The sequence below is a fragment of a genome, unplaced genomic scaffold (assembly GCF_019419815.1).
Source record: "Pyrus x bretschneideri cultivar Hongxiangsu unplaced genomic scaffold, Pyrus_bretschneideri_v1 Contig37, whole genome shotgun sequence".
In the NCBI taxonomy this organism is placed as follows: domain Eukaryota; kingdom Viridiplantae; phylum Streptophyta; class Magnoliopsida; order Rosales; family Rosaceae; genus Pyrus; species Pyrus x bretschneideri.
The window spans coordinates 1,421,957-1,494,045 of NW_025999690.1; the positions used below are offsets into that span (position 1 = coordinate 1,421,957).

Genomic DNA, 72,089 nt, shown 5'->3' on the forward strand with positions numbered 1-72,089 from the left:
GATGTATTAAGCCTCTTGAAGACGAAGGTTCGATCTTGACCACCAATGCGATTAAGTGCCGAAATTCTGGGTCTTGAACGATTCATCCTATTGAAGACTGACGTCCGATAGGTGGGTTTAGGCTTCTCTTGATCTTGTTCAATGGTCATGCTAATGTGTTGAGCGTTAACGTTCTTTACTTTGCTTGAAATCTTCATAGGTGTATTTGGTGTGAAGCCAAGCCCAACTTGGTTATTGTTAACTCCATAACCATGCTCCTTCAACTTCTTTTGAGTCTAGGTGAGGTTACGTTCTTTCTCATTGATGATATTTGCAACTTTCTTTCCAAGATTTGAAGAGGAAGCGAAGCTGTACCCAGCCTTCGACATGAGTTTGTAGGCATTTGGATCAAAACCTTCTTCAATCCTTGTGGTTGGGAGAAAGCTTGGTTCTACCTCATTTGGCAGAGCTTTTATGAAGCCTTGTGATGGTCTTGCAAACTTAGCATCGCTTAGCTGTGTCAGAGGCAAAACTGCATTTGTTTTGAGCAATTTTACATCACCTTTGTGCCGTTGTGTCTCGGCTTTGCTTGCTCCAGTTTTGAATGAGGATTGACCATTCTTTCTTTTTGATATCGGGATGTATCGGACTATGGGCGTGTTTGGTCCTTTTGAAGGCATGCTACTCCCTTTGGTCGTTGCAGGTTTAGCGGGCTCGTCATCGTTTTTGCTTGAAGATGGCACGGCTTGCTCTTCTTGCTTCTTGGGCATGGCTTGCCACTCATGTTTTTTAGGTGCTGCTTTGCCCATGGATTTGATCTCTTCTGGAAAAGCTTCGAGCACCATGTTTTCATCCATGTAAAACTTGGCATCTACAAAGTGTGATTCGGCTTCGGTGAATGGCTTGGTATCACATTGGATCACCTTTACTCCTTCCCAGTAGAATTTTAGGCATTGGTGCAGGGTGGATTGCACCACTCCATTTCCGTGGATCCAAGGCCTTCCTAGGAGCACGCTGCAGGAAGTTCTTGCATCAATTACGTGGAATATCGTGCTTGATTTGAGTTCACCAATGGTCATCTCCACTCAGATCATGCTTATCGCCTTTTGTCCTCCTTGGTTAAAACCCTGGATCAGCAGACGGCTTAGGGACAGTTTATCCATCTTGATGCCGATTGTGGTCATTGTTGACTTTGGCATGATGTTTATGGCCGATCCACCATCTACAAGCATGCGGTTGACTTTGTGCTCCCTTACGTACCCTGAGACGAAGAGAGGACAATTGTGAGGCTTTGATCCCAGCAGTAAGTCTTCGTCAGTGAAGTTGATTACAACATGAGCAGCACAACATGTGGCACATTAACGTGGCTGAAGCTTCAAGCCTTCGTCGTTGCTTTCTTGTACTTCATGGTCGTCAGGACTTGCCAAGACCGCTGCTAGTGCTCTTCGCATCTTCTTTGGCAATCATAACGCTTCCTCGATGCTAAAATGCGTTAACAGACCTTCTTTGGGTGTGAGGGTCTTTTCTTCCTCAACGGCGGTGGCTTTGCCTTTCGAGGGTTCTTCCATTTCCACTTCGACCATGTGAGCAACGGCAGTGCGCTGTTGGAATAAGTCATCCGGGAAGTACTTGTGCAAGGAGATAGGAATGCGTGGCTCTTGCTCTATAGGCTCCCTAACATATGTTGGCTTAGCAACTTTTATATTTCTTTTAGGTTTCTTATTGTTACGACAGCAGCGTTTTCTCCCTTGCTCCCCTTTTGCCCTTGTGGCTTATGGTCTTAGCTTCCTTATCTTTTTGTAGGTCACCAATGTGCAGCCATCTTCATCATCGACATGTGCACCTTGGTCACTTGCCCCCAGTAAGGGTCGTGCAGAAGATGCCGTGCAACTTAAGCATTGACGGGAATGGTCAGATGTCACTTGGAGAGGCACGAGATCGAACGATCCAAACGCAATCGTAGTGGTATGCGTTGCGGCCGTGTCTTCAAGGTCGAGCTCAATTTGCCCTTGTTATGCTAGCTTCATGATGAGCTCTTTAAGGACGAAGCATTTACCAACAGGATGGCTCAAAATATGATGGTACTTGCAGTACCTAGAATCGTTTATACAATTCATCTCTTCAGGACGCTTGCATTCAGGTAGCTCAATCACCTTCTTTTCCAGCAGGTCGTCCAACATTGCAGCCATGTCAGAGTCAGGAAAAAGGTACGTCTTTTGCTTCAGTTTCCTCAAGGTGTTTTTGTACCTATCTTGGGTGCGAGAAAACTCACCTTTCTTTATCTCCTTCGTTTTGTTCTTTGAGGAGATCTTGATGGGCACAGATGAGGTCTTGATGGGCGCAGTGTTAACGGTGAAAGCTTCCTTAGCGGGCTTCTTACCAGTCTTGTCCACATTTGGGGCGAACACTTTATCCTTCTTAAACTTGGTAATCGGCTCCTTCTTCCCATGATTGGCGATACTCAACTCTATGTCGTGGGAACGAGTTGCCAGCTTCTCAAATGTTCTTGGTTTTATGCCTTGGAGGATGTAAAGTAACCCCCAGTGCATGCCTTGAACGCACATCTCAATGGCGGACGTTTCAAAAAGCCGATCTTTGCAATCCAGACTTAATGAACATTATCTATTGATGTAGTCGACGACAGGTTCATCCTTCCACTGTTTTGTACTGGTTAGCTTCAGCATGCTTACAGTGCGACGAGTACTATAGAAGCGGTTAAGAAATTCCTTTTCTAGCTGATCCCAACTGTTCATAGACTCGAGCTTGAGGTCGGTGTACCAGTCAAAGGCGTTACCTTTCAGCGAGTGCACGAACTGTTTGACGAGGTAGTCTCCCTCCGTCCCAGCATTGTTGCAATTTTCAATGAAATGGGTGACATGTTGTTTTGGGTTTCCCTTCCCATCAAACTGCAAGAATTTTGGCGGTTGATAACCTCTCAGCATCTTCAAGGCGTCAATCTTCTTGGAGTAGGGCTTTGAGTACAACATGGAGATGTGTGAGCTCTCTTCGTACTATGCCTTGATGGTGTCGATGATCATCTCCTGCAGCTGATGGATAGAAAGAGATCCCATGAGTGTTACCACTTGGTCTGGCTCTTGCTCTTCTTTGACTTTCTCCACCGGAGGCTCCTCTTCTTCATTGGCTCCTCTCTTCAGTGGATTAACCTTTGGGTCGGGTTTCTCGTCATTCTGTGTCTCTAGTCGGTTGACGAGTGCAGCGATTTGCAAGTTCTTTTCTTCCACCGTCCATGTTAGCCTTGCGATTGCTTCATTCATTCAAGCCAGCTGCGCATCGATTGAAGTTGCTCCGGTGATCATGACTTGCATGACTGAGCTGCCGTTTGAGTTGGCATCAAAAGGCATGGACTTGGAGTCATTCCTTGGACTTTCCTCCCTTGGCGCCCTTAGCAAGGCCAAGGTGATCACAGGCACGTGCCTCAAGTGTTCTTGTTCCTTTGGCAAAGTTGATGCAGAGGTGGAAGAGGTGGCAGAAAAAGCTCTTGCCTTGCTTCGGGTTATGATGCCCGAAATATCACCACTTGCAACGAGGATGTTTTTATTCTTCGCTTTGATTGCAGGAACAGCTTGATCCTTTCTTGATGCTATTTGCACTTTTTGCAGATTTAAGGATAGAGATGAGAGGTAGAGATGGTCCCACCGGGCTTGCCAAATTTGTGAACACGGAAATTTTTTGAAACAAGAACACGTGTACAAAAATAATATTTGTGTTGATTTTGGGGTTACAATCTCTTCTACAAATTTAGCCTCTGATTCTATCTTTGTAAAATGTAGATATGTGGATGGGTTGTTGATCCAAAGGGTCGTCGGGGCTTGGTCTAGGGATGAACAGTTATGCGGATTTATTGATGTTGTTGATCCCAAGGGCCGTCGGGGCCTAATCTTAGGATGAACGGTTGATGAACGGATCTTCAAGGGGTTTTGGGCTTGATCTTAAAGAACGAGTGTTTGTTGATCCAAAGGGTCGTCGGGGCTTGATCTTGAAGAACAGGTGTGCAGATTTGTTGGTGTTGTTGATCCAAAGGGCCGTCAGGGCTTGATCTTGAGTTGGTGGAAGTTCTTCAAGGGTCGTCGAGGCTTGATCTTGAAGGAGGATTTGACGAAGAACGAAGAGGGCTTTCTTGATCCTTCAGGATTTGCTTGAGAGCTCTAGAGTTTCAAAGCTTCAAGGTTTTTTTGTGATGTGAATTGGTGAAAAAAAATGAATGAAATTGGCTTCTATTTATAGAAATTTTCAAGGCCTAATTTTGAATATAATATTCAGATGAAATAAATCATTTATGCCAGGTGTTGACACATGTCCTATTTGATGACTTTTCTAATTCATTTCAATTTTTCGTTGAGTGACACGCTACGTGTAAAATTTATGTGACGCATGAGCGTTGAAATTTTATTTATTGGTCAACATTCATTTCATCGAAATTTCGATGTCTACATGAACATCTTTAGATGATCAGTGACGATGCGTCAATCCTAATGCTAATACTAATTTCGTATTCTTAATGAGAATCATATATTTTGTATAGATAGCTTTAGCTATCATATGCATACACATGTTCTCCCTGTATAATACGTAATTAGTCTTTAACCTGAAAATTTAAAAAACAATTATTTGTGCTTTCCTCTTAGGGTTAATTGGTATGTGAAAGCTCGGATACCAAATGTAAGATCAATATATACGGAATAAGTAAATCACAATATCAAATTAACCACTAACATAGTGATGCCATTGCTGCAATGAACTAAGGATTCTTCTACTCTCAACACATACCGAATGCACTGCTACTATCAATGGGGCTTGATATCTTTTTGTGCGTAATTAGTGTGATATGAGTAGATATATCTATACAGATATGAATATTACTTCAAAACATTAAATATTACTTCAAAAATACTTGACCAAAAATATATGCATACCATTTGTCATATAAATATTACTTCAAAACATTAAAAAAAAAATTGTCTTTCAAGTATTACATACTCCAAAATTAGAGCCTAATGAAAAAACATTAGTACATTACTATAAAATACCAAATGTTCAAGAATATGCAAAATAAAGAGAGTTGCGTTTCAAGATTGAGGAACCTTGCACATTTATATATGCTTTCACATTTTTTAGACTTAACATTAATGATTATAAATTTTATTTATTTTGAACCCCCTTAAAATACTATTCATGAGGGTTTGTATGGTTTTAAAAAATTCAAAGATGCTGTATCCATACTCAAAGCATAGAGGATGCGTTCACGAGCCTTTGCATATTTTTTCACATCTTTTGCACTTGTAAATTAATTATTATAATTTTTTTAATGTGTTTGGTATTTTTAAATAATTTGATACTTTAATTTTAATGTGTTTTATAATTTTTTAATCTCACTCTTTAATTATAGTATACTATAAAAATAAATAAATAAAACTTAATCTTTTAAAAATTTGTATAGAATAATAATACAATAATACATATTTAATGTACAATATATACATATACACTATGATTATTGTATTTTATAGTAAGGTTTTTTTCGTAATTTAAAAAGTTAAAATCATCAAAATAACTTTTTTCGTAATGTGTCAAAATAGATTACCCGCGTGTCACCTTCATGTAAACCTGTTAAGGATCCAATTAGTTATCGTGTTGACCCGAAACCCGTTATTTTTGTGTCGTTTACGTGTAGTGTTAACATGTCGCATAAGAAATTACCAGATCTAGTCGATGGTGCAAAATTAGGTATAAACAGTACTATATTATTCCATCGTACGAACATTTAGCCAAGCAAAAACTCTATTTAAATAAACAAAAGTCATAGTAACACAACACATCATACAACAACAATGGGACCAAAATGAATTTTTTATAATGTATTAGAAAATTATTAATTTATATTTGATATGAAGGAAAATTTTTGTGACATCCCACATCACCCAGGGGTGATCCTTATATGTATATCCCATCCTTACCTAGCACGAGGCCTTTTGGGAGCTCACTGGCTTCGGGTTCCATGGGAACTCCGAAGTTAAGCGAGTAGCGCGCGAGAGCATTCCCAGGATGGGTGACCCATCGGGAAGTTCTCGTGTGAGTTCCCAGAAACAAAACCGTGAGGGCGTGGTCGGGGCCCAAAGCGGACAATATCGTGCTACGGTAGTGGAGCGGGCCCGGGAAGTCGTCCCACCCGGGCCGGGATGTGACAATTTTGATTTATAATAAGTTCGTTTGAGCAACAAACATATAGCATTTAACAATTAAAAGGAAGAAGCTAAAGCATATGTACTCAAAAACAAAACTTTACCCATTAAATTCAAAGCAAAGTAGTTGTGAACTAACACTCAACTCAAATTCAAAGAGAGAGTTGAGATTTCTCTATATCTTTCAAGTTTCTATTTGCATAAGTAAGGCTAATCACTCACGAGAAGGCTCTCATTTCTCTTCGTAAGTTTGAACTCCATGGACTTCATCTTCATCATGTTGCCTCCTTGGATTCTTGGATTTGGATGCTTAAACGATTCTCCAAAAGTCTCCAAAATAAGAGACCTCTTTCTTTTCAACGCCAAGAATGATGGAAGGAAAAAAAAAATGGGTGACATGGGAGGAAGAGATTGTTAGCTATATCCTCCCATGGTTACATATGTTGAGAAATGAAAAATATATGGCAAATTATACAGTATTTTTCGTAATTGATCTAAAAAAGTTGAAAAGAAAATGCATACTTTTATAAGAATTGGATTTAGGCTCCAACCGTTTAAGAGAAGTAAATTTTTAGCAGATGCGATTACTAATGTCGGGTTTCATTTTAATGATCTACATGTGTGGGATAAATCGTTCCTATTGTGGCACACAAGACCTATTCATTTGATTGTACGAGAACTGGTTGTGACCATGATCATACTCTCTTTAATATATGTCTTTGTTTCAAAAAAAATAAAAATAAAAAATAAATAAAATAATAAAATAAAATAAAATAAAAAACCAAAAAACTATGGGGAGGACGTTTTAAACTCCAAACTAAGTAAGTTGAAGAGAAAATATCTTATACAAAGTGTTGATTTAAATCAATTTTTTCAATCGGAACATCAAATAATAAAATTAGGCAAAATAAACCCAATAGAGGAACTACACACTCCTAATTTCTGGAAAATGATCCTAGATGGATTCCTTCCTAGAGATCTTAAGGATCTTGCAATTGTGACCGTTCATCGTACATCGTGCAGTCAGTTTTCGTTAGGTACTATTTATGTTTATTTTTAAAATTTGAAATTATTTCTGACCGCACGAAGTACGATAAATGGTCACGATCACGAAATTCTTAGGATCCTCATAAAAAGGATCCGACAAGGATCCTTTTCCCTAAAGCCATCTCCAACCGAGGGCTAGCCAAATGGCTCATTTTAGCCTTCTGACCCTCCCAGAAATTAATATTTTAATGAATAGTACGAGGTCATATTTGCCTCCGTCTCCAACTAAGGGCCAAAAGACCATAGGGCCAAACATAATTTATTATTTAAAAACTACAACTTAAATTCAAATCCAACGGCTAAGTGACGTCAGCTAGCCGTTGGATTTGAATTTTTCTTTTACTATAATAGGGTGGATATTAGGCTATAATTCACACAACTTTAAATTCAATTTATTTCAATTCAATCTTTTTTAATTCAAGTTTGCAATGAATTCCAACTTTGGATCCTCTTCGGATTCCAACTGGGGGTCCTCATCCAATTCCAAATTGGAAAAAAAAATGGGTGCAAATGAGACAAGAAGATGAGTAGTCTGCTGAAGAAGTTCAAGTAAAGCACAACAAACAAAACAGAATAGCAGCCATAGCTACGGCTATGGTGTGTCAGCCAACTGAAGAACAACCTCAATGGGGTGACTCTATTGCTAGTCGCTCTTACAAACCACAAAACAAAGCGTTGTCACATACCAATCTAATGAACAACTACTTCAACCCCAACTCGGTGTACACAGAAGAAGATTTCAGACATCGCTTCCGGATGAGGCGTCATGTCTTCAAGCGTTTACTTCATGATGTCCAATTGGTCAATCCATACTTTCGACAGAAGCAGGACAGAGCAAGCTGCCCTGGTTTCTCACCTCATCAGAATGTTACTGTTGCACTCCGAATGATGGCCTATGGCTCCCCAGCTGATTCGATGAATGAAACTTATGGTATGTCTAAGTCTACATGCCTTGATACTCTTGAACAATTTTGTGACATAATTGTTCAGGTTTACTAAGACGAGTACCTCCGCGAGCCAAATCAAGAAGATCTGAATCGGCTCCTTCGCAAAGCTGAAGACCTTGGGTTTCCGGGCATGATAGGGTCATTAGACTGCATGCATTGGGATTGGAAGAACTGTCCCACCGGATGGCAATGAGGCTTTAACGGAAGGTCGAGAAAGCCAATTGTTGTGTTAGAGACAGTTACCTTATATGACACATGGATCTGGCATGCTTTCTTTGGAGCCCATAGATCTCAAAATGGCATTACAGTTCTTGGGCGTTCACCCCTCTTCAAAAACTTGACGGGAAGGTAAAGCACTTCAACTTGACTACTACATCAACAACCGTCAATACAATATGGGGTATTACTTGGCAGATGGCATCTACTCAGAGTGGGCAACACTTGTCCAAGAAATTCCAAACCCTAGGAATGACGTAGAAAAGTTGTTTACCTTACACCAAGAGGCATACCGGAAAGATGTTGAGAGAGCTTTCGGTATTCTACAAGCACGGTGGAAGATCATTAGCGAACTGACAAAAGGGTGGAGTTGAGAAAATTTGGACTCCATCATGATGTCTTGCATCATATAACACAATATGATAGTGGAGGATGAGCGAGATGGGTATATTGATGGAGAGTCCGATGACGACCAAGAAGATCCAAATAGGCCAAGAAGGGCTTGTGCAAAAATATATGATGGGCCTAATTTGCCTTTCAATTCAAGAACTGGTAGTATCTCTATAAATGAGTACATGAGGCTATAGAATGATACATTCTCGTGCCACAAATAAGTACTTACAACAGGATCTTGTTGCACATCTTTCGGCTAAAAGAAGCATTGTGGATGCAAATTTCTTCCTACTTGATCTTGGACAAAATTGCACCTATAAAACAAATAACACCTTAGGTCAAGGCCAAGAGCCTCACGCCCCCACAATGAATGAGGAGGGCTTTGGCCGAAGAACCTCCGATGCTAAAGTTAGAATTTATGTTTGAGAGTTTTGGAGAATTTTAGCAAGAGTGTGGAATGATCTTTTGGTGAAAATGGGAGCCAATTTATAGGGATACGCCGGTCCTCTTTGGAGAAAGAGTAGCAGGCCATTAGGTGGGTTTTTGGGTTTAATTTTGGTTTAATTAGCCAATTTTAATAGGTATTAATTGGCTAATTAAACATAAGGGGAATGTTTTGGTGGTTATAGAATATTTAGAATAAATAGATAATTAGGTTATGTAATAATTAGCTAATTGATTTAGCTAAAAAAGAGAAATTAGGTAAAAGATATATGGGGTGAAATAAATTTTAGGGATTACCTTGTAGAAGGATTTGATGAGATGAATTTTTGAATTGTTACCTTTTTTGGGCATTTCTGATTTGGTTGAGAATGATTGCCCGCTACTCGCACGTAGGAATCCTGATATGCCTCAAGTATATTTTTGTCTTCTTTATCCAAAAATTCACGTGTCGCTTTGTGAATATTTTTGGCTCCACGAGCATGCAATAGGTGTTTAAGTTTTATGTTGTTAAATAATTTTAAAAATGTTGTTTAAGTTTCATGTTGTTAAATGTTTTTTTTATGTTATATAATTTGTATGTTGGTTAATGTTATTTAATGTTGTTTCATATTGTTTAATGTTGTTTCATGTTACTTAATTTAATTTAATGTTGTATAATGGCTTAGGAAGTTATAGGAAAAAAATATAATTTAAAAAAAAAAAAAAGATGAAACAAATTTTGTGAAATAGAAGTTATAAGAAAAATTTTGTAAATAAAAAATAATAATGAAATTGTATAAATAAATCAAATGTAGCGGTTAGCTAACGTCAGCTAGCTGTTGCATTTGAATTTTAACTTAAGGATTTAGGGTTTATGGCCTCCAGCGCTTTCAGATTCCGTGGGGTCCTCTCAGATTCCACAAGCCTTCTGGTCTAGTCCTAGATTGGAGACGATTTTCGAACTATTTTCGACCCTCTGGACATTTCGGTTGAAGATGACCTAATTTCCATCCCACGTCACTCTCCAAAGTCCAAACGCTAGAATGGTAATTCTCCACCTAACAAATAAAATCACCCTGCCTCTATTTACTCTGCATTTTCTCGCACTTTCCCTCGAACCTCTGTTTTTTTCTCGGCCAAATCCCCCTCTCAAACTCTTCCGGGGCGATTGGATCTGAGTATTTTTTTATTAAAACTCTATCCGTTCCCATCAATCCGGAAGAGAGGCCTCCAATCCTCTGTCTCTCCTCAAATTCTAGGGTTTTTGGATCTGAAAAGGCTAGGATTTTCTTGCTCAGTTCGTCAAAGTTAGGATCTTTTTCTCCAAAAAAATTGAAGGGTTTTGGGCAGGCAACACGGAGAAGGCTGAGCTGCCAATGCCATTGTTGGTTTGGAAATTGGTGAATTTTTCGGTGATTTTTGAGAAACCGAAAAAGTTTGAGTTTTTAGAGTTGAGAAGAAGCAGCATCAATGTCTTGGGCAGGCCCAGAAGATGTCTACCTTTCCACTTCTCTGGCCAGCTATCTTGACAGTATTCTCTCTCTCTCTAATTTATACTTTTTATTTCTGGGGTTATGAATTTGCATTTGTTACATGAAGTTAATGGTAATTCTTTCAAGTTTCTAGTTGTTTTTACTAATTGTATTCTTGCATAGTTGAAACATTTGGTCTTTTTACCATTTGAGTATTTTTCTCGTATTTGTTGATTAAATTCAGATAATTTGCAGGTAGGGTCCCGCAGAATAAATTGTTTTCTTGTATTGAAGTTTTGCTGTCTGAGTATTCCTTTAAATCTCGGTTTCAATGATGAATTTTTGAGTTGAGTGCTAGTGAAAAGAGTCTGGAGTTTAGTAATGGTGGATCAACCATTCATTTTCTTACTGCTAAAGGTGTGGTGGTCATATGCTTTCATGCTGCAGAGAAACTTCTTGTGCTGCTCCGTGATAGTCGAAAACTTTTGGGGATACTTCGATCGTTTGATCAATTTGGTATTAACATTATTTCCTCTGTTGTTGAGGGCAAAAGATACTGTAATTTCGCTGAAGATTCTGAAGTAATAATTGTTTCTGATTTGCAGCCAATGCTGTTCTCGAGGGTGCTTGTGAGAGAGTCATTGTTGGCGATCTTTACTGTGATATCCCTTTGGGTCTGTATGTTATCCGTGGGGAGAATGTTGTTCTAATCGGCGAGCTGGTATGATACATTATCTGTTGATTTGTCATCTATAACTCAAAATATGCATCTTTGAATAATGTTTATATCTGCACTTGATGTCTTAGGATTCAGAGAGGGAGGAACTTCCACCGCACATGACTCGTGTTTCAGCTGCAGAAATTAAAAGGGTAAGTGTTATCAGCTCATAATCTTTATAAATGGTGTGTTGATATAAACTACCTCAATTTCGTTCTTTTTCCTTTGTTGAATTAACATCTGTTTTGGTCTCCAAATGTTCAAGTTACTGAGTTGTTTTAGATTGAGTTTGTAACTCCAGTGTTATGTTGTGTAGTTTAAAAGCACCTGGTTTGAACACAAATATTATGAAGACTTGAGACGAAAATCTGCAATGAAAATTAGTAGGTTAATGGTGCAGTTTGAAGCACAGCTTCATCACAATTTAGGAAGCTTGATTCTATAACTTATAGGATGATTTAATCGGCCAACTTAGTTGTGCCTTAAGCATTATGTTCAAGGGTAAGCGTACTGATGAATGGCGGGATAAGAGTGTCACTTGTTCTATTGGTATCAACTTAAGTATACGTAAAATACAAAGTAAATATAAATACTGTTAGAAAAATGTAATATCCAACAGCACTAGAGTAAGGCTACGGTGATTATTAGCCCAAAAGTTTGTGTTTGTAGGGGTAATTCTAAATACTGTTAGAAAAATGTTTCCTTCTTTCCTTTTTTCTTTCTTATGTATTGGAATCACTAGGTGAACAGAAAATTGTTTTTGGGTCAACCAAAACTGATAGTAATTATTTGAAGTTGAGGCAGAATTTCTTCAACGGGTTGGTTCCCAGCGGGTTTGAATTTGGTGAAATTATCAGAGAGAGAGACGGGCCAAAGGCCCACTTCCAAGTTTCCAACAACACCGATATTGTCCCCAACTTGGTAATTATCACCTATACAATCCGTCAGGTGTGAGGTTTTATCACAAAAGACTTCGGAATTAGTTGGAGTCGGGTTCGGATATCTAAACTCTTCTTTTCTCAGAGATACGGTTGATGTGGGATATTTCAACAGAATTAGGGCTTTTCTGATGCTGGGGCACAGCAATCGGTGGTTTAACTTCAGTCAAGATTTTATGTAATTTGAATGTGTCATTTCTTTTTCGGTTTGCATGTTTGTCATTTGTTCTTTGACAGTGTTTTTGTGACGTTTGGCTCCGCTTTGTTATATTTGGATACGTCGCTTTACTATTTTGTGGGAAACCTGTAGTGATGATTTACTTTGTAATTGGGCAGGCACAGAAAGCAGAAAGGGAAGCTTCTGATCTTAAAGGTACAATGAGAAAAAGAATGGAGTTCCTTGATATGGATTAACGGAGTTTTACCAAGTTCGTGGACTTACTCGCTGCCCATTCTGCAAATATTATAGCAGTGCTTTTCATTCTCTTCTTCCTCCGGTAGTTAGCTGATGTTCGTGCATGGTAGATGTCAAATCTCCAGAAATTAGAATTTCAATGAACAGTAGTTCAAATTTCTTTCTGTAATATTTGGCTGAATTGATGGAAGTATCCCTTTGCTTTAAAAGTTTCACTATTTTTTGTGGATTCCAAAGTTCTAGGGAACCCTAATATAGCTTGTTCATAGACCATTGACAGCAAGAATATTTGTCTTTTGACACATCGAAGATTTGATTTGGTGTCACTGTAAGGAAACCTTCTAAGATGAAAAATGCTCGTGTTTTCGGCCTGGACCCTTTAGAGATTGATTACTGATGCAGGAAATATAGACTCTATCTAGCTGCTTTACGGGTCCAGGCCGACTATACTGGCAATAATGCAAGGAGGATACGATGATTTTTTTTTGGAGTATTACTGCAATATTTCTTTTACTACAACACATGATGCATTTTTTTTTTTTATGGATGACGTGATGATTTAATTCTTGAACTATCCTCTCAATGAAAGTTAGGTCCTTAAATTATTTGTTCAGTAAAATAAGTTCCTAAATTCATTAAAAATTGCTAATTTCATCAATATTATTATATTCAAAGCTATTTAATCTAACTTTCGTCAACATAAGTCACTTTGACACACTTTAAAGTCTAATACCGTCATTTTCTCCAATATAAGGCCTTACTATTTCATATGGTTGTGAATCTCACGTCTAATTTACCCTTCAAAGTTAACATCATACACTATTTCTTTATGTAAAATTACCATTCTACCCTTCAATATGTATCACATAAAAGTATCATAACTTAAATTGACGAAAAATTGAATATAGTAGTTTCAAATCTAATATTAGGGATATAATTGGTAAATTTTTATAATTCAATGACTAATTTGTCTGAAAACAAATAATTTAAAGATCTAATTTTCACTCAAATAATAATTTAGATTCTAATTTACCCTTTTTTTTTTTATTTCACCAACATTTCAGTCTCGTAATTTTCATAGAGTGCATTTTTAATACTTTCTGAAGTTTAGGTAGACTGTCCAAAAATTATTGAAAAATATAATCACCATGACACCAACTGCATTGACTTTCATGGCATTCGTCACATAACCGTCCAAAGCAAACAAATTAATAATCATGTTTGTATAAAAACAGATAAATCATGCACGTTCTAGGGTCGGTTTAGTGAAATAGGAGCAAAAGTTTATAACTCTCAACCTGAGTTCGAAAAGCATTTCTGAGGGTCATAAACCATGCACGGTATGAGAAAAGGAATTTGTCCATCCTCAGTGCATGGTGAGATACTTTTTATATTTTAAAAAATAAATAACAATTAATTAGACGCACTTACAGACATCGAAACACAACCACAAAAGATGAGGCATATGACGGCTCTAACCCCCTACTCACACGATATTATCTACATTAAGAGAATAGGTGCTAGCAATAATATGATATAATCGAACCTAAAATTTCTCAGTTACAACTTAAGAGAATTATTATTAGACCATTGTATTGAGTGACAATATTAAAACAATAATTAATTAAACATAATAACATAATCCTAACAGAGTGTCTGTGAGTGTACCAACAACATCCTCCGGATCCTTTTGGTGAGGATCTTGGAGATTAGTTCATCGTGTCCGTTTATCGTGTATTGTGTGATCAGTTTTTATCAAGTATCATTTATGTATAATTTTAAATAAAAATATTTAAAATTATTTATGATCGTACATTGTACAATACATGAACATGATTCATAAATCTCCGAAATACTTGCAAACTAAGAGGATCCGGATTCGTGAGGGTAGGTAGACAAAAACGGTCCGACATCATTTCACCAACCACAGAGACTAAAGAGAGAGAAGCTTCCACTTGTTTCTCTTCGTCTGTCTCTCAGATTTGGGGGGATTTTATAGAAGTTGGGAATTAGGAATTTGAATTTATAATATAATGTGGTGCTCCCCAGCTCCTGCTCTCCTTGCTCTTCTGCTCTGCGTTTTGAGCGCGGAAGCCTCGGTCCACGAGTACGCCGCAGAGAGATTCGCCACCAAAGGCAGCGCCTTCGTCGTCCACGGCGGAAGCGAGGGAATTTACTCTTCCGCCTCTACCCAGTCCTCCTCCGTCTCCGCCAGCGGTGGCTCCTACATACGGTAAAGTACATCGTTGAACTCCTACATCCAGTTTTAACTTGCATTTGGCTAAGATCTGATGCACATTTGAGTTCATTTGAATATTTGATACATGGGGTTCATGAATTCTGGTTGATAAATTGCTTGCTTGGTAAAAACTAAAAAGCCGAAAGCTGTTCATGAATTCTTGTGTCTTTCTTTGACATTTGTTAAACCCTGTTTGTACAAAAAGAGTCTGATTTGCTGTTGTAATTTGGAACCAGCTTCGAAAAGGTTACGTTTCGGAGAAGCAGAGAATCAGCAAACTTGAGCTCATGGCCAGTCCATGCCATTGTTTTTGATGTGGAAGATAGAGAGACCATTGGCGGTTCAGCTTACGGTGGTCAAAGAGCAGTATGTTGCTCGGGGGATCTCGCAAAACTCGGGGTGTGTGCACAAGGAGAGATCATTCACCGCCGGTTGACTGAGAATCCAGGTTGGCCCCAGGTTTTTGGTGTATCCTTTGAAGAAAATGAGGAAGTTGCCACATTGCCGTCCAAATCGATACAGATTATAAAAACCGGGATGTACAATTTGTATTTCATTCATTGTGATCCGAGTATTAAGGATGTGGTTGTGGAGGGGAAAACTATATGGAAAAATCCTAGCGGGTACTTACCTGGTAGAATGGCTCCGTTTATGAATTTCTATGGGTTTATGTCCCTTGCCTTTGTCATACTTGGGGTCGGTTGGTTCTTGCAATATGCAAGACTTTGGAGAGAAGTGTTCCCGTTGCAGAATTGCATCACTCTGGTAATAACCCTCGGTATGTTTGAGATGGCTCTCTGGTATTTTGAGTATGCTGAATTCAACGAGACGGGGGTTAGGCCAACTGGGATAACTGCATGGGCAGTAACGTTTGGGACAGTTAAACGGACGGTAGCACGGGTGATACTCTTAATGGTCTCCATGGGTTATGGTGTTGTGAGGCCTTCCCTTGGTGGGCTTACATCAAAGGTGATTTTGCTTGGATTGACCTTCTTCTTGGCATCAGAAGTTCTTGAGATGGTAGAAAATGTTGGTGCAGTAAGTGATCTTTCCGGAAAGGCGAGATTGTTCTTGGTTCTTCCTGTGGCAATATTGGATGCGTTCTTCATTGTTTGGATATTTACTTCCCTCTCCGCAACTTTAAATAAGCTTCAGGTACTTTGGTTTTCGTCCCAAGATTTTGGTGAATTAATTTTCATTTAAGAGCTTTGTTTGCTAGTTTCAAACTAGTTGCTTCTTATTGAATATGCTGATCTTTGAAATGTTATTTCTCTATGTAGTAAATTACCTAAAAGTACCATTAAAATGGTAGGGACATGTAAGACAGGACCTGTAACCCATGTATACTAATAAATTAGATAATCCACACTATTATGGATTCATGACCCATCATGTCAAGTCCTGTCCATTTCACATTTGACACAACAAACAAAGGGCTAGACTCAAGTCCATTTTAATTGGTGACAACCTATTCCAACCAGCTCACCAAACGGGCAGGGCCTATTTGGTGGACTAGATGGTATTGGGCCTTAGGCATAGGATTGGATTGACAAGGATAGGTAAGACATGACTTGTAATCCATGTATAAGGGTAGGTTAGATACCCACTCTATTGTGGATTCATAACCCATCATGTCCAGTCTTGTTCATTTCACATTTTGACACAACAAACAATAGACTGGACTCAAGTCCATTTTAATTGGTCACAACCAATCCCAACCAGCCCGCCAAACAGGCTCTTAGGGTATGAGGATATAAAATATAATCTTCTCAATTTGTGTATTCCATTTCACCAAAATGAAAGAATAAAGGTGCTTGAATATGTAGGAATATGAGAACCAACCTATACTATTCATCTCGAGATGTGGTATATGCCAACTACATGTACTTGATTCTGATTTATCCGATCATTTGCCATCAGGCCCCAACAGTTGATCCCTGTAATTGTCGTGTTTGTGGCTTACTGATTTTCTTGCTTGTGTGTTGTGACAGGCTAGGCGAATGATGGTTAAACTAGACATTTACAGAAAGTTTACGAACGCTTTGGCAGTGACTGTTATTGTATCTGTGGGTTGGATATGCTATGAGGTAATCTTGTGCATCCTCAGGATACTTTTTACTTGCGCAAAATGATTTGCGTCTGTTGAATGCGTTTTTGTGTAACTCTCTTTGTTTTTAATTTGTTTAAGTCAGTTATTACACGTTGATGTTTTTCGACTTCGTACTTGCAGCTATATTTCAAATCAAATGATGTTTACAATGAGCAGTGGCAGAACGCATGGATCGTCCCTGCCTTCTGGCAAGTTTTATCTTTCTCTCTTCTATTTGTCGTCTGCATTCTTTGGGCGCCATCGCAGACCTCAACAAGGTAAATACCTGGCTTCCATGATTCATCTTCTTTCATCCTCCTCACTTACAAAACTTTGTTCTTGTTTAACAAGGTAAATACAGGGGACATCTCCCATAGTTTACTTGAACTCTAGTGACCGTATCCCCGCCCTGTTTTTCTTTTTTTATTAGATATGCGTACTCTGGAGATAGCGAAGAGTTTGACAAGGACGATACGACTTTGACGCTCATAAAACCGGCCCTAACGCCTGCGAAGGATGCCGGTAGTGCTCTTGAAACTAGACCGCTTCAAGGCAGTAATGGGGCGTCAAATGGCGGCGATGAAGAAGACAAGATAGAGTAAGAAGAGAACCCAGCTGGAATATTTGTTGGCATTGCAACAATATCCAGCTGCTCCAACACGACGCAGGGAACATATGATACACAGAGGAGCAAGGATCATGGCATATAAAATTGTATGTTGTTGAGGTTATAAAATTAGATAGCGTGGTTTAATGTTTGCTTTTTAGTCCTTAATGTATTTGTTTATTTGGCTACTGAATTTTCTCCAAGGAGAAAAAAGATGCGTATCATTGGCGGTTTGCAAGCGGTGGTTTGTCTTGGTGGTTAAGCCCTCCTCCCCTTCCCTTGGTTTGACTTGAGGGGCTAAAACAATGCTATGCTTGAATATGATCTCGGGTCGAGAAATTCAATCTGTAATCATCAGTTTTGTACGGTACAGAGATACATACGATACCTAATTACATGAGAAACAAAGCTGCCTCGCCGAAATTGAAAGAGGGAGACAGCCCAGGCACCCTTATCTAAAATTCAATTTTCCAATTTGCTTATTAAAGGCTTAAAAATATGACATGGTGTACAAGTAAGCTGGAGCTACTATAAGAAACGGCTTCTTGATGCTAAAAAAAGATTGGAACAAAGCACACACAAGACAATTCGAGTATGAACAAATGAAACAAAATCTAGACCGTGGTAGTAATAATAAATAACATGCTTACAGGGCAGGAGCATTCGGGCGTGCAGACTTGGCCACTCTGTAGTGCTCCAACCGAGATCTTCATAAAACATTCTGACCTCCCCCAATCAACAGAATATTGAACCATATAGGGTTTTTAATGAAATGGAAAGCTTGATGAATCCCAGACCGACCAGCACCGTCATCACCCAAACACTCCCAAAAAATTCAAAGAATGTGTCCTAGTTTCTAAACTTGCAAAACTTAACTTCAACTGATCACATTCACTGAGATCTCCTCCTCAAGTGCTGGGATACTGAGTACCCCTCAAAGAAATCCAATACAGCCATCTCCAAATCCTCGGTCGTATACTTGATGTAATTTTCTGGATGCTTCCCACTTTCTATATGGCTCCTAAACCGCCCAAGGAACGACCTGTATGCTGGGATCAACTTCTCTGAAATAGATATCCTTAGCTCCTCCCTAAGCTGAGTATCCGGTATCAACCAAGTAGCTTGAGTCCTATGAACCTCCTCAAACATAGCATTGAAAGACTTGAACCTCTCTCTCAATGCACTCTTCGACACCCCGGAAGAAAAACTCCCACTCACATGCAACCCTTCGTCTCTCAAACAATACAACACCCCGACCCAAGTAGCTCTCTGGTAACTAGTGGCTGCCTGGCGGAACTTCCCGGTCAACTTCCTCAAGTAATCATCTCCAATCATCTCCCTCAATTCCGGGGACCCTTTGACCTTTTGAACAATGTAATGAACATTGTTCATCATAAACAAGTGAGCTATTGAAGCATCCTTATAGTGCTTAGACTTGCCATCCAAATTAAATTGCAAAATCACAATAATCCAAATCAAATGCAGAGCCAGAGGGGTTTTCCCTTCTAGCTCTGCGAACTCCATATCCGGAGTCGTGGGGTCGCCGGAGTACCGCGACCCCGTGGACGGCTTCGACACAATAAGGTCATTCAAAGTCTGCTTATAATCCGATATCAAACTGATGTAATTCATCACATACCGAGTCAATGGATGAATCGTTCCTCCCGGGACTGGAACCCTAGAGGGTTCACGAAGCACGGCGTTCTCAAACTCCGATAGAATCCCCCTCGCCGCCTCCGCCAGCCTCGACAGTATCTCCACCGCCTGAATCCGAATCGACTCCGATGATTCTGAATCGAAAACGGATTCAATATCTGGCATCAAGTCCATCAGAGCGTCGTGCAAGTCGAGAATCTTGAAGAGCTTCTCGGGAGACCTCCGGCTTATGCTGATGGCCTCGGCGAAGTTGAAGACCTGAATCGCGGGGCCCTTGACTGTCTCCATAAAGCAAGCATCATCCATGGCGGTGCCGATGCCGTTGAAGATTTGCTCGCAAAGCTTTTTCTCGGAGGCGAAGACGGTCCTCACGCAGGCCTTGGCGGCGCGTATCCACCGTCGGATCTTGGTCTCCAGCTGCTCCCACTGAAGTCTCTGAACGTCGCCGATGCTCAGCTTCTCAATCCCTAGCTTCCGGAAACTGGAGTCCACCGCCCCCTTCCTTACGCTGCCGTACACCTGGATACACTCGCGTGGGTAGCCGGCGGCGATCATCCGCTCGGCGATGTTGCGGAGATCGAAGACCGCATCGGAGGGGATGAGATCGAGCTCGCGGATGCTGCTGGCGGACCTGTAGCTGCTAGTGTTCGACGAATCGCCGCGCTGGAGAAGCTCGTCGACGTCAACGGCAGAGACGGAGGAGGCCTTAGGTGTGGTCAAACCGCTGTCATCTTCAGCCGGGTAGTCCTCGAACTCGGGGCTCGAATCAGCGATGCCGGAGTGAGTTGACGAGCTCGGATCGGCGGAGGAAAGAGAGTCGGGCTCGATGGGAGTGGTGTGGTTGAGGAGGATGTTGCGGAACTCGTCCTCCAACCGAGCCATGGCGATCTGGATGGCGGAGTTGAGCTTGGAATGGTCATCCTCGGAGGCAAGGGTGGCGGAGGACAAGGAGCGTTGGATTTCATCGACGGCCTGTAAGTAGCGATCGACTTCGTCCCGTTGGCCGTCGAATATCATTCGTTCCCGGGCCTCCTCGGAAGCCGTGGAGTCCCAGAGGAGAATAATCTTCTCCGCCGCGTCTAGCTCTTGAAGCGAAGGCGGCGGCGGTGGAGATTCCATGAAATGAAACGCTGCGTTAAGAGGTTGCGGTGGTGGTGGGGGGAATTGAAATTTTGGGGAAAGAATGGGGAAGTTGAGGGAAATAGGATGATGGTCTTTCAAAAAAGGCAGCTGTGGGATTTTGCTAAATTTTTGTCAGTTGTGGTGGAAAATGGAAAAATGAAAAGACATGGAAGGAGGGTAAAACGGAAGCAGCAAGATCAGCTGGACTTTGTTTTTGACACTTGGGGCCTTTTCGTTACTTTGTAGTCGGAGACTAAAATGTTAAATTTTAAACATAAAATTTAAATTTGGCAACCTATATGATATTTTGACATCTTTCAAAATTTTGCGCTCTACCGGTATGTCAAATTAAATATTATTTTATAACACTATTTTCTTTTCTTTTTATTTTATTAAGCAATTATTTTATGCCCATTATTTCTAAACTTCTCCTATCATCTTCGTTCTCTATTTTCTAAATCTTTGTATACTTGCTTCTCTTCTCCATCAACAACCTATCGTCCTCTACCAATCACATCGATATACTCGAACTCACCTGAAATCCAAAGGCCACAACCAAAGTCGAGGGATTGTAGGTGGAGGAATTGTTGCTGAGGGATTGCAATATGTCGGTGACGATCTTCCTCGAATCGTTGCCTAGGCATTGCAACGAGGATTCGAGAGCTCTTGTTTGAGCAACAGTGCGAAATGGAGTCTTACATTTGGGTTTTAGGTTGAGACCGTGAGGTTAGTTTCTAGGTTTGGTTATGAGAAAAGGGAAGAAGAACGACGAGCAGCGCTTCTCAGGTTTGAGTGAGAGAGGAGAGTTGCATATCTGATAAAAAAATTAATAAAATAACATTTAAAAATTAATTAAAAAATATTTGAAGCTGTTGTCAAATTTGATAGCAAGGGGGAGAGCTGCTATTCCATGTCATGCCACATCAGATTTGGCTTCTCGGCTGGAAAACATTGCAGCTATCTTTTTTTTACTGTTATTGTTGATTTGGACATTTTGACATCTCCTTTGAAGATGATCTTATATTTGGACGAGAAAAATAAACTTAAAATTTTGACAAAAGTTAAAATTTATAAATTAACACGCATCAATTTCTGGAATCATAAATGTAGAAATTTATAATTTTTATGTAGAAAAAAAAATGGAATTTGGAACCTCCAATTCCTAAGTTTATATTTGATGTAAATGTGACATCCCGTCCCGGAGTTATCAGAACCGTACGCGTGAAATTACCATTTTACCCCTAGTTACTTTGTTATGTTGTTTGGTTGTTTGTGTGGTGTTGGCAAACTTGGGCCACACACACACACACACCCACACACTGTCTCACTCACCCTCACCCTCTGTCTCTGTCTCTGTCACTCTCTCCCTCCCGTGTCTCTCTCTCCCCCTTCTTCTCCACCTTATACGTACGGACACACACACACACACCCTAAAACGTCACAGATCGAGGGATCCAAGGCTACCATTGAACTCGTGGAGCTGAGAGGAGTCTAGTGGTGCCATTTTCAGGTAAGAATCTCGACGTTTTCACGTCGATTTCACAAGGTCCGTTTTGGGTTACTATTCATGCAAACCTAATCTAGGATGTTTTTGGACTTTTTAAGCTGGTGGTTGTGTTAGTGAGGCCTCAAGGAGCTTGGGAATGCTTCGTTGGGTGAATTTGGACGTCGGGAAAGCTTAGTTTCAAAGTTGGCCGAACTTGGATCGTTGTTGCAGGTGAGATTCTTTATTTTTAGGCCTTAAAAGTAGTCTAACGTGATTCTACTAGTCCTAAGCTTCATTTTGGTATAAAGAACGTGAAAAATGGTTGAAAAACGAGTGAGAAAACGAAGTTTGAAAAATTTCCAGTTTTCCGGCGGCGGCGGCGCAGGCGGCGGCGGCTCGCCGGAGAGGACAGAGGAATATTCCGTTAAGTTTTAACGGAATATTCCTACAGGACTAATGGCGTCAGTTACGGAATATTCCGTCAGTCAAACGGCACGTGGCCGCGCGTGGGGGCGTGTGGACCCGTGCCATTCCAGGCGCGTGGGGGCGCGTGACGTGTCCAAAATTTTTTTTAAAAATATGGTTGTGATCGTGAGGTTGTGTAGGTCACGTTGGTATATTCATTTGTCCATTTTGAGCAATGTATGAGAAGTTATTTTGAATGGACGGTTATGTGCTCTAAAGTTAACGTTTTTATAGTTAATTCGCATATAGGTGACACGTATCCCGAGGACGAGCGTGCACATTCGAGGCAGGGGGCTACGACCCTTCTACATACCAATGAGTGGGCTTTTGTTTTCCGTATATACCTATATACATGTCTTTTCCCAGAAATTAATATAAATGCCTCGTTTTACGCTATTAATTTTCATATGATTGATGGTTATGCATGATTAGTAGCATATGAGTTGATTTATATATTTATTCTTACGTCGTTTACATATATGTTGGTGCTGTGGCGGCTTAGGTAAGTGTCAGGTAAGTTTTGTTTACATTCGCATTAAATAGTGATTCGAAGTGCTTAGAGAGCTCATAACCTGCATCCCCGGTGTTAGTGCTCCCGCCCAGAGTAGGGCACAGTCCTTCACGTGTTGTTCACCTCCTGCACCACACGCTCAGCTTGAATCCAAGTTAGGTGCACAGTCCTGTCGTACAGACCACTATAGGTGGTTCCGACTCGTAGGTGACCCGCGATTATTCGCACAGCCTTCACGTGATCGTAGCACTAGAGCGTTTATATGTATTGCACCCAGGCTTGTCGTACAGACCACCATAGGTGGTTCCGACTCGTGGGCAGGTTTAGGGATTGAGTTGTGATCTGAGCTCTAGATTCAGCCGTACAGGTCACTTAGGGGACTCCGGCTGCTAGTTTATTATGCTATTGATGTAATATACATACCCGAGCACTTGCATGTTATTATGAGGCGTTGAGCATGACGGCATACATTTGAGCATGTTGGCATACCCTTGAGTATACTTGGCATATTTATACCTACGTTTATATGTTTATTTTCTGGGAAGTATACAGGTTTTACGGCGAGGGGTTATTATATGTTTTATGAAATGGTTTTCTAAGAGATTTATTTTGCCCACTCACGCTTTTGTTTTTGCGCCCCTCCAGGTTCTAGTAGCTTAGCGGATTCGGTGGTTTTCCCCAGGGACGTCCCGGCATTCTGACAGACCTTCACCTATGTAGGGTCGCCTACGGGCGCACTATTGTCGTAACATTTATTTTTGGGCTGCTGTATGTTTTAGGCTCTGAATTCAGTGTTTTAATTGCACTAGCACATATCCTACTACTTTTTAGTTGCTAGTTTTAAATTATTCGTACTTTTCTATTACTGTTTCTAGCTTCCGCACTGTGCACATGGCTACGTCACTTCCACGTGGCGGCCAGCATACCCCGATCTCGGTTGGGGTGTGTCAGTTTGGTATCAGAGCCTAGGTTTGGCAGTCCTGTGTCTTTTGTGGGTATTCTAATGGTTTTGGTGCCTTCTGTCAGAATTATGCCGCCTCGTCGGGAACCACGCCGTTCAGATGAGTCTAGTTTCCCCGATATCACTCAGCTGGGGGAAGCTATTGCTACTGCTATCCAGGCAGCTATCCGCCCTCCCCAGAGGACTCCTCTGGAAACTATGTACAACCTGAAATTGGATAAATTCCACGGTCACGAGGGGCACGAGGCCGCGGAGCGTTGGTTGGAGCATATTGAAAAGACTTTCCGAGTGTTGAACAACCAGGGGAATCTCCCTGTGGAGAGATGGGTCGAGACTACTTCATGGTTTCTGGGTACGGAGTCTGCATCCTGGTGGGAGCAGGAGCTTCGTAGTTTGACTCCAGCCGAGAAGACTGATTGGAATGTTTTTATTAGGTTGTTCAAGAGGAGGTTTATTCCCCCAGAGTATACTGACCGCAAGAAACAGGAATTCACTGAATTGAAACAGCGGAAGATGTCTGCGAATGAGTATTATCGGAAGTTTACCGACTTGTCTCGCTACCACCCTGAGATTGCTAGTAACCCAGCGGAGATGCTTCGCCGTTTTCGCATCGACACTAAGAAGAAGTGGCGTTCGATGTCAACCTCCACTCATTGTGATACATACCAGGAGTTCTACGAGGTTTTGTTGAGAGTCGAGGACTCTGAGAATATGCCGAGTGAGAGCGATGAAGATGAAAAGAGTGGTAATCAGAAGAAGGACGACAAAGGTAAAGGTCAGGCATCGCTCGGGCCTCGTCAGACTCAAAACTTCAAGAAGGGTGGTAACAGCTCTAGTTCTTCTAGTGGTGGTTTCAGCGCCACGGGTCAGGGACGATGAGGTAGATGGACTGGTGGCTTTCGAGGCCAGAGACAGGGGGACGGTGGTCGAGGTAGGGCCCCACTTTGCCGAAGGTGTAATAATCGGCACACGGGCGAGTGTAGACGAGGTAGCAGTGGTTGTTTCACTTGCGGGCAGATAGGGCATCGAGCGGCGCAATGTCCCCAGGGTCAGCAGCAAAGACCGCAGCAGACTTTCCTGCCACCACCCGCCCCTATCCAGCAGATTCAAGGTCCTAGTGGTTACGGACAGGCAGGTCGAGGTGGTGCCTACCACTACCAGGGTGATGCTGTACCCTATGCCTCGGGACAGTATCAGTATCCTCAGGACCCCTACTCCCAGGGTAGTTACCCTCAGTATTCGGGCGGCTATATGCCGTATCCTCCAGCTCCAGCCGGCAGTTCTCAATGGTATCAGGGAGGACAGATTCAGACAGGAGAGATTGCTACCAGTAGTGCGGGGTCTTCGAGACAGACTGGTCAGCCCAGTCAGGGGCGTAGTACGCAGGGTCGTGGTGCTCAGGCGAACCGAGGTCGTGGTGGACGGCAGCAGGGCCAGGGGCGTATACACAACATTTCTCTGCAAGATGCTCAGAACAACCCGGATCTGATTATGGGTACGTTAAATATTCTTGGTTATTTTGCTAGAGTCTTAATTGATTGTGGAGCTACACATTCTGTGATTTCTCATACATTTGCTCAAGTGACGCAACCTCGCCCCACACCCCTAGGGTACGATTTAGAGTTCGCTATGCCTAGAGGGGAGAGATGTATTGTGGATCGTGTGTACCCAGGTTGTCCAGTGATAGTTGAGGGCGTGGTTATGCCCGCTGATCTTATCCCGTTAGATATTGTGGATTTTGATGTGATTTTGGGCGCGGATTGGTTGCACCCCAATCATGCCAATATTGATTGTTACGGGAAAATAGTTACATTTCGTCGTCCTGGACTACCCGTGGTTACCTTTGTTGGTGAGCAGAGTGGGGTGAGACATGGTGTTATTTCGGCGCTACGAGCGAAAAAGTTGTTGACTAAGGGTTGTCAGGGGTATTTAGCCCATGTGGTGTTGGATGAGGCTCCTCCTTGTGGTGTTGAGGACGTGAGGGTTGTCCGACACTTTCCAGATGTTTTCCCCGAGGAATTGCCTGGGTTACCACCAGATCGAGATTTGGAGTTCACTATCGAGTTGCTTCCAGGTACTAATCCTATTTCTTTGACTCCTTATCGTATGGCACCTGCGGAATTAAGGGAATTAAAGGTGCAGCTGCAGGAATTAGTGGATAAGGGTTTTATTCAGCCTAGTACTTCACCTTGGGGCGCTCCAGTATTGTTTGTGAGGAAGAAAGACGGAACTTTAAGGCTATGTATCGATTACAGGCAATTGAACCGGGTGACGATTAAAAACCGTTATCCGTTGCCTCGTATCGATGATTTATTCGATCAGCTTAGAGGTGCTTGTGTGTTCTCTAAGATTGACTTGAGGTCTGGGTACTATCAGCTGAAGATTAATAGGAATGACGTTCCTAAGACGGCGTTCAGGACTCGTTATGGTCATTACGAGTTTCTAGTTATGCCGTTTGGGTTGACGAATGCACCGGCAGCTTTTATGGATTTAATGAACCGGGTTTTCCAGCCTTACTTGGATAGGTTCGTGATTGTTTTTATCGATGATATTCTGGTGTATTCTAAGTCGAAGGCGGAGCACGTTCGACATCTTACCTTGGTGTTGAAAAGGTTGAGGGAACATCAATTATATGCTAAGTTTAGCAAGTGCCAGTTTTGGCTAAATCAAGTGGCGTTTCTGGGGCATGTTATCTCTGCTCAAGGTGTTCTGGTTGATCCTCAGAAGGTTGCGGCGGTGGAGAATTGGGAGCAGCCGCGAACCGTCACCGAGGTGAGAAGTTTCCTTGGCTTGGCGGGATACTATCGGAGATTTGTTAAAGATTTCTCGGTGATCGCCTTACCCTTGACGAGACTTACGAGGAAAGATGTTAAATTTGAGTGGGACGATAGGTGTGAACAGAGTTTCCAACAGTTGAAGCGTTGTCTCACTCAAGCACCTGTTCTGGCACTCCCGGACGATAATGGTGATTTCGAGGTTTATAGTGATGCGTCCTTGAATGGTCTGGGATGTGTGTTGATGCAGCATGGTAGGGTGATTGCTTACGCTTCACGTCAATTAAAACCCCATGAGTTGAATTACCCTACTCATGATTTGGAGTTGGCCGCTATCGTTTTTGCGTTGAAGTTGTGGAGACACTATCTTTATGGTGAAAAGTGTAGGATCTTTACTGATCATAAGAGTCTCCAGTACCTTTTTACCCAAAAAGAACTTAATCTTCGTCAGCGGAGGTGGATGGAGTTGCTCAGCGATTACGACTGCACGATTGATTATCACCCTGGTCGTGCGAATGTAGTTGCTGATGCGCTTAGTCGGAAGTCTCAAGGCCGCATTAATGCGTTGTATGCAAGCCGTATTCCTCTTTTGACGGACTTGCGTGCTACAGGAGTGAGGTTAGAAGCGGAAGATCGAGATGTGGCTTTACTTGCTAATTTTCAGGTTAGGCCCATCTTAGTTGATCGGGTGCTCGCGGCTCAAGTAGATGATGAGCAGACTCAAGAATTTATCCAAGCTCGAGAACAAGGTAGGAGGAGAGACCTCAGAGTACGAGAATCGGATGGCATGTTGATGCAAGAAGGAAGAATGTTCGTGCCGAATGTTGTGGATTTAAAGAAAGAAATTCTGGATGAAGCACATATCTCGGCTTACGCCATGCATCCAGGAGCTACTAAAATGTATCATACCATTCGACCATTTTATTATTGGCCGGGTATGAAAAGGGAGATAGCCGAGTATGTGAGTAGGTGTGCCATTTGTCAGCAGGTTAAGGCGGAAAGGAAAAAGCCGTTTGGATTATTGCAGCCGCTTCCCGTTCCCGAGTGGAAATGGGAAAATATCACCATGGACTTTGTGTACAAGCTCCCGCGTACACATAACGGTTTTGATGGCATTTGGGTGATCGTTGATCGACTCACTAAGTCCGCACATTTTATTCCAGTGAGAGAGAGGTATTCTTTAAGTCGATTAGCGGAGTTGTTCATCTCGAAGGTAGTGAAGTACCATGGTGTTCCGGTGAGTATTGTCTCGGATCGTGATCCACGGTTCACATCTAAGTTTTGGGTGGCTTTCCAGGAAGCTTTAGGTACGAGACTACTCTACAGTACGGCGTATCATCCGCAGACAGACGGGCAGTCTGAGAGGACTATACAGACCTTAGAGGATATGTTACGAACTTCGGTGTTACAATTTGGTGATGCTTGGCACCAGCGGCTGGATTTGATGGAATTTGCCTATAATAATAGTTTTCATTCAAGTATTGGCATGGCACCATTTGAGGCCTTGTATGGTAGAGCTTGTCGCACGCCGTTGTGTTGGTCAGAAGTCGGAGAAAGGGTCTTAGTAGGTCCGGAGATTGTTGAGGAGACTACCCAGAACGTCCAGGTAATCAAGACTAATTTGAGAGCGGCACAGGACAGACAAAAGAGTTTAGCGGATCGGCATGCTACAGACAGGGTGTACGAGGTCGGAGATTGGGTATTTTTGAAGCTTTCGCCGTGGAGAGGTGTAGTGAGATTTGGGAAGAAGGGCAAATTAAGTCCACGGTACATCGGACCATACATGGTCGTGGAGCGAGTTGGTGAGGTAGCTTACAGGTTGGAGTTACCTCCGGAGCTAGCCAGAGTGCATAACGTTTTCCACGTGTCTATGCTCCGACATTATGTTGCTGATCCATCCCATGTGATACCTCCTCAACCGTTGGAAATTAACCCAGACTTGACGTATGACGAGGAACCGGTGACGATCATCGATTGGAAAGAGAAGGTTCTGCGGAACAAGACGGTGAAATTAGTGAAGGTTTTGTGGAGGAACCATTCCGTTGAGGAAGCGACGTGGGAGACAGAAGATCGGATGAGGGATTTGTATCCTAGATTGTTCTTTGGCTACTAGGGGCATTAATTGGTCAGTTTGAATTTCGGGACGAAATTTTATTAAGGTGGGTAGGTTGTGACATCCCGTCCCGGAGTTATCAGAACCGTACGCGTGAAATTACCATTTTACCCCTAGTTACTTTGTTATGTTGTTTGGTTGTTTGTGTGGTGTTGGCAAACTTGGGCCACACACACACACACACCCACACACTGTCTCACTCACCCTCACCCTCTGTCTCTGTCTCTGTCACTCTCTCCCTCCCGTGTCTCTCTCTCCCCCTTCTTCTCCACCTTATACGTACGGACACACACACACACACCCTAAAACGTCACAGATCGAGGGATCCAAGGCTACCATTGAACTCGTGGAGCTGAGAGGAGTCTAGTGGTGCCATTTTCAGGTAAGAATCTCGACGTTTTCACGTCGATTTCACAAGGTCCGTTTTGGGTTACTATTCATGCAAACCTAATCTAGGATGTTTTTGGACTTTTTAAGCTGGTGGTTGTGTTAGTGAGGCCTCAAGGAGCTTGGGAATGCTTCGTTGGGTGAATTTGGACGTCGGGAAAGCTTAGTTTCAAAGTTGGCCGAACTTGGATCGTTGTTGCAGGTGAGATTCTTTGATTTTTAGGCCTTAAAAGTAGTCTAACGTGATTCTACTAGTCCTAAGCTTCATTTTGGTATAAAGAACGTGAAAAATGGTTGAAAAACGAGTGAGAAAACGAAGTTTGAAAAATTTCCAGTTTTCCGGCGGCGGCGCAGGCGGCGGCGGCTCGCCGGAGAGGACAGAGGAATATTCCGTTAAGTTTTAACGGAATATTCCTACAGGACTAACGGCGTCAGTTACGGAATATTCCGTCAGTCAAACGGCACGTGGCCGCGTGTGGGGGCGTGTGGACCCGTGCCATTCCAGGCGCGTGGGGGCGCGTGACGTGTCCAAAATTTTTTTTAAAAATATGGTTGTGATCGTGAGGTTGTGTAGGTCACGTTGGTATATTCATTTGTCCATTTTGAGCAATGTATGAGAAGTTATTTTGAATGGACGGTTATGTGCTCTAAAGTTAACGTTTTTATAGTTAATTCGCATATAGGTGACACGTATCCCGAGGACGAGCGTGCACATTCGAGGCAGGGGGGCTACGACCCTTCTACATACCAATGAGTGGGCTTTTGTTTTCCGTATATACCTATATACATGTCTTTTCCCAGAAATTAATATAAATGCCTCGTTTTACGCTATTAATTTTCATATGATTGATGGTTATGCATGATTAGTAGCATATGAGTTGATTTATATATTTATTCTTACGTCGTTTACATATATGTTGGTGCTGTGGCGGCTTAGGTAAGTGTCAGGTAAGTTTTGTTTACATTCGCATTAAATAGTGATTCGAAGTGCTTAGAGAGCTTATAACCTGCACCCCCGGTGTTAGTGCTCCCGCCCAGAGTAGGGCACAGTCCTTCACGTGTTGTTCACCTCCTGCACCACACGCTCAGCTTGAATCCAAGTTAGGTGCACAGTCCTGTCGTACAGACCACTATAGGTGGTTCCGACTCGTAGGTGACCCGCGATTATTCGCACAGCCTTCACGTGATCGTAGCACTAGAGCGTTTATATGTATTGCACCCAGGCTTGTCGTACAGACCACCATAGGTGGTTCCGACTCGTGGGCAGGTTTAGGGATTGAGTTGTGATCTGAGCTCTAGATTCAGCCGTACAGGTCACTTAGGGGACTCCGGCTGCTAGTTTATTATGCTATTGATGTAATATACATACCCGAGCACTTGCATGTTATTATGAGGCGTTGAGCATGACGGCATACATTTGAGCATGTTGGCATACCCTTGAGTATACTTGGCATATTTATACCTACGTTTATATGTTTATTTTCTGGGAAGTATACAGGTTTTACGGCGAGGGGTTATTATATGTTTTATGAAATGGTTTTCTAAGAGATTTATTTTGCCCACTCACGCTTTTGTTTTTGCGCCCCTCCAGGTTCTAGTAGCTTAGCGGATTCGGTGGTTTTCCCCAGGGACGTCCCGGCATTCTGACAGACCTTCACCTATGTAGGGTCGCCTACGGGCGCACTATTGTCGTAACATTTATTTTTGGGCTGCTGTATGTTTTAGGCTCTGAATTCAGTGTTTTAATTGCACTAGCACATATCCTACTACTTTTTAGTTGCTAGTTTTAAATTATTCGTACTTTTCTATTACTGTTTCTAGCTTCCGCACTGTGCACATGGCTACGTCACTTCCACGTGGCGGCCAGCATACCCCGATCTCGGTTGGGGTGTGTCATAAATATGTGTCATTCCAACTTTCTATGATTGAGAGTTTAAAAATAACAAATTATGTATTCAAATTCTGTTGTTCTTTTAGGTTAACCAAACAAGAAAATTCACAAATTCTTGAAAATAAAATTCCATCATTTCAATTTCCTTCATTTTAAAATTTCTTAGTAATCTTAAAATTCCTCATCCAAACAGAGTGTTAAAGTAATGTTAAGGAGACCAAATGCTTAAACTAAATGATGTGATTATTGATAATTGTATTATTAATTAATTACCGATTAATGTGCTTATTTCTTATTAGTGATACATGATTTGATTTGTAAATTTAGTTGAAAATTTTGGTCTCGCTAGGATTATCCCTTATCTTAAAAGTTAATCTGCGTTATGTTTAAGTAGAGAGAGTTTGGCATGTGTGATTGCATTATTTGTTAAGACATCGAAATGGCGTCATCTAAGGGGGAACCGGATCCAATAACATTGAGTCTGCTGAGTAGGCGATCCGGACCGTTGAAATTTAATCTAACGGCTACAAACAAGGGGCCTCTAAAAATTATAATAATTTTAGCCATTGAATCAAATTTCAACGGTCCGGATCGTCAATCAGCAAGCTTAGTATATATGGATCCGGAGGGAATCCGGTTCCGTCTAAGGGGTGCATATAAGTTCTTGTACAAACTGGGAATTTTGTTATGGTTAGTTGTACATAATTGATTCATGATCGATTACTGATTGTAAATGTGCATGGGCTTAATGAACTCACCTACACAGTGGCGGGCTCAGAAATTTCGACCTAAAAGGTCATAGTGTAAAAGTTCTGAAAAATGTTTAGACAAAAATAACATGAAATAATAGTATATTTATTCATAATATAAAATTAAAAAAATATGGGTTTGTGTTTGGTAGTTCAGACTATCAAGTACTACTCTGACTTTTAAAATAATTTTCACCATTCGATTTCTTAGAGGCAACCATTAATTTGTTAGGGTCAATCTTCATCGCCATTTTCTAAACTACTTAAAAAAAAAATTTTAAAATAAGATTACAAGCTAAAATTATTTAAAAAAAGTAACCAAAATGAAGACACAAACCTTATACCAAGTAACCAAAATAAAGCACAACCAATTAATCAAAACAAAAGTTCTAAAAGACACTAGGTGCTAGTCAGGTGATAAGCTAGAGCCTAGTGCTTAAGTGGCTAGGTGGACTAGACAGATTTAAGTAAATCTATTTATACGTATAAAAATACATAATTGTATTGGAATACATAAATTGCAAAATAAAATGACATATAAATTAAAGTATTAGAACATATTGAAAATATGAAGAACAAGCATGTAATGAGTGTTCATCCAAGTATTCAACAAGTCTCCTACAATTTATTGAACAAAAAATATTCAAAATGAATTTATCGATTTTCTGTCTAAATGAGAGTTACGACCTATGCAGGTCTAAACGTCATTTCTTAATTTTCAAACACCTACAAATTAATCCGAATAGTGACCATCCACAAAGTGAAAACCCAAAATAAAACTCCATATATATAATATGAACCAGTGGAAATTCCAAGAAGTCAATATACAGCTTCCACGATAAAGATTAAACATCAAAGGGTCAAGTGACTCCCTTTGATCCCTACTGCATCCGCTAGCGCTCCCTACATGAATTTACGGTTAGAAATCGATCATTTGCTCACGCGACTAATAGTAAATATTTCACGTTTTAAGAGAGGTAAGACTTACTTAAGAACGGCGTGAATTTTAGTTGTATTAAGGAGATGTATAATACATGATCATTTTTTTTTTTATTCTTTGCTAAATAATTAAATTATTGAATGTCACGAGTACTATAATTGAGTGGTAGTCATCATTAATTGTAAATGATACTATTTATATTTGATTCTCGTAAATAAGAAATTTGATATGATATTATCGATCCATTATGTAATCCTCCCAACTACTATTGTAAAATTGGGAAGGGATTTTTATTTTTTTATTTTTTTTGGATGAACTGGAAATCTCATTACCAAGGCAAGGATGCCAAACACACAATGAATGCCTACTTAGAAGCAAGCATCAAACTAAGTAATAGAAATAAAGCCAGGCAATGTAAGGGAATACAAGAAGGAAGGACGCTGCAACCCTAAAGCGTCGCCCTTACAATATCATTACAAAAACTTTCAAGAGAACACATACTAGTGAAGATGGGGGTGGATTGACCCATGTAAAGATGGGGGAAATGTTTGTGTTGGGTTGGTGAGAGGGGAAGGGCCAACATGAGAAGGTCATGCTAAGACGTTACCCAAAAAGACAAGAAAGAAAGAAAAATTGAAGAAAGAAAGGAAAAGGGATGATGATACGTACATATATAGGTTGTGATGTGTCCTTATTTTAGACTTACGAGCCGATTGGGATTGAATTTTGACCATCCCATTCAAGGCAATCAAACACGAATTGCTCTTCCGTTTTCAACCTGCAGTTTGGAAATGCTTCGCTTCATGTTTTGATACTTATCGATGAACTAATGTAGGGATTTGGATTGTCTGCCCTTCCCATCCCTTTCTATTTAAGTGATCACGGTTAAGCTACGTCAACATTTTATATTGATTTTTTTATAGAAATAATAAAACAAAAAACAATAGGAATATAAAATGTCAATGTGGTTTAACCGTGGCCACAAAATATAGGAGAGGATGGAAAAGGCATGGGATGGGGAGGGCAGACAATCCAAATCCCTAATGTAGAACATCGCTTGTATGAAAAAAAAAAATTAAAGGAGAAAGAAGGTCGAAAAACAATTAAACTCTACATTACATTAGAGAAAACGATTGAAAACTCAGAAGAATGAGAGTAACATAGAAAACGACATCCAGGGATTGGCACAGGGCATAGGGGAAAACAATTAAACTCTACATTACCAATATCACTGTTTTAAAAATCTATGCCTAGCACCATCTATGCTCTGCCTAGCACCTGTTAGGTTCCATCTAGGTGTTAGGCGGTTAGCCATCATCCTGATTAATCCTAGGCATTTGAAATTTAAGAAAGACCGTCTAAACTTGCTTAGGCACATGCCTATCCTAGCCCACCCAAACCCGCATAGGCACTTGCCTAGATCACAACTTCCGGTAGACAAAAAATAGATATCATCTTGCATTTTATTTTTTTAACATAAATTATAAGGCTTGCTAAATACTTAGGTGACCACACATTACATGCATATTTCCCTTGTTTTCATTAAACTTTATGTTCTAACACTTTACATATGTTACTCTATTTTGCGGTTTATGTATGATAAGAGCATATTCATGCGACTTAAATGGCTTGTTCTCGTGCATTTACGTTATGTTTCTCTAGTTATTTTAGTCATTTATGCTTCTTTTGTGTGTTTTCAGGTTCTAAGGGCAAGGTATGCAAAAGGATGCCTTTTGGAGCCTTTTGGAGCAAATTAGAGATTGGAATGGATATCATATGCTTGGAGCCAAGAGGATGGACGAAATTAAAGACTTGAAGTAGGAAAGTTAAATCCTAAAAGACCTCATGTTTAAGCATCATTGAAAACTCCTACGCATTTTAGAACACAAAAACAACATTCCTTGCAACCTTAGGACATTGTCGTGTGTTTCCTTGTGTCTCCGTTCCTTGCCATGCAAGGAAGGGTTTTGTTCCCTATTTTTAAACACTTAAAGCATTCACTTATCATATCATTCACTTAACATATCATTTAATTATCATATCATACATTTATCACTTATCACTTCCATTCACTTATCACTCACCACATATCATTCATTTATCACCACATATCATTCATTTATCACTTATCAATCCATTCACTTATCATAACATACACTTATCACTTATCACTTCTATTCACTTATCACTCACCACATATCATTCATTTATCACTTAACATATCATTCACCATTCACTTATCATAACCATACATTTATCACTTATCATACTCATAATTATCTACACATTTCAACCATTTAAACATATGCATTTCAACTCACATGCACACCCACCTCTTTCAAACCCTTCACATGCATTTTCTTCATCACTTCCAACCCACATGCATTTCCACCTTCCTACTTCATCATTTCACCACATTCTCCCTCTTTAACTCATTTCATTATTTATTCACTTTGCATTCATCACTTCCACCCCACATGCACCCTTTATTCTTCATCATTGCAACCATGGCACATTTACACCAACAAAACAACTCTCATGCCATGGCCTACTCATATTCCCATTTCCTTTCCAACATCTCACATGCATTTCCACCTTCCTACTTCATCATTTCACCACATTTTCCCTTTTATTTCCACATGCAATTCTTCATCATTGCAACCACAAACACCTTAAACAAATAGCCATATACATCTCCACTCCTCCTATAAATACCCTTGCATTCATTCATTCAAATATCATCCCATTCACAACACAACACACCACAAACACTTCCCTAGCCTTGAGTTTCTCTCCCTTAGAATCCAAAAACCATCTTCCATTTCCACCAATCCTCATCCATTTCCATAATTCCCCAACACTTCCATCCCCCCAACCAACCTATCCTTAAACCTTGTGCTACAACAACGAGGAAGAGAAGAGTGCCTAAACGTTCATACAATTCAAGTTTTGAGTTGTTGGAATGTTTAGGTGTTTCTTTGATTTCAAAGTTTCATTTTAATTCTCTTTGTTTTGTACGTATGAGAAATGGAAGAAAATAGTGCTTAAACGTTCATACAATTCAAGTTTTGAGTTGTTGGAATGTTTAGGCGTTTCTTTGATTTCAAAGTTATGAGAAACTAAACCCCCATTAGCTAGGGGGTGATTCGAAACTATGTTTATGTTTGTAATATGATTTGATTACTTTTAATTACGTTTCATAAGTTATGAATTCAATTTGTTTAACTGTTTGATTGATAACCTATTTATGTATGTTTATTAAGAATGAACGCTTAATTTTCATGCATGAATTTGACGCTAGAATATAAGTGAGTTTCACGTAATAGTTATGAACTTATATTCACAAGTAGTGAAGGTTGCTTATAAACAATCGCGTTAAACATATTCTTGGCATAAGTTTCATGCAATCATAGTAACGAATGCCTCGTCAACACTTATAGTTTTCATGATGCTTAATGATTCTTGCTTGTATCTCTATTATGCAATTCATGTAGGGAACCTGTGAGGAATGCTTTGGATTGTCGTATGCAATCATCCAATTCATTAACTTAAGGAAAACTTGACGGTTAATTTAAGCGGACCTAATTAACCCGGGGCGTTGAGAATTCATGGTTTATTGAAAAGCAATTAAACATCGTTTTGTATGCAAGTATAACATGTGTGGCGATGAACCCCTTAGCTAGCTTCCCATCCATTCATTTCCGTCAAATCCATATTCACAATTTGTTTTGTTTCCAAGTATTTATTTTAGATTCGTCCAAATCCAATTCCCCCCTATTTCGTTAAAGTTTTAGTCTTAATCCATCTTATTTTGAATTTTGCATTCTTCGAGTTTCGTATAGTGTTTTAAACTTGTTTTTACGTTTTTGAAGTCAAATCCAAGTGGTTAACAAGCCCTCCTAATCCCCGGTCCAGAACGATCCCTACTTATATCTATACTACAATTGTCAAAAAGAGAGTTTAATTTGTGTGCGTATAATTTTCGCATCAATGTATCCCAATGAACTTATGTATTTCTTATGTATCAGCATACACTTATTTATAAGATATATAATAAATTTACTTAAACTCGCCTAGTACACCTAAGACTCCACCTAGCCCCTATCTAACCGTTAGGCCCCAGCCCGCCGTCCAATTAGTGTCTACCGTCTTTTAGAGCATTGGTCTAGATCACTTCCTCCATGACTACATTTTAGTTACCAATTAATGTGACAATTTCTTATATATGATAAACACTACAACAGCAACTAGTATATTAAAAACTAGTTTCTCTAGTAATGCTTATCAATATTTAGTCACTTGAATCCCCTCCTACAGTGCTATACTCATAATATTCTTTTTTATGTTTTTGAATATAGGAGGTATCACATCACGTATTAGTAACAAACTAATCTCCCTTATTTGTACCCAAAAAAGAAAAAAAAAATCTTGCTCTTAATGCAATCTCGCAACTGCATGACGGAAACGTAGTCTTAGACCCCAAATCAAAATACTTGGAATATTCTTGATTCCCAAAGTTAAAGCACAACTGTTTTCAATTTGGGCTTGGACGGCCCAAAGGCTTTGTCATGATATGGTAAGGTGCTATGCCAGCGAAAGAGAACATGATTTCCTGGCTGGCCTAAGCTTTCTGTTGTCTAAAATTAATATAGACAATTAATATACTAATTAGCATTATTTAGCCAATTATTATTAATATTCGTAAGATTTCTGTTGCCTCGACTACATACTGCACCCAATTAAACTAATAAAGAATTTAATTATGAAATTAATGAAGTCAACTAATCTACTGCCAAAAGAGGCCGACATTCACGTGCATGCATGCTTTGCACGCACACATGCAACATTTTTCACCTCTTTAAGAATATTACTCGTATAAACGATTAAATCATATTAATTTAATTTTTTTATACAACGATATGCTATTCTAAATGAGAGAACTTGAACATGATCATATAAGATTATCTTTAAAGAAGATGTCAATTTTTACATAAATTTTAAATTTGAGAGTTTATGTGGCAAATTGATTTTTTTTTTCTTTCCAATTTTGTTCTTCACCCGATATCTCAAATTTAAATTATTATTTATTATCTTATTTGCTTATCATAATTGTAATTAGTATTCTTAAAACAAAAGATAACAATTAAAATTATAAAAAAACATTTATTGCTCACTAAGAACAGATTTGAAGTTGCTGTCAAATATGGCAGCAACTCCCTCTTCTGTCGTTTCATGTCATGCTACATAGGAATTTGCATTTCGGTTGGAAAACACCATTGATGTCTTTTTTCACTGTTATTGTTGATTGAACTTTTTGACATCTCCTTTGGAGATGCTCTAATGTGTCTATTACTGATTAAGTATCGATCTCAACATACTTTGTCATCAATCTATGTGAGTCAAATCTAAGACCTCTCACTTACAAATAAAGATCAATATCACTTGAATGTGGTACTAGTTGGTATTATCTTATTAATCTTAATATAATATAATAAAAACTAAAAAATTAGTTTTGAAGGGAGCATAACACAATAGTTTAAGCTGCAACAAGATCATGCGAGCATATTTTTGTGCAGTTTTGTCTCTTAAAAAAATAATATCATTAATTAATTTAGTATTTTAGGAGGGAAAAGGATTATCGTCGGATCCTTTTTCCAGGGATCATAAGAATGTCGTGATCTCATCCGTTCATTGTACATCGTACAGTCAGAAATTATTTTAAATTTTAAATTTTAAAATTAACTATGAATAGTACTTAACAAAAACTGATCACATGATATACGATGAATGAGTAAGATCACGAAATTCTTAAGATCCCTAAGAAAATGATTCTCGTATCCTTTTCTTTTTTGGAGGAGTGCAATAAACAATAATATGGTGTATGGTGGGTGGCTAAGGTAGGCTACAAGTACAGCACACTATCCCCTATAATTTGCTAGGAACAATCTAGAAGGGTGGTTAAGTTTAGTTAAATTTGAATACTGAATTGTTAGTCACTTTAGAATGTTACTCTAATATTGTCAGGATTTTATCATTTATTACTATAATTTAATGATATTCTTCTTTATTTATAATTGAGAGGTTTTAGGTTCAATTCTCGCCAAAGATGAATTTGAAACACGTTATTAGCTCAATGTAAGATTTAGCCCACTCCACACCCCCTTAGAGTAGACATTATCGTTTGTTAAAAAAAAATAATAATCATAACAATGTCGAGATTTTCTTTCGCAATTAGAATAGTCTTGACACATGTATTTCATTACGACATATTTGTACTATAACTCTAACGAAGATGAACCAACATGCATTCTTGAGTTTTGCCTATATTGTAAAGATGGTACAAATAAACCGCGTAACTTACTGCCCTTAACCCCACCCCAGCCAGTCGAAATTGGGCCACCCGGATTTAGGACCTTGATTGATTCTAAACGATTGGGCCTTCGTGTATGAACATAAAAATTAATATTTATGTCATAGAATGACTCAATTCTGATCTATAGAATGACTCAATTCTGATCTTACAACTGACTTGGTGACATTTCCTTTTCAGTTTTATTAATTAATGTTATATTTAATAACAAACCTCGGATTATTATATAATTCCAGCGGCAAATTACGATCTTGGTTCAATGTATTAGCATTGAGAAATGTCAATTAGAGTATAATATAATTATTAAAATTATAGTAATAGTACAGATATTAAATTGGACTGTGGGTTTTATTTGGCAAACCAATATTTCCAGCTGTGTGACGTTCATTTTATTATTTATTTATTTTTTGTTGTTTTGCAAGAGAAGGGTTGACTTGAGTGGAAATACGAAAATATTTGTTTATATTTGAGTAAACTATGATTCAATTTTGGAAGATAAAGTTTAACATTAGCATATGGAATCTAGCTTCAAATTAGCAAAGAATTGGTTATTGCTAATATAACTCTCGGTGATCGTACCATCTTACTGGTCACTACGAATGTGTTAGAATACAATTCTCAACTCTAAATCCTACTTCCTCGTTATCGTTTTGTATATCAAGTAATTATTAATTGTAATTAGTATAAAATTCGACAATAGGTATTGATATAATAATTTGGTTCAAACTTGTTATTAATAAGAATCGAATCTAAAATCTCTCATTTATAAGTGAAAATATATACTGCTAGACTGTATTTTTTTACGATAAAGTTGAAGTTGATCTTTATATATATATAGTTGTGGGTATAAACTCATTGAAAAATTAGTTTAGACATAAATTGGCAATTAGATGATAGTTTAGAGAAGTAAATGACAATATTCTAAAGTTGTGTTTTACTTAGAGATCGTTTGATAATTATTTTATTGTTAATTTTAATCTCATATTATTTGAAAACTGAACAAGTTATCAAACAAGTTTTCAACTTTTTGTTTTTTATCTTAGGAAACGCCAGCCCACTACTGAGTACTGATGATCCAAGACATTGAGAGGTTGGAAACAGAATTTGGGTGGACCGCCCAAACGTTGAGTTGGGTTTGATTTCACTTTTCTTTGCTTGCCCAACAACTATACACGGAAATCTTCTAAGCCCGTCAAGATCTGTACAATTTTGTTGCCCCATTTTTTGGACCCACAAAACAATTAATCATATTGTCCTCCACTTGCACTAAAACTTCAGCCGGCCTATATGGATGGGAAATAGAATGGTGGGTTTGAAAAAACCGAAAACCGAAAAAATCAAACCAAACATTGAACCAAATCCAAAAAAAAAATCAAACTGAAAAAAACTAAACCGAAGTAGGAAAACCGAATCGAACTGAAATCTATTGGTTTGGTTTCAGTGATTCGGAAATGAAACCGAACCAAACCTGTAAACCCTTAAAACGACGCCGTTTATATTGTGAGGGACAACGAAATTATTATGCTGCATGCTTTGCCTTCCTGTTGTTCCTAGACAAAGCTACTGGGTTCGCTTGGAAATCTATTTAAGTTGAATCTTAGTGTCACTGTTGTAGATTAAGTTGGCTTCTTCTTGTAGGTTGTAGTTTCTGTTTTTTACCTTTTCTTTTTGCGGTCAGCTGCTTGTTCTGCATTTGAAATAGGGATGAGGGTTTGAGAGGTTTCGCAGTGCAAGAGTTTGCGCAGAGTAAATTTGTGTGTTGATTTGAAGGGGTTCACTGTTTGCCAAGCATCATTGATAGGCAAGGCACGGCTTGGATGATAAGCAGAACAATTTCGGTTGTACGTGAAGACTTTGTAATGGAAATATTCTGAGAAAAGCACCGACCACATGCATATTTGGATAACAAGTAGGGATTACTAGAAAGAGTGCCCGAGAGGTATTGCGGGTTTTGAAACTGTATAAAATATGTAGAAAAGAGAAAATGGGTTTTGTTTCTTCACTTTGTTCCTCCTTTCTTCTGATACGTAGGTGCTTTGACACTTCCATGCAATTGGAGGCCACTTGATAACTCTGCATGCTAATCCATCTCTTCCCGACTGACTTATATACTTTATTCCATAACCAAATTGGTTGGATAGTCACAGAAAGGGATTCTCTTCGAATCTCTTTCTCCTAATTCATCAAGTTCGGGGATCTGGACCATTGAAATTTGATCAAACGATTAAAGTTATTATAACTTTTAAAGTGGCTCCCTGTTTATAACCATTAGATTAAATTTCAACAACTCAGATTCCCAAACTTGATGAATTAGAAGGAAGAGATCCGAACATAATCTATTTCCGATAGTCACACACGGATCTTTTCATTTCCAAAACAATCACTTGCTTTTTTCTTCAATGCCCATATGCCTTACACATTGCAAATGCCGTCCTATCCAATTTGCTGTTGGAGTTCATCCTATTTGCATACACTTATGCATGCACTAATTCCATGATTTCTTCCATCCAATCACTTGCCATCCTTGTCAAATGACAAGGCCAAAGAGGGAACAAATTGTTGAAATGTCTCATATCGATCGTAGTTATGAGAAAAGAAGAATTTAAATATAGTAACCCTACTTCAATTAATACTGAAGTCTTTTGTGATAAAATCCTACGCCTAACAGATTGTACAGGTGGTAACTACCCAATTGGAGACAATATCAGTGTTGTTGGAAGTAGGCATTTGGCCCATTTATTTGATAATTCTACACAAATCTATCTTACCGTCAAGTTGGAGACAATATCAAATTATTGGAAGTTGGCATTTGGCCTATCTCTCTAATAATTCTACACAAACCTATCTTTCAGCTCCATAAAAATAGGGAACTTTCATAAAAATGGCTTGGGCTAAGTTTATTTTAATAAAAAAAAATTATAAAAAATAAAAAAAAAAAACTGATGTTTATGAAATTTACTACACTGTTTATAAAACTTAACAGTACTATACTGTTTATGAAACTTAACGACACTATTTATGAACCTTAACGATACTACACTATTTATGAAATTTAACGGTACTACATTGTGTGTATACTTTTTCTTTTGCCTTAAGTAGGTACGAGTGAAATTTACATACATACATATATATATATATATATATTATTTATTATACACATGAAAATACACCTTACGAGATTATAGTACTAGACGTGTGTTTGTGTTATTTTGCTTTGTCAAAGGCTATAAGTTTGTGAATGGAAGTGACATGTTTTGCAATGCAAGATTAAAATGAATTCCAAGTATTGTTGAAAGATATTGGATGATCAAGCATCTGTGATATTGGAATAAAAATTTGCCAACTGAAAAAGGTTGTATCCTGTAATATATGAGGCAAGCCAATTTCCTAGAGATTGATGTAGACATCTGATCATCATTTGTGGTGGGCAGTATCATCTTTGCGAATCATCTTTGATTTTTATCAAAGACTTGATCGCTGCAATGCTGAGGAAGGAAGGTTTTTGGTTTGGTGGGGGGTGTATTGGTGGGAGGCGCTGGGAAAATAATTTTTTTTAAAAAAAATCAAAAAAAAATAAAAAAATCTCTGGTCCTTATCATTAAGTAAAAGTAATTAGGTGGTTTTTTGGTTAAAATGCAAAGTTTTAAAACTTTTTTTATTAGTTTTCTTTAAAAAATATGCAACATAGGCATAGAAACCCGGAAATACAACCCTATACTGCTTGCTTCCCAGTTAGATATATATTTTGCATACCACTTATCTTGTAGAAGAAAATGTCAAGATAATTAATATTAAAAGATAATTTATGATTAAAAAACCATAATATTATCTCTTAAAATAACAAGATTATCTTAATTTTTCATCCAGCATTTTAAAACTCTACTCACTCAACGACCTCAATTGCTGAGATCAATAAAAGAAAAATCGGATCCACACATTGCTCCTAATTTTCTTGAGCTTCAGCCCGTAAGTCAATGGTTGAGGAAATTATGCTTTACCGCCCTTCAACGGATCCACCATAGTCGAGCATTCATAAAACGAGACATAAGCTTCGGCCTTTGGATATTTTAATGGCCGAACTCCGATCAAGGTCCAAAATTTAATGCGTTTGACTGCCTTTGATGTCACATGACTGTAACTTGAAGAACTCAATTATGACTTTTGACCAGAATCAGAACTCGCCGAATAGAAAATTTGTCCACTAAGCCACGTCATTCTCGGTGACTCCATTAATTCCATGTTGTTGGCAATGCTCGGGGAGTTTAGCTCAGCCAGGCAATGCAGCTCTTGGATTGCTGCGGAGATCGAACACTGAATCTGTCGTTTTCGTATATTGGTTGAGGTTTGCGGTTCGGTTCTTAAGAAAAGTTGTACAGTTGACATTATACACTTATCTAAGCACAAGACGGTTTTATTTTTTACATAATACATTAGTTAATGAAGTCATGTCAACAATTAGTGCATTAAGTGAGGATATTTTGATAATCTACTTTCATCTAAAATTGGGACAATAGCAAACTTGGAGCAAATGATGAATTATAATATTTTAGTGTGGTTGAGTCCATCTAAATGTATGGACTCTAACAAACAACCAATTAAAACATGACATCTAATATGAATATTTAATTAAATGTTTATTATATTTGCAGTGCAGTTCGACCTTGGTGCAATTTTCAAAAGCCAAAACTGAAACCAAATCGTTTTCCTAACCGAACCGTTTCAAAACCGCAAAACCAAACTATTTTGTGCGGTCCGATTTGATTTGTGTTTCGGTTTTGATTTTCAATTTCAAGTGTCCACCCTTTAAAACAACAGTCCTAGAAGCAAGAATGCATTTCTAGACTAAAGAATGGTTTTGTTTATATTTAGCTTTTGTTTGAGCTCAAATTAATAAATTTTGGGCCAAGTGAGTTGTGTGCTTGGCCCATGATTAGATATCTCAGCCTAGTCCAGAATATTTTGGTCGAGTTCGAGTCATGAAGGGTACTTGGATTTTCTAGATGGGTTCGGTCAAGGTTTGATTCACACTAGGAGTCCTCAATAAGCAGGTAAATTGAGAATATTCTTTGAATTCTCAAGAATATTCGTTGAATTCTCGAGAGTTCAGAATCCCCAGACTAGTAGAAGTAGTTGAGTTCAATCCGTATGAAGAGAAATATGTTGAGGAAGTCTAGTCCTAGTAGGATTTTATCTCTGCCTTGAGCAAACTCTCATTCTTGAGAAACCATTGACCTTTCTAACTTCGTCAAGCACATCTTCAGTTAGTCTTAACAGCATTGTGGTTGACAATCAGCGGCACCTTAGTTAGTCTTAATAGCACTGAAGTCGTAGAATTCGCACCATATATTGAATGTTATGTTTTAATTAGTTCAACTACACTACTCATCCAATTTTGCACCACTATTCGAGTCTATACATGATACATCAGTCTGTCTTTCTCTTTCTCAAAACTCATCTTCATCTCTCTCTCATCTTCATCTCTTCCACAGTTGACATTAGTGCCCTCGGTGCTTGCATCTCTACAACTTGGCTGCTTGCATCTCTGCGACCTCACTGCTTGCATCCCCAGATCCCCTTCATCTGCAAGCCCTGAACTCTACAAATCAAAAGCTTTGCAAAACAGACTTGGCAAATCATTCACCTGTTCTTCATTCTAGCTAATATGGTAAGAACTTAGAACTTGTATTTGTTAGTTTAGTTAAGAAATTTTAATTAAATTAATTTTAGAGTTAGGGTTCGTTTGAATCAAAGATTCAAAAGGGGAACTGGGTTAGGGTTTATAATTAATTTTAGGGATAGGGTTTGTGAATCAAAAGGGGAACTAGATTAGGAACCACCCAAGTATCAATTTAAGTTCTAAATTATTAATTTCTTTAGGAACCGCCCTCCACTGTTTTCACCTGCTTCTCTTTGGATTTTGTTTTCTTTATTTACTCATATCTTCATACCAAGTCGTATTGTACTATATTGCCTTGATTTGGTTCAAAATTGTCTTGTTTAGAGTTTGCCAAGTATCGTAATTAAAATTTAATATATTTAAAATCTGCAAGTATTCTAAAACACATGATAGAATATGTATGAGTACATGACCTGTCAATAATTTAAGGAAATAGATGTGCTAGGAGCTTAACAATGCTTATCTTGATATATAACTTAAACAAATTGTGCTTTATGAAAGATGTATACATATATACTTTCTTTAATGCTTATGTGTTGTAGATTGGTGCTACAGTTGCATATGGTTAGACAAATCGGGTAAGTATTAAATCATATGGTGGAAGGTGAATGGTAACAAGTATCCTATCTTGGGCGCAATTGCAAAAGATATTCTTGCAATTCAAGTTTCGACCGTGACATTGGAGAGTGCTTTTAGCACCGGTGGTCGAGTGATTTTGGATTTTAGGAGTTCTTTAATTCCTAAATCGGTGGAGGCCTTGATATGCATGCAAAATTGGTTGAGGGGCTATAACATTATTACTTTGGAAGATGATGCACCTTCGATTGACCACATTGAGTTCTATGAAAGTATTGAATTGGGTAAGTATATCATTTGAAGTAAAAAAACTTTCTTTGTTTTCTTTTTTCAACTAAACATTAATTATATTTTTTATGTTTTGTATCGTGTAGAGTTGGCCAAATCGGCTTCAAGCATTGCCTCTCTTACTCTTGATCCACAACCACAACAAGCTCCAAAGCAATCTCAAGGTTCTAGTCCATAAGAACCTCCATTTTTGCGTTTACAAGATGCAACTTCACAAGTATTGCCTTCTTAAGCCCGTTTACAAGCTCAAAGGCCTCCTAAACCTTTGAAGAATAAGTGTCCAAAAGGAAAAGCAAAGGCAAATGTTTGAAACTTGAACGATGCAAAGTAAGTTGAAAACCAAGACTTTGTTAAATTCCATGAACCATTTATTTTTTTTGGTTGTACTAATGCCATAAGGCATTTTGACATTGAACTTTGTTTGAAACTTTGAAGTTTGAACCTTAGTTGTATTATGGCAAACTTAACTTTTCAATTGGGTTCTAGTAAAGTATTGTGATTGGTGATCAAGTTGAATTTTAGTAGATGTGATGCACAAGGATTTAAACCCATTGATGCATTGGATGTTGTCTCAATTTTAGTAGTTGTCATTTGCTGCAGTTTTGGTACAGGTTTGCTTCTGTTTTTTGCTACTGTTTTTTTGCAGTTTTGCTGCATTTTTGTTTACTTCTCACACACCTCTTATTAATTTATGTCCTTTGATCTTATTTAATTCATCGAATTCGACGGTCGAAAATAAAAAAGGTGTGTGAGAAGTAAATAAGGTTTGATCTTAATTTATGTCCTTTTTACTTCTCACACACCCTTTTTTTTGTTGCTATTTTTCTATAGTTTTGCTGCATTTTTATGGTGTTTTTATGATGTTTTTTGCTGTGGTTTTTCTGTTGTTTTGCTGCATTTTTATGCTGTTTTGCTGCTGTTTTTTTCTGCAGTTTTGCTACATTGTTGTTGATGTTTTTGTTACAGGTTCATTAATTAATATATGAGAAAAATAAGACCGTCTTATGCATAAATATGTGTATATTTTAAATTGTACATCTTTTTCTCAAAAACAGAACTGAACAGTTTGGTTTTATATCAGTTATGGCTTCAAAACTGCACTGAGCTACATCGCAAAAAAATTTAATTTCGGTTGCAGTTTCACTCGAAATCACATCGAATCGTCCACCCCTACAGTATACAACGATGTAAATTTCGGAGGCAGATTCTCTACCCTCTCACTTCCTGTGCTCTCCTATTTTGTGTGGTCACAGTTAAACCATATTAATATTTTATATTGTATTTTTTATAGAGATAATAAGACAAAAAAAAATAGTAATATAAAATATTAACGTGACTTAACCATGATCATACAAACAGAATGATGCAGGATGACACGAAAAGTGAAAGGAGAGAATCTTCCTTTGTAAATTTCGGGCAAGTTCCCACTAACCAACCATACCAATATCCAATTATTCATGCCTGCTGGCTAATACGGACACAAAATAATTGTCAATAAATAAATAAAAAAAACTAGTACAAAGACAAACAAGGAAACATTTATCATAGTGGTGGATTGTCTGTTATCTTATTTTCTTACTCTTTTCATGTCTTACTGTTTATGTGATCACGATTAAATCACATTAATATTTTATATTCTTATTAGTTTTTATTTTATTATTTTTATAAAAAATTAATATAAAATATTAACGTGATTTAATCGTGACAGTACATTACAAAAGATATGAAAAAAAGTATGAAAATAAAATTACAGACAACCCACCTCCTTTATCATGCGCCCTTAAACTCTCAACTTTTTTGACCTATCAACTCATATTGAATGATTCCCCGTTACCCTTAGTCCATCCTTCTCTGTGCACCTACCACCACATTCTCCCAAAATTAAAAATTAACATATTTCTTTACCTTTTCAGCATTACTTATGGTGATGGGTGACCTGACCTTCCAACAAAGACTAAACAATGATAAGAAACGTACCACGTTTATAACATGCATGGCTGCTACTTTGTCGCTAAATTTTATTTTGAGTAAAGTACAAAAAAAATACCTCAATTATTAGTTTTAATACACATTCATACCTCATCTTTTTAAAATGACAATGTTATACCTCATCTTATGAAATTATGTCAATGTCAGACCTCCGTTAGTTTTTCTGTTAAATGCTGACGTGACCAAAGATGTTAAAAAAGTAAAAAATATATATTTTTAATAATTAAATATTAAAAAAATTAAAAATTAAAAAACTAAAAAAATTAAAAATGGCCTAAGGGATCCGGCCTTCCCTTCCACCCGCACCAAGCCTTTTTCTTCTTCTCTTCGACAGCCACCAAACCCTTCCCGGTTCCCCCAACCTTCCTCCACCACCCTCTATCTCTCTCTCTCGCTCTGGGATTCGATCTCCCTCCTCTGTCCCTATCCTTACACGCACTCGTCTTTCCCTCACCATCACCTCCCAACCCGGCCACAGATTGCTCCCACCATAAAAATCATAACCCGACCCATCCCTCCTTTGTCCCGCGACCAATGAATGCTCCGGCGACGGAGTAGCCCAAGAAGGAAGAAAAGCTGATTAAGCAGACGAAACCTAGGACTTTGAAAGAGAGGAAGCCACAACAGCCCAAACCCAAAACCAAAACTGCCGCTCATCCTCCATACTTTCAAGTACTTGGATTCGTGATCTCAGATCATGGTTTCTTTATTTTCTCCACCAGCATTTGCTTCTGGGTTTTGAATTTTGGCTGCGAATTTTGTTTTCAGAAAATAAAAGAGGCACTTTTGGCTCTGAACGAGAAGAGTAGGTTGAGTCCGTACACCATATACCAAACCCACACCAAGATCCCTCCTCTGACCTCTATTTTTCGTCTGATTCACCGTCGACCCCACACCTCCTCCGACCTCTCTCCGTCTCTCGACCTCTCGATTTCCTCCTCTTCTCGGCTGTTAAAACCCTCCTCCTCCTTCCCACCTCCGCTCTCTTCGCCTTCAAACCCTCCCCTCGTTCCCACCGTTGTTCTCCTCCTCGGTGTCGATGGTTGCAGAGAGAAGAGGGAGTTAGAATGGGAGAGAGATGCATGAAAAGATAAAGAAAAGAAAGAGAGAAGGGTTGGTGCGGGTGGAAGAAATGAAGGCCCGCATCCCTAGGCCTTTTTTATTTGTTTAATTTTTTAACTTTTTTTTTAATTTTTGAATATTTTATTATCAAAAATATATTTTATTATTTTTTTAATCCAGTTGGATTAGTGAGTAAATCATGTCTTTGGCCACGTCAGCATTTAACAAAAAAAGTAACAGAAAAACTGATGGAGGTCCACAAATTCGTAAGATGAGGTATGACATTGTCATTTTTAAAAGATGAGGTATCAAAGTGTCTTGAGACTAATAGTTGAGGTAATTTTTTGTACTTTACCCGTTTACTTTTTATATATTTTTGTTAATTTTCAGCATTAGTTTTATTTAAATCGTTTGATTTGACGTCGAAAATCACTCTTCTAAAAATCTCAGCCTAGATGCTAGGCCGTTGGTCACCGTCCTAATTAATGCTTAGGTGCTTGAAAATTAAGAAAATGCGCCTAAACCTGCTAAGGCACCCGCCTAGACCGCCTAATCACCCGTCTAGCCCGTCAAGACCCGACTAGACACCTGCCTAGATTGTAACTCACTTAGATAGAAAATAAATAACTTTCCTTTTGCATTTTATTGTTTCCAATAAATTGTAAGAGATTTATTGAACACTTAAATAAATACACATTATATGTTTGCTCCCCATGTTTGCATTATATTCTAATACTTCATAATATATATGTCATTTTATTTTCTAGTTTATAATGAAATTATACATATTTTAAGTATAAACAGACATTTATTTACACGAAATACAATATATTTACTTAAATCCACCTAGTCCTCCTAGGCGCCCGCCGCCTAGGCGCTAGTGTCACATCCCGACCCGGGTCCCCACCACAACCCGGGCTCGACTCCACCATAGCACGATATTGTCTGTTTTGGGCCCCGACCACACCCTTATGGTTTTGTTTCTGGGAACTCACACGAAAACTTCCCAGTGGATCATCCATCATAGGAATGTTCTCGCGCGCTACTTGCTTAACTTTAGAGTTCCCATGGAATCCGAAGCTAGTGAGCTCCCAAAAGCTCCCAAATAACACTACTTAATAATAATATGTACAAACGTTTAAGAGGTGAAACTTTTGTATGTATTTAGAAAAAAAAAATTGCATGCAATTAGAATACTTGATAACTTTTCGGGTTATAAGATAAATAAACATTAAAATTAATGTGTCTTTTAAAAATAGTTATTTTATATTACGATCTAGTGGTATTTCTTTTCAGTTGTAAGTGTGAGGTTTTTAGTTCGATTTTTTACAAAGAAAAATTTAAATCACATTATTACTAATTCATTATGAGACTAAATTCATCTTCTCGTAATATAGATAATATTTTTTATTTAAAAAATATATATAATAACAAAAACATAAAAACATGTTTTATAATTTAAGTGAATTATAACAATACCTGTCAATAATATTCCAAGTGCGGCAAGAAATCTATCCCTTAAGACAACATGCGGAAAGTACTCGGCAAAGAGAAAACTGTGGAATTACGTGACGTTTTCAGTTTTATATTCACTTTTTTCTTTGGCCCGAATTGTCAATGTCAATCAACATGCATGAACATAGAAATTAGGCCATTTAATTAAAGGACAAGATTGTCTACTCTTCCTATTCCTGTGCCTTTCCGTGTTCTTCTGTTTTGTGTGGTCACAGTTAAGTCACGTTAATATTTTATATTATTTTTTATAGAGATAATAAGACAAAAATAAATAGTAATATAAAATGTTGACGTGACTTAACCGTGACCACACAAACAGGAGGACACTGGAAGTGGGAGGGTAGACAATCCTTATCCTTAATTAAAAGAGTGGTGAGCAACATAGAAAGAGGATTCTCTCCGGATTTACTTCACGGGGATTCTAAAGATCATTCTAGTCATTTATCGTACATTGTATAGTCAGTTTTCGTTAAGTACTATTTGTGTTTAATTTTAAATAAAAAAAAGTCAAATGATTTCTGATCACATGGTGTACGATAAATGGTTAAGATCCCTAGGATCCCCACAATTTGGATCCGGATGGGATCCAAATCCAGCAACATACTGAGTTGAAGGTTTCAGCTAAATTTTTTTTTGGGTTTTATTAGTTGTTTCACGTAGAGATTATAGTTACTTTAAAAATCTTATTTTATACTAATTTTTTTTATAATTAAAAAGAAAAATACATTGGTGAGGAGTATAAAATGAAATTTGAGGAGTGCTAATAATAGTTTCATTCATATATTGTATTATTAAATAACTTATGTACCCAATATATAATGACTATTTATGCCACATAATATTTTAAAATGAAAATTCTGTTTTTAATACACCTCACATTGGCATCATCAGAGACAATGCAACAAAATGTAAGATAAAAACCAAAACCCAAAACAAAATTTGAAAATTCGAAAATTCATAATCTAAATTGAGATAATCTTGCATCATATATTAATCAATGATTCAATGAATCAATATATGTAAATGGAATCATGCAGAGAGAATGGAGAAAAGAAACACCAAACGGCGAAAGAAATATGGTTTCTTTATGGGTAGGTTCCCAAAAAACTCTTAACTTAATTAAACCAAAAATAAAAAATAAAACCAATGGAACCCTAAATGAACCAGCTAGCCGATGCCTAGGCCGCGTAGGCAAGCCTAGTTTTAGCCAAAATTACATCGGTCGTTCACTGTCTAAATATCCGCCTAAGCTGATTTTTAGAACAATGACTAGATTGTTATGCTTCAAGCTCTCAAAGTATTTTCTCTATCCACATTTAGTAGTCAATGTAATTGCTTGATTTACACTTTGGTTGTAGTGAAAGGATATGAAGTTGTATGAAACAGGAGCTTGTGGACAACCATAGTAGAGTTACCATTATTTCGATGTGATTTGTTAAGAAATAATAACAATATATAGGGTTTAGAAAATTGAAACAGGATTTTGATTGAAAATCGTACCTCAAACCAGTCCAATGGTGTGGACAGTCCATTTTTTCAATATGCATGTAGAAAATAAGGTGAGTTAATTTAAAAATCATACTTTAAACCAGTCAAATGGTGTGGTTAGAAAAGTGAAATAGGCTTTTGATCAAGTGATTAAGTCTAAGCATACGGGAAACTTCTTCTTAGGAAGAAATGCTTGGTGATGAATATTCGAAGAAACTTCAAAGCTAATCAACCGGATAGACCCGATGGACTAAAATGTACAAAAGACAAAGTATATATGTACACACGTCATGTTTTATTGTGTTTGTATTTTTTTTCCGTTGTTAAATTGTGTGAAATCCTTACCACCACCACGGGATGGCTCAGTAGTTGAGATCGAATTTCAAGTCACTATTACACATGACACATCCTAAGTTCGATTATTGGCAATGATGAATTGCACGAAGGTGGCTAGAAAGAGGTTGAAATGCCTATTTGAGCCATCATGACTCCCGAAAGGGTGGACTGCCATGGCGAGCCACTAACTGATCGTCTTTTTTAAATAATAAAAAGAAAAATTGTGTGAAATGGTTAATTTAATTGTTAATGGAGCAATAGTCTCTGAATGTTTTGGTCCCTAAACTAAACATCATTAAGTATTAATTCTTTCAACTTATTACATTCTGTAGTAGTGATCCTTATAACTAATTTTGTTGGAATTTTCTTTCATTTTTTTGTTCCTTTAATTACTTTACTTTGATTGAAATTTGTAATGGCGTTGCTTAAAATTACCATTACTCTCAACATTGTAACAAATTCATGACCAATACTGACTAAGTTTTAGTTTACAACCAAAGTTCCCAATAGACCAAAATCTAGAGAATAATGCTTTAATTTTCTCTTGAAATCATATAACTCAAAAGAAATGAGTTTTAGGGTGATTGACTTTTCAAGAGAGAATAAAAATACGTATTTCTATTATGTTGAGAAACCAAATTTCGTGAACAAACCCAAATCCAACAAATAAAAAATGAAATCAACATTGTAAGTTAAGTAGACAAAGGTGAATCTGTCACTTAGTATTACGGTTTAATGTTATTCCTTTTTACATGTAAGTGAGAAATTTTAGATATAATTCTTGCAAAAAGCAAAGTTAAACCAGCCCTATTATAAGACTTAACTTACTCTCCACCCCCATAGTGTAGGTACTACCGATTGTACAAAAAGACAAACCTATATAACTATTTTCATTAAATGTTGTGCGGTTATATAGGTTTAATTAAATGTATTGCGGTTGCAAAGAGGCAGAGAAATAAACATTTAATTAAACTATTTTACGTGTCTGACAAAAATAAAGATATAAATTATTGAGAAATTTTATTTGAACCCATTTAACATCTTTCTACATTCAACTTACTCTTTACACCCATATTATTTTTAACTAAAGAATTAATATCTCTTTAAACCCAATTTTATTACCTAAATTATCCTGTCAAACCCAATTAAAAAGTATATTTATCTTTGCACCCATTATAAAATAAAATCTCAAAGAAATTGAGCTTTTTGTTTTTCAAATGTCTCTCTGCATTTTTTTGCTTTCCTGCATCTTACTTGATTTTTTGGTAAAGTTTTAAATTTCTACTAGAACTGCATACAACATTATAGAATTTTTCATGGCTATTGTTTTTTATTTATTTGTGTTTTAGTGTTTGTGTGTTTGTTTTTCTGCTGCAATTATTCAATTTTATTTGATGAAAGAAATTCATCAAACCTGCACTCACTAACATGCACTATCCCAAGCAATTTATTAGAAGGATAACAAATGTCAATCAGAACGACAACAAATTGTAATATGAAGTTGAAGTGAAGGTTTCGTATAGGAGGACAGACTAGCATGGCAGCAACTTTCACTTTCTGATATGCCAGAGCCAAAAAAACTACAAATACTTCTACTTTCCATATAAAAGGTCTTATATGTCAATACTTTCACTACAACTATTGTAGAAAGTTTAACAAACTATGTGCAGGCTCATTGACCGAAAAAAAAAAAAATTGAAACCCAAATACTCATCTTCTACGTTCTAAAAATGACACACCCCGACTCAGAAAGTCCACTTGGACCCTGAATCGAGGTGTGCTGGCCGACACCTGGAAGGTGACGAAGCCATAAAATGTGATAGAGTGTAGAAAAAGTGAATAAATTTGAATCTAAAAGTGTCAAAGTACTAGAGTGCGCTATGAGTGGGAGCGAACCCATATCACACGCGATGTCAGAGCATAGGTAAGGTACAGTAGTGCGGGTAAGAATCATACCCTAAAAATATCCATCAATACTAAGATTCGCCTAAGATTCTTGTCGATACAAACTCAGCAGCTAAAACCTGGAGGGCACCAAACAGAAGGTGTGAATAAGCAATAAAACCAAGCTTCCCAAAGTTACTATCTCTCAAAAAGTAATGCCCCTAAATGTAAAACCCGTATCGTTTTCCATAAGACAGTACAACATATCTACATATATCCAAACCATACTCGGAAATGACCAAAACCACGGTTTGCCATCACATCCACCATACATTAATAAGTAGGCCAAATGAACTAAATCAATACAAAGTGATATATCAGTCAGAGTCAGCTAAAATGATATGTACAACTTATCCGTATCTCATCAATCATGGCTAGCATATAAGTCGGAGTCACCTATAGTGACCTGTACGACTTATCCATATCTCGTCAATCCTGGCTAGCATATCAGTCGGAGTCACCTATAGTGACCTATACGACTTATCCATATCTCGTCAATTCTGGCTAGCATATAAGTCGGAGTCACCTATAGTGACCTGTACGACTTATCCATATCAGTCGGAGTCACCTATAGTGACCTGTACGACTTATCCATATCTCGTCAATTCTGGCTAGCATATAAGTCGGAGTCACCTATAGTGACCTGTACGACTTATCCATATCTCATCAATCCTGGCTAGCCAATAGCTCAATAAGTATATCTGCACACGAGTCGGAACCATCTAAAGTGGTCTGTACAACAGGCCTGGGTGTAATACATATAAACGCTCTAGTGCTACGATCACTGAAGGCTATGCGAATAATCGCGGGTCACCTACGAGTCGGAACCACCTAAAGTGGTCTGTACGACAGGACTGTGCACCTATCTTGAATCCAAGGTGAGCGTAAGGTGCGGGAGGTGAACATCACGTGAAGGACTGTGCCCTGGCCACGGGCGGGAGCACTAACACCGGGGTGCAGGTTTATGAGCTATACTATGTCTCAACACAATCGTACTCACTACCGTCACTAACATCAACATATACTCACCTGAAGCTTACCTGGGTGTCCTGCGTCTACCTTTGCACTTGAAAGCATTCCCAATAATTATATGCAAGTAGATATACCATGATGCAATCTAAAACTCAACCATGTTGTAGCATTTTCAATTATAAACAATACGGTGTGAAATGTACAATCAATAACGCTCTACTCCCGAACTACTTATTTTCAGGGATAATTATCCATAATAACCCAATTAACACTAATTAACTAACTAATTCACAAAACTAAAACTTGTCTTTATCACTTTCCTTCGCATTACTCAATTTCCCAAATAAGGCTTTTGTCTCAAATATTTTATGGCTGCATCTAACCTCTCGTTAGACTGCCTACGTACCCTAGACAGGGATCAAGCCATTCGTAGTTCATATTGGTACTTCAAGCATTCACAATAATTATATATGAAAGTAATATGCCTAATCAATTTAAAAGTGTCGATAGAACTCTCAACAATATGTACGATAAAAAGGAAAATATGCACTCACCTGGAGTCCACGCTATGATTCTCTAGCGCACGCATCGAGGCGTCCTGAATGATTGGTCCCTGTGACCAATTATCAAATCACATCTCAAAACTCTTATCCGTAGAATATGTAATTCACGTAAAACACAACCTCAACGATATTCTAAAATAGTTTGATACCTATTGACCACAAGTCAACCGTCGATCAAAGATCGACGGTAGGGTTTACAACCCTGTATAACTTGACCCGGAAGATCCGCATATCAGATTTCCAATCTGCAACCCCCAACAATCCACAATATGTTTCTAGAATAACATATTAAAATTTCATTACGATCCAACGGTCAGATCTCCGCCAATTGCCTAAAACAAGTGGCCGTGAACATTTATTTTACTAACTTACAAATCCAATTCAGGAAGATCCGTATGTCGGATTCCCGATCCGTAAATTTCTATAATCTTTAAATATTACGTATTATAATGTATCCAATTTTGGTGACGATCCAACGGTCGGATCATCGATTCACATTTTATCAAGTAACGTATCGTAACGAATTTAGGTTCCAACTATCAACCTACGTCATTCAATTGACAAAACTGAATTCAAGACATTTGACATAGCCTAAAAATAGCATTGGCGGCCCACTGGCCACGCGCCGCCGCACGCGCCGCCGCGGGTGGCGGTCGGCCGCCCCGACTCGCCGGAAAATCCAACTATTTCCAAAAATTCTCAAACTTCACAGAAATGAAGATCTCAGTGAGTGGAGCAGCTTTCATACCTGCCACGAAGTCCAAAAATGGACGGAAGATGGTCAATTTTGCCCACGAAGCCGGCGGGTGCCTAAAACTTCCCGACGTCGATTCGTCGTCTACGGTGGTCCAACAGGGTCAAGGTTGGTTGGGTTTTGCTCCTGGGATGATGGGCTACAAAGCCCAAGTGGTGGCATCGGCCATCGCTTTGCCGATTTGCCGGAAAATGGAGAAGGGTGGCCGGAGCACCATTGATTTTCGTCAACTTTCGTGGCCTCAAACCGCCTCATACCATGGTTAATCAAGGTGGTTCTTGGGTGGGTTTTGTAGAGGGGAATGAGAGCTTCAAGATGGTGGTGGTGGCATCGAAAAACTCCACCGCAGTTGGCCGGAATCGGCCTTGGAAAATGGATGGTCGTGCATGTCGGGTCACGGTTTTGGGGGAGCTTTCCCATTTTTTTTTTTTTTTTTTTCTTTTCTTCCTTCTTTTTGATTGGCTGCCAACTTTACCTCTTCTTTCCTCCCTCCATTTTCTGATTGGGTTTCCCCCACAAAGTGGGGATTTAATTTAAATAAACATTAAACCTTGAATAACCAATTTCGAACGTCCGTAACTATATCGTTATAATCCGGACTCGCAAACGGCTTTCGCCTCTGTGTTCACATCCACGAGTATTATGAGAATATGTTAAAAGAATAAGTCATACGTCTCTCTAGACGATGCTCAACATAAGTCAAAGCCCTTGCCTCTAGGGCAATTTAGTAAATTCACGCTTTTAAAATAAAATAAAAACGTAAAATTTGGAACGGGTTGTCACAAAAAAGAATTGAAATCAGATGAGCAAAAATTTTTATAAACCAAGTTAAACCTTTGTTGGAGAATTTAAAACTTAAAATCACCATCTATTGATAAAAAATAAAAAATAAAAAAAAACTTGTTTTTCTCCATAAAAGTTATTAGGGTTTTAGTCAGAATGAATACAGGATAAACATTGAATGATAGTAAGATTTAATTAGAGTATGGGTTTATTGATAAATTTTAATTTTATTATAAATTTTATTTTGTACTTGATAATAATTATGCAATAAGATAAAAATGATAATTTACATTTACAATTTAAATTAGGTGTAAAAAGAAACTACATAGATTTAAATAAAATTTCCTTAAACTATTTTACGTGTTTCCATAAAGCAACATCTTCCTTGCAGGTCCAATTACGACCTCTAATATGCTCTCTTGCCATGTTAAACAATTTGGAAATGGAAAGAAATGGTAGAAAGATAAATTGGAAGAATTATAGGAGAAAATTGAGTTTTGTGTGGATGTTTGAACAAATACATAGGTATTTATAGAGTTTTTGGATGAATTTTGAGTTAAATAATTTTTTTTAATTATTTTAGCCGTGGGATTTAAATTTGGGATGTTAGATCTTCTTTTTTTTTACCATTAGATTTGATTATATTTGATCTTAGCCGTTGGATTCAATGTATTTTAAAATAACATATTCTAAAAAAATTAAATTTGAATCTGGACCGTTGGATCAACCAACGGTCCTTAGATCTTAGCCCTTGGTTTAAAAATAGAGCTGTTGGGGTTTTTTTTGGGTGGCCGACAACCTATGACAAAGGGGGCCACCCCTGTCGGGCAATGTCTGCAAGGCCATCGCGTGGGCGTGTTGAAGAGTGACCGGGTTGAGGGTGGCCCAACTACCCGCGAGTTCACTCGCATGAGGGGGAATTTGGGGGGTATTTGGCCCCAACTTTGGCATTTGGCTTTTAGCTCAAAGATTTAGCTTGGGTTTGAAGTGGGTTTGGGGAGGGATATTAAGGAAAAATTTGACATTTAGCCCATTGTTAGAGATGGTCTTAAACCCTCAACTTTTTTGACCTATCAACTCAAATTGAATGATTCCCCGTTACCATTAGTCCATCCTTCTCTGTGGACCTACCACCACATTCTCTCAAAATTAAAAATTAACATATTTCTTGACCTTTACAGCATTATTTGTGGTGATGGGTGACCTGACCTTCCAACAAAGACTATACAATGATAAGAAAGGTACCACGTTTATAACATGCATGGCTGCTACTTTGTCGGTAAATTTTACTTTTTATATATTTTTGTTAATTTTCAGCATTAGTATTATTTAATTCGTTTGATTTGACCTGGAAAATCATTCTTCTAAAAATTTCCGTCTAGGCGTTAGGCGTTTGGTCACTATTCCGATTAATGCTTAAGTGTTTGAAAATTAAGAAAATGTGCCAAGACCTGCTAAGGCACCCGCCTAGATCACCTAGGCACCCGCTTAGCCTGTCCAGACCTGACTAGACACCTACCTCGGTTGCAACTCACTTCGATAGAAAATAAATAACTTTCCTTTTGCATTTTATTGTTTCCAATAAATTGTAAAAGACTTATTGAATACTTAAATAAATGCACATTATATGTTTGCTCCCCATGTTTGCATTATGTTCTAATATTTCATAATATATATGTTATTTTATTTTCTAGTTTATGATGAAATTATATATATTTTAAGTATAAACAGACACTTATTTACACGAAATACAATAGATTTACTTAAATTCATCTAGTCCTCCTAGGCACCCGTCTAGGCTCCACCTAGCCGCCTAGGTGCTAGGTCCCAGTTTGCCTCGACTAGCGTCTAACGCTTTTTGGAACCTTGTTGAAAATTCAGAAGAATATATAAAAAGTAAAAATATGTGTCCAAATAACACTACTTAATAATAATATGTACAAACGTTTAAGGGGTGAAACTTTTGTATGTATATAGAAAAAAAATTGCATGCATTTAGAATACTTGATAACTTTTCGGGTTATAAGATAAATAAACATTAAAATTAATGTGTCTATTTAAAATCTAATAAATAAAAGAATAAATATATGTAAATTAATGTGTCTTTTAAAAATAATTATTTTATATTACGATCTAGTGATATTTCTTTTCAGTTATAAGTAAGAGATTTTTAGTTCGATTCTTGACAAAGAAAAATTTAAATCACATTATTACTAATTCATTATGAGACTAAATTCACATTCTGGTAATATAGATAATATTTTTTATTTAAAAAATATATATAATAACAAAAACATAAGTACATATTTTATATTTAAATGAATTATAACAATACCTGTCAATAATATTCCAAGTACAGCAAGAAATCTATCCCTTAAGACAACATGCAGAAAGTACTCGGCAAAGAGAAAACTGTGGAATTACGTGACGTTTTCAGTTTTATATTCACTTTTTTCTTTGGCCCGAATTGTCAATGTCAATCAACATGCATGAACATAGAAATTAGGCCATTTAATTAAAAGACAAGGATTGTTTGCATTTCCATTTTTGGTGCCTTTTTATATTTTTTTGTTTTATGTGTTCACGGTTAAATTACGTCAACATTTTATATTATTTTTTATAAAGATAATAGACAAAAATGAATAGTAATATAAAATATTGACGTGACTTAACCGTGACCACACAAAACAGAAGGGCATGGGAGGGCATCGGAAGTGGAAGGGCAAACAATCCTTGTCCTTAATTAAAAGAGTGGTGAGCAACATAGGAAGAGGATTCTCTCCGGATTTACTTGACGGGGATTCTAAAGATCTTCATATTTTAATCATTTATCGTACATTGTATAGTCAATTTTCGTTAAGTACTATTTGTGTTTAATTTTATAAAAAAAAAGTCAAATGATTTCTAATCACATGATGTACGATGAATAGTTAAGATCCCTAGAATTCGCACAATTTGGATCCGAATGGGATCCAAATCCAGCAACATACTGAGTTGAAGGTTTTAGCTAAATTTTTTTTGGGTTTTATTAGTTGTTTCGCATAGAGATTATAGTCACTTTAAAATTTTCATTTTACACTAAATTTTTTTATAATTAGAAAGAAAAATACATTGGTGATGAATATAAAATGAGATTTAAGAAGTGCTAATAATAGTTTCATTCACATATTGTATTATTAAATAACTTATGTACCCAATATATAATGACTATTTATGCCTAATATTTTAAAAAGAAAATTATGTTTTTAATACACCTCACATTGGCATCATCAGAGACAATGCAACAAAATGTAAGATAAAAACCAAAACCCAAAACAAAATTCGAAAATTCATAGTCTAAATTGAGATAATCTTGCATCATATATTAATCAATTATTCAATGAATCAATATATGTAAATGGAATCATGCAGAGAGAATGGAGAAAAGAAACACAAAACGGCGAAAGAAATATGGTTTCTTTTTGGGTAGGTTCCCAAACAACTCTTAACTTAATTTAAATAAAAAAAAACCAATGGAACCCCAAATGAACCAGCTAGCCACCGCCTATGCCATGTAGGCGGCCTAGTTTTAGCCAAAATCACATCGATCGTTCACTGTCTAAACGTCCGCCTAAGCTGATTTTTAGAACAATGACTAGATTGTTATGCTTCAAGCTCTCAAAGTATTTTCTCTATCCACATATAGTAGTCAATGTAATTGCTTGATTTACTCTTTGGTTGTAGTGAAAGGATATGAAGTTGTATGAAACAGGAGCTTGTGGACAACCATAGTAGAGTTACCATTATTTCGATGTGATTTGTTAAGAAATAATAACAATATATAGGGTTTAGAAAATTGAAACAGGATTTTGAATGAAAATCGTACTTCAAACCAGTCCAATGGTGTGGACAATCCATTTTTTCAATATGCATGAAGAAAATAAGGTGAGTTAATTTAAAAATCATACTTTAAACCAGTCAAATGGTGTGGTTAGAAAAGTGAAATAGGCTTTTGATCAAGTGATTAAGTCTAAGCATACGGGAAACTTCTTCTTAGGAAGAAATGGTTGGTCATGAATATTCGAAGAAACTTCAAAGATAATCAACCGGATAGACCCGATGGACTAAAATGTACACAAGACAAAGTATATATGTACACACGTCATGTTTTATTGTGTTTGTGTTTTTTTCCGTTGTTAAATTGTGTGAAATCCTCACCACCATGGGGTGGCTCAATAGTTGAGATCGAATTTCAAGTCACTATTACACACGGCACATTCTGAGTTCGATTCTTGGCAATGGTGAATAGCACGATGGTGGCTATGAAGAGGCTGAAATGCCTATTTGAGTCATCACGGCTCCCGAAAGGGTGGACTGCCATGGCGAGCCACTAATTGATCGTCTTTTTTAAATAATAAAAAGAAAAATTGTGTGAAATGGTTAATTTAATTGTTAATGGAGCAATAGTCTCTGAATGTTTTGGTCCCTAAACTAAACATCATTAAGTATTAATTCTTTCAACTTATTACATTCTGTAGTAGTGATCCTTATAACTAATTTTGTTGGAATTTTCTTTCATTTTTTTTGTTCCTTTAATTACTTTACTTTGATTGAAATTTGTAATGGCGTTGCTTAAAATTACCATTACTCTCAACATTGTAACAAATTCATGACCAATACTTACTAAGTTTTAGTTTACAACCTAAGTTCCCAATAGACCAAAATCTAGAGAATAATGCTTTAATTTTCTCTTGAAATCATATAACTCAAAAGAAATGAGTTTTGGGTGATTGACTTTTCAAGAGAGAATAAAAATACGTATTTCTATTATGTTGTGAAACCAAATTTCGTGAACAAACCCAAATCCAACAAATAAAACATGAAATCAACATTGTAATTTAAGTAGAAAAAGGTAAATCTGTCACTTAGTATTATGGTCTAATGTTATTCCTTTTTACATGTAAGTAAGAAATTTTAGATATAATTCTCGCAAAAAGCAAAATTAAACCAACCCTAGTATAAGACTTAACTTACTCTCCACCCCCATAGTGTGGGTGACACACCCCGACCCAGAAAGTCCACTTGGACCCTGAATCGAGCTGTGCTGGCCGACACCTGGAAGGTGACGAAGCCATAAAATGTGATAGTGCATAAAAAGTGAATAAATTTGAATCTAAAAGTGTCTAAATACCAAAGTGCGCTACGAGTGGGAGCGAACCCATTTCACGCGCGATGTCAGAGCATAAGTAAGGTACAGTAATGTGAGTAAGAATCATACCCTCAAAAATATCCATCAATACTAAGATTCGCCACAGATTTTTGTCGATACAAACTCAGCAGCTAAAACCTGGAGGGCACCAAAGAGAAGGTGTGAGTAAGCAATAAAATCAAGCTTCCCAAAGTTACTACCTCTCTAAAAGTAATGCCCCTAAATGTACAACCCGTATCGTTTTCCGTAAGACAGTACAACATATATACATATATCCAAACCATACTCGGAAATGACCAAAACCACGGTTCGCCATCAACTCCACCATACATCAATAAGTAGGCCAAATGAACTAAATCAATACAAAATGATATATCAATCAGAGTCAGCTAAAATGACATGTACAACTTATCTGTATCTCATCAATCATGGCTAGTATATAAGTCGGAGTCGCCTATAGTGACCTGTACGACTTATCCACATCTCGTCAATCCTGGCTAGCATATAAGTCGGAGTCACCTATAGTGACCTATACGACTTATCCATATCTCATCAATCTTGGCTAGCATGTAAGTCGGAGTCACCTATAGTGACCTGTACGACTTATCCATATCTCATCAATCATGGCTAGTATATAAGTCGGAGTCGCCTATAGTGACCTGTACGACTTATCCACATCTCGTCAATCCTGGCTAGCATATAAGTCGGAGTCACCTATAGTGACCTGTACGACTTATCCATATCTCATCAATCTTGGCTAGCATGTAAGTCGGAGTCCCCTATAGTGACCTGTACGACTTATCCATATCTCATCAATCATGGCTAGTATATAAGTCGGAGTCGCCTATAGTGACCTGTACGACTTATCCACATCTCGTCAATCCTGGCTAGCATATAAGTCGGAGTCACCTATAGTGACCTGTACGACTTATCCACATCTCGTCAATCCTGGCTAGCATATAAGTCGGAGTCACCTATAGTGACCTGTACGACTTATCCACATCTCGTCAATCTTGGCTAGCATGTAAGTCGGAGTCACCTATAGTGACCTGTACGACTTATCCATATCTCATCATAACATGTGCAACACATGGCAACCGGTACGACAGTATCGAAGTTGCCTAACTCATAACTGTAGTCATGCTATAACTCAATCGATTCAATTAACACCATAAACTCACCTGAACTTACCTGGGTGTCCTGAGTTCACCTTTGCACTTGAAAGCATTCCCAATAATTATAAGCAAGTAATATACATAGGGATATATCATGATGCAATCTACTACTCAACCATGTCGTAGCATTTTCAAGTATAAACAATATGGTGTGAAGTGTACAATCAATAACGCCATACTTCCAAACTACTTATTTTCAGGGATAATTATCCATAACAATCCAATTAACTCTAATTTAACTAACTAATTCACAAAACTAAAACTTGTCTTTACCAATTTCCTTCGCATTACTCAATTTCCCAAGCAAGGCTTTTGTCTCAAATATTTTATGGCTGCATCTAACGTCTCGTTAGACTGCCTACGTACCCTAAACAGGGATCAAGCCATTCGTAGTTCACATTGTACGTCAAGCATTCACAATAATTATATATGAAAGTAATATGCCTAATCAATTTAAAGGTGTCGATAGAACTCTCAATAATATGCACAATAAAAAGGAAAAGATCCACTCACCTGGAGTCCACGCTATACTACTCTAGCACGCGCATCGAGGCGTCCTGAATGATCGGTCCCTGCCACGAAGTCCAAAAGTGGACGGAAGATGGTCAATTTTGCCCACGAAGCCGGCGGGTGCCTAAAACTTCCCGACGTCGATTCGTCGTCTACGGTGGTCCAACGGGGTCAAGGTTGGTTGGGTTTTGCTCCTGGGATGATGGGCTACAAAGCCCAAGTGGTGGCATCGGCCATCGCTTTGCCGATTTGCCGGAAAATGGAGAAGGGTGGCCGGAGCACCATTGATTTTCGTCAACTTTCGTGGCCTCAAACCTCCACATCCCGTGGTCAATCAAGGTGGTTCTTGGGTGGGTTTTGTAGAGGGGAATGAGAGCTTCAAAATGGTGGTGGTGGCATCGAAAAACTCCACCGGAGTTGGCCGGAATCGGCCTTGGAATATGGCCTCGCGGTGGTGCGGGTATGGGTGCACGGGAAGCCTTTTTCCCCTTTTTTTTTTTTTTTTTTTTTTTTTTTTTTTCTTTTCTTCTTTCTTTCTGATTGGGCTTCCATTAATTTAAATAAACACTCACCTTGAATAACCAATTTCGAACGTCCGTAACTATACCGTTATAATTCGGACTCGCAAACGGTTTTCGCCTATACGTTCGTACCAATGAGTACTACGAGGATATGCTAAAAGAATAAGTCCCACATCTCTCAAGTCAATGGTCAACAGAAGTCAAAGTCCGTGCCTCTAGGGCAATTTCGTAAACTCACGCTTTTAAAATAAATTAAAAATGTAAAATTTGGAACGGGTTGTCACAATCTACCCACCTTAAGAAAATTTCGTCCTCGAAATTTAAAATCATTAGTCCAATGTAGAATACTCAAAATTAAAGAGATATACCTGTAAATACATACACAAGGAAGACATCAAGTTATAGCGACTACATAAAAGAGGATGACATTCCGTCCTTATCGGAGTGTTATGACTCTTCTTTCATGCCTCCAAACCTATTTTCCTTCTCTTTTACATAAACGTGTTCAAAGCGTAACGCACTTCGAAATTTAGCATGTAGTATTTTTGGGTCAAGCCCAAGCAACCATTAACGAATTAAATAAGTAAATACAAATATTAACGTAAAATAATCTACTTGTTTACTTGCTTAACAACCCAACGAATAAGTTATTAATATTATGGTCTGTACACCACAAAACCGACAATTCACTGATGTCTTGATAAGCAAGTAACAATTCCCGAGGGTGCAATATTACCATCTTGCCCCTCAATGGGAAATACACATACCAACCTCGATCGTACTCATTCACTACCTTATGAGGCAACATCGTCAATAACATAAATTTTCTACATCACCATCTCAATTAAATATTCGTTCGCAATAACCTGCTGTAAATCACAAGCTGCACATACAATATTTGTATTATATTTCGAAGGATACCATACTCTTAAACAGGAATGTAACCGTAGTTACCCATAATTCTAACAAAAGTATGCGTGCATTAAATATGCGCTGTGCGTAAAATCTCCATACATCAACCCCAATGATACCATAGCTAACTCGAAATTGTAACCGTGGTTACAAGTAACTAGAATGGAGATAAGGATATACTGTAGCCATGTTACTGGTGGAACAAACAAGATGCAACTCGTCCACAAAGGTCTGAGTAACTCATTTCAAACTAATCAATCTAGGGTTAGAAATGCGATACTTAACAACTTCTAATACTCAAAACCTTCATAACGACTTCCAAAGGCTTGGAAGTGAAACATATAACACGATGAAATATAAATACACCAAGATGATAATCTTGTCAGGTTTCTGTTTGCTGAATTTGTATAGAAGTCTACAAGTAGTTTTCTCAAAAAGTCATCGTCCTCTGGATGCAATTAGAAAATTGTAGTTGCCCAAGGAAGTTTGAACTCTATATCCTCAACATCCTCACAACATTAATCAAAAGCGGGGTACATCTAGAGTGAGGATTCATTTAGAACACATCAACGGGAGCCTCGATTTTATCTCTTTCCTACTTCCACATTTGATCACGTCACAAAGATAATTTCTAGATCACATCCCCCGAAGAGGTTGACTACATCCCACTTCTATCTTAGTGGTCTTCACAAGTGTCTAGTTGTTGAAATTTCAACACCCATTTTTTTTTTACGAAACAATTATTGCCAATACTTCAATTTTTAGAGCAAGAAAAATATTGTTTTCTACTTAAGTAAACCACCACCAATTGGAACATCATATAAGCGTATCATTGGTTTAGCATCACGATTAATGAATTTCACATTCTTCACATATACAACATCTCTCGAACTGAGCATATAAAAAGATACTTTCTAACTCCATTCATACAAAATGATTAAAATCATTTGAACCATTTCTTGGTAGATTAAAGGTAAATCTATATCGATACTCATACTTCCCAATCAAATAGAAAAGGACATGCTGGAAGTGTGTGAGAGTAGGTACACCATAGTGCACTCATAGATGCCAATTTAATTCTACTATTGCTTCCGACAAAACTTAGCTTGTTCCAAAAAGTAAATGTAATAAAAAGTTCGAAGATCAATGAAGATTTGGACACACTTCTACATAAAAGTCCCAATCAATAATCCAATAAAATTAGAAATTGTTAATTCTAGGTCATAAGTATGATGGTTCATCTTTAGCGGTTCTACCACCGAGAAACATAAGCGTTAACCTACTAAGAAAGTCTGAATCCGAATTAACTTGTCACATCAATCGACAATCACTATGCATCATCAAAATCTCCACCGAGAAGTCTCATCTAGCCTTGAAATAAGGTGATGACTGTTGACTTTAGGTCAATGAATAAGATGGTTCGTTTCAAACGGTTCTAATCGTGAAAATAAAAGCAATACTCCGTCATGTTGCCATACCAACTTAACAATGTGGTGGTATCCGCGGTAAGATTTTTGAGATATGACGCCAAAAGTATACGTCCTCGAAATTTACAGTACTACTAACCAACTCTACGACACGAACAAAAAGGTCTTCACAGTTTCCTCGACACTCATAACAATCTAACAGTGAGCTACCATCCCGCATTTCGATTCTAATGTCTACCTATGGAAGTGATCGAGAGGTGGTTAGTCAAAGGGTTTTCGTTTACCTAGATAAGTGATAGGGTAAAAACAACAATCATGAGTTTACCGTTCTATTACAAAGCTTATTTCTAAGCTTCCACGATCCTAAGGCTCAAGCGAAGTAGTTCATTGATCCTAGGAGGATTTAATGATTGCTTTTCGGATTTCTACAACTCCCAGGATATGACAACTTACATTCGCAAGCCTATTCTCACCCATTTAATAAGTACAACTACGAAAGCAAAAATTTGGAATAGCGTTGATTGAAAAATCTCAATGCTAGAAAAAGACCTTGCCTAAGATCTACTTTCAAAAAGACTTCATCGACAGTCGATCTTCCTCCTAAAGATCCAACATGAACCCAAGTATGCTTGAAGATATTAGTGCTAATAGGGACCGAACAATAATTATCCCTCAGATGATCTTCCGCGAAATGTTACTAAGAAATTAAGACTAACTAAGATTTCCATTCTTTAAAGAATCAATACTAACGGCGGTAGGAAAATGATAGAATTATTTGGTAATATCTCTGGCGATACATAATTATCAAAACATTTACTTAGGCCATCAACTTGCCTCACTTTTATACCTTTCCTCCACGAGGAAAATCTTCGTTTCAATTCTAAGGACAACCGCCAAAATGATTTTATAAAATGTCGTCAAGACCACAAAATTGTCCAAAACTGAAGAAAAGTTAACATATTTTTCCATATTCGACGAGGCGATAAAGTTCGAACGTCAAACACAAAAACCAAGAGTGCTCACATCACGCGTGTGATGAACACAATACTGCCCAACATATGCTCTGATACCAAACTGACACACCCCGACCCAGAAAGTCCACTTGGACCCTGAATCGAGCTGTGCTGGCCGACACCTGGAAGGTGACGAAGCCATAAAATGTGATAGTGCATAAAAAGTGAATAAATTTGAATCTAAAAGTGTCTAAATACCAAAGTGCGCTACGAGTGGGAGCGAACCCATTTCACGCGCGATGTCAGAGCATAAGTAAGGTACAGTAATGTGAGTAAGAATCATACCCTCAAAAATATCCATCAATACTAAGATTCGCCACAGATTTTTGTCGATACAAACTCAGCAGCTAAAACCTGGAGGGCACCAAAGAGAAGGTGTGAGTAAGCAATAAAACCAAGCTTCCCAAAGTTACTACCTCTCTAAAAGTAATGCCCCTAAATGTACAACCCGTATCGTTTTCCGTAAGACAGTACAACATATATACATATATCCAAACCATACTCGGAAATGACCAAAACCACGGTTCGCCATCAACTCCACCATACATCAATAAGTAGGCCAAATGAACTAAATCAATACAAAATGATATATCAATCAGAGTCAGCTAAAATGACATGTACAACTTATCTGTATCTCATCAATCATGGCTAGTATATAAGTCGGAGTCGCCTATAGTGACCTGTACGACTTATCCACATCTCGTCAATCCTGGCTAGCATATAAGTCGGAGTCACCTATAGTGACCTATACGACTTATCCATATCTCATCAATCTTGGCTAGCATGTAAGTCGGAGTCACCTATAGTGACCTGTACGACTTATCCATATCTCATCAATCATGGCTAGTATATAAGTCGGAGTCGCCTATAGTGACCTGTACGACTTATCCACATCTCGTCAATCCTGGCTAGCATATAAGTCGGAGTCACCTATAGTGACCTGTACGACTTATCCATATCTCATCAATCTTGGCTAGCATGTAAGTCGGAGTCCCCTATAGTGACCTGTACGACTTATCCATATCTCATCAATCATGGCTAGTATATAAGTCGGAGTCGCCTATAGTGACCTGTACGACTTATCCACATCTCGTCAATCCTGGCTAGCATATAAGTCGGAGTCACCTATAGTGACCTGTACGACTTATCCACATCTCGTCAATCCTGGCTAGCATATAAGTCGGAGTCACCTATAGTGACCTGTACGACTTATCCACATCTCGTCAATCCTGGCTAGCATATAAGTCGGAGTCACCTATAGTGACCTGTACGACTTATCCACATCTCGTCAATCTTGGCTAGCATGTAAGTCGGAGTCACCTATAGTGACCTGTACGACTTATCCATATCTCATCATAACATGTGCAACACATGGCAACCGGTACGACAGTATCGAAGTTGCCTAACTCATAACTGTAGTCATGCTATAACTCAATCGATTCAATTAACACCATAAACTCACCTGAACTTACCTGGGTGTCCTGAGTTCACCTTTGCACTTGAAAGCATTCCCAATAATTATAAGCAAGTAATATACATAGGGATATATCATGATGCAATCTACTACTCAACCATGTCGTAGCATTTTCAAGTATAAACAATATGGTGTGAAGTGTACAATCAATAACGCCATACTTCCAAACTACTTATTTTCAGGGATAATTATCCATAACAATCCAATTAACTCTAATTTAACTAACTAATTCACAAAACTAAAACTTGTCTTTACCAATTTCCTTCGCATTACTCAATTTCCCAAGCAAGGCTTTTGTCTCAAATATTTTATGGCTGCATCTAACGTCTCGTTAGACTGCCTACGTACCCTAAACAGGGATCAAGCCATTCGTAGTTCACATTGTACGTCAAGCATTCACAATAATTATATATGAAAGTAATATGCCTAATCAATTTAAAGGTGTCGATAGAACTCTCAATAATATGCACAATAAAAAGGAAAAGATCCACTCACCTGGAGTCCACGCTATACTACTCTAGCACGCGCATCGAGGCGTCCTGAATGATCAGTCCCTGCCACGAAGTCCAAAAGTGGACGGAAGATGGTCAATTTTGCCCACGAAGCCGGCGGGTGCCTAAAACTTCCCGACGTCGATTCGTCGTCTACGGTGGTCCAACGGGGTCAAGGTTGGTTGGGTTTTGCTCCTGGGATGATGGGCTACAAAGCCCCAGTGGTGGCATCGGCCATCGCTTTGCCGATTTGCCGGAAAATGGAGAAGGGTGGCCGGAGCACCATTGATTTTCGTCAACTTTCGTGGCCTCAAACCTCCACATCCCGTGGTCAATCAAGGTGGTTCTTGGGTGGGTTTTGTAGAGGGGAATGAGAGCTTCAAAATGGTGGTGGTGGCATCGAAAAACTCCACCGGAGTTGGCCGGAATCGGCCTTGGAATATGGCCTCGCGGTGGTGCGGGTATGGGTGCACGGGAAGCCTTTTTCCCCTTTTTTTTTTTTTTTTTTTTTTTTTTTTTTTCTTTTCTTCTTTCTTTCTGATTGGGCTTCCATTAATTTAAATAAACACTCACCTTGAATAACCAATTTCGAACGTCCGTAACTATACCGTTATAATTCGGACTCGCAAACGGTTTTCGCCTATACGTTCGTACCAATGAGTACTACGAGGATATGCTAAAAGAATAAGTCCCACATCTCTCAAGTCAATGGTCAACAGAAGTCAAAGTCCGTGCCTCTAGGGCAATTTCGTAAACTCACGCTTTTAAAATAAATTAAAAATGTAAAATTTGGAACGGGTTGTCACAGTGGGTACTACCAGTCGTACAAAAAGACAAACGTATATAACTATTTTCATTAAATGCTGTGCAGTTATATAGGTTTAATTAAATGTATTGCGGTTACAAAGAGGCAAACAAATAAAAGATATAAATTATTTAATTAAACTATTTTACGTGTTTGACAAAAATAAAAGATATAAATTATTGAGAAATTTTATTTGAACCCATTTAACATTTTTCTACATTCAATTTACTCTTTACACCCATATTATTTTTAACTAAAGAATTAATATCTCTTTAAACCCAATTTTATTACCTAAATTATCCTATCAAACCCAATTAAAATGTATATTTATCTTTGCACCCATTATAAAATAAAATCTCAAAGAAACTGAGCTTTTTGTTTTTCAAATGTCTCTCTGCATTTTTTTGCTTCCCTGCATCTTACTTGATTTTTTGGTAAAGTTTCAAATTTCTACTAGAGCTGCGTACAACATTATAGCATTTTTCATGGCTATTGTGTTTTATTTATTTGTGTTTCGGTGTTTGTGTGTTTGTTTTTCTGCCGCAATTATTTAATTTTATTTGATGAAAGAAATTCATCAAACCTGCACTCACTAACATGCACTATCCCAAACAATTTATTAGAAGGATAACAAATGTCAATCAGAACGACAACAAATTGTAATATGAAGTTGAAGTGAAGGTTTCGTATAGGAGGACAGACTAGCATGGCAACAACTTTCACTTTCTGATATGCCAAAGCCAAACAAATTACAAATACTTCTACTTTCCATATAAAAGGTCTTATATATCAATACTTTCACTACGACTATTGTAGAAAGTTTAACAAACTATGTGCAGCCTCATTGACGAAAAATAAATTGAAACCCAAATACTCATCTTCTACGTTCTAAAAAGAATTGAAATCAAATGAGCAAAAATTTCGATAAACCAAGTCATATCTTTGTTGGAGAATTTAAAACTTAAAATCACCATCTATCGATAAAAAAAAAAACTTGCTTTTCTCCATAAAAGCTATTAGGGTTTTACTCAGACTGAATACAGAATAAACATTGAGTGATAGTAAGATTTAATTATAGTGTGGGTTTATTGATAAATTTTAATTTTATTATAAATTTCATTTTGTACTTAATGATAATTACGTAATATGATAAAAATGATAATGTACATTTAAAATTTAAATTAGGTGTAAAAAGAAATTACATATATTTAAATAAAATTTCCTTAAACTATTTTACGTGTTTCCAAATGTTGTCCTTTCCAATGGCAGGCTCTTACACGTTATTCACCCGTCTGCCACTGAAGACGCCATTTTCTGTCCAACTCGCGTGTGTTAGGCAATGCCGCCAACATTTATCCTTGAGCCAAAATTGAACTCTTCTTGCAGCTTCCTTATTTGCAGACAAAACGGAATCGGAGTCGTCTTTCATTGCAAGTAGCAATTTCTATCTTATTATAATCACAATTTCATATTACAGAGAAATTTTTCATTATAACGGAAACATAATTGATATATCAC

At 38.0% G+C, this 72,089-nt stretch overlaps 5 protein-coding genes across 7 annotated transcripts; 4 read left to right on the forward strand and 1 right to left on the reverse strand.

The window, feature by feature from the left end:
* The first annotated feature begins 7,820 nt into the window (after nucleotides 1-7,820).
* LOC125480892 lies at nucleotides 7,821-8,225 on the forward strand. The gene has a single exon (XM_048592129.1). The coding sequence runs from the start codon at nucleotides 7,821-7,823 to the stop codon at nucleotides 8,223-8,225; it is 405 nt and encodes a 134-aa protein (XP_048448086.1).
* A 2,285-nt stretch (nucleotides 8,226-10,510) lies between these two features.
* Nucleotides 10,511-13,057, forward strand: LOC125480867 (sm-like protein LSM1B). Of its 3 annotated transcripts, none has more exons than XM_048592091.1 (5): nucleotides 10,511-10,736; nucleotides 11,095-11,193; nucleotides 11,283-11,398; nucleotides 11,485-11,547; nucleotides 12,670-13,057. In XM_048592091.1, exons 1-5 carry the CDS (start codon nucleotides 10,676-10,678, stop codon nucleotides 12,745-12,747), a joined length of 417 nt encoding a protein of 138 aa, XP_048448048.1. In that variant the 5' UTR covers nucleotides 10,511-10,675; the 3' UTR covers nucleotides 12,748-13,057. The 3 variants fall into 3 exon arrangements, with proteins under 3 accessions (XP_048448048.1, XP_048448049.1, XP_048448050.1); XM_048592092.1 differs by having other exon boundaries at nucleotides 11,125-11,193; XM_048592093.1 differs by lacking the exon at nucleotides 11,095-11,193.
* A 1,608-nt stretch (nucleotides 13,058-14,665) lies between these two features.
* On the forward strand, nucleotides 14,666-18,034 carry LOC103942401 (transmembrane protein 87A). The gene is made up of 5 exons (XM_018646283.2): nucleotides 14,666-14,981; nucleotides 15,224-16,142; nucleotides 16,979-17,074; nucleotides 17,218-17,354; nucleotides 17,507-18,034. The coding sequence occupies exons 1-5, from the start codon at nucleotides 14,782-14,784 to the stop codon at nucleotides 17,676-17,678; spliced, it is 1,524 nt and encodes a 507-aa protein (XP_018501799.2). The 5' UTR covers nucleotides 14,666-14,781; the 3' UTR covers nucleotides 17,679-18,034.
* Nucleotides 18,035-18,140: 106 nt separating this feature from the next.
* LOC125480883 (exocyst complex component EXO70A1-like) lies at nucleotides 18,141-20,473 on the reverse strand. The gene has a single exon (XM_048592122.1). The coding sequence runs from the start codon at nucleotides 20,456-20,458 to the stop codon at nucleotides 18,575-18,577; it is 1,884 nt and encodes a 627-aa protein (XP_048448079.1). The 5' UTR covers nucleotides 20,459-20,473; the 3' UTR covers nucleotides 18,141-18,574.
* A 3,341-nt stretch (nucleotides 20,474-23,814) lies between these two features.
* LOC103926898 lies at nucleotides 23,815-45,827 on the forward strand. Its single transcript, XM_048592130.1, has 9 exons — nucleotides 23,815-23,865; nucleotides 24,014-24,211; nucleotides 24,266-24,653; nucleotides 24,742-24,815; nucleotides 24,902-25,080; nucleotides 25,181-25,325; nucleotides 25,973-27,459; nucleotides 45,512-45,645; nucleotides 45,736-45,827. The coding sequence occupies exons 1-9, from the start codon at nucleotides 23,815-23,817 to the stop codon at nucleotides 45,825-45,827; spliced, it is 2,748 nt and encodes a 915-aa protein (XP_048448087.1).
* Nucleotides 45,828-72,089: the final 26,262 nt, after the last annotated feature.

What these genes read in the sequence shown, in the direction of transcription:
- LOC125480892 (XM_048592129.1), top strand. Translation starts at nt 7,821, where the DNA reads ATGGTGTGTCAGCCAACTGAAGAACAACCTCAATGGGGTGACTCTATT.
- LOC125480867 (XM_048592091.1), top strand. Translation starts at nt 10,676, where the DNA reads ATGTCTTGGGCAGGCCCAGAAGATGTCTACCTTTCCACTTCTCTGGCC. An exon ending in TCGATCGTTTGATCAATTTG is followed by an intron (nt 11,194 to 11,282) that starts GTATTAACATTA and finishes TCTGATTTGCAG; the next exon opens with CCAATGCTGTTCTCGAGGGT. An exon ending in TTGTTCTAATCGGCGAGCTG is followed by an intron (nt 11,399 to 11,484) that starts GTATGATACATT and finishes TTGATGTCTTAG; the next exon opens with GATTCAGAGAGGGAGGAACT.
- LOC103942401 (XM_018646283.2), top strand. Translation starts at nt 14,782, where the DNA reads ATGTGGTGCTCCCCAGCTCCTGCTCTCCTTGCTCTTCTGCTCTGCGTT. An exon ending in AGCGGTGGCTCCTACATACG is followed by an intron (nt 14,982 to 15,223) that starts GTAAAGTACATC and finishes ATTTGGAACCAG; the next exon opens with CTTCGAAAAGGTTACGTTTC. An exon ending in CAACTTTAAATAAGCTTCAG is followed by an intron (nt 16,143 to 16,978) that starts GTACTTTGGTTT and finishes GTGTTGTGACAG; the next exon opens with GCTAGGCGAATGATGGTTAA.
- LOC125480883 (XM_048592122.1), bottom strand. Translation starts at nt 20,458, where the DNA reads ATGGAATCTCCACCGCCGCCGCCTTCGCTTCAAGAGCTAGACGCGGCG.
- LOC103926898 (XM_048592130.1), top strand. Translation starts at nt 23,815, where the DNA reads ATGGCTACGTCACTTCCACGTGGCGGCCAGCATACCCCGATCTCGGTT. An exon ending in ATCTCCCTGTGGAGAGATGG is followed by an intron (nt 24,212 to 24,265) that starts GTCGAGACTACT and finishes TGGTGGGAGCAG; the next exon opens with GAGCTTCGTAGTTTGACTCC. An exon ending in TCAGAAGAAGGACGACAAAG is followed by an intron (nt 24,654 to 24,741) that starts GTAAAGGTCAGG and finishes TGGTGGTTTCAG; the next exon opens with CGCCACGGGTCAGGGACGAT.